Consider the following 72,089-nt stretch of genomic DNA (forward strand, 5'->3'; position numbering starts at 1 on the left):
GGGATCTAAAATTAAACAGTAACAAATCAATTCACATAGATTTCGCTCTAAATCAAATAACATACAATCCTCTATTCATAAATGGAAACCAGATTCCTCATTCGCATTCAGCAAAATATCTCGGGATTACATTAGATTCCAAACTCAAGTGGCATGAACATATCGACAAAAAACAAGTAGAATTGAAGGCAAAATACCGAGAACTCCAATGGCTACTTGGACGCAATTCCATCCTATCTCTTGACAACAAACTTATGATTTATAACCAAGTACTAAAGCCTGTTTGGTTATATGGCATACAACTCTGGGGATGTGCAAAAGCTACCCATATTGAGAAAATACAACGCTTCCAAAACAAAGTTCTACGAAACGCGGTAAACGCGCCATGGTATATTATGAATAGCGATCTGCATCGGGACCTGCAAGTAAAAACCGTAAAGGAAGAAATAGTAAACCTCGCAAAGAGGCATAATGAAAGACTGCAACAACATGTAAACATGAGAAGAAGATTACAAAGATTTAAGCCGCATGACCTTATTACTCGCTTTACAACCAGTTAAATTTTGCTTTATTTATGAATCATTAATTAATTAACATTACAAAATTCCTTAACTAAACTACTGGTTAGTCACTACTGTATAAAGAGACTAGTTGTAGTTAATATAAGCATAGTATGATTGTAGAAATTGCTTAAATAAAAAAAAAAAAAAAAATAGTGCACAATTTTACTAAAAAATAAAATAGTTCATATTTTCCTAAAATGGCAGAAGTTTGCTTAAATTGAGTTTATAAGTCTCTCAAATGAGTAAATTTTACTAAAATTGTACCTGTCTCGAACTTCGTACAGCACTAAAGTCATTTTAACAATTTTTAAATCCAATTTTTTCTTCCCACATATGAAATTTTCTTAAACAACAGAAAAAAATTAATTATTTTTAAAAAAATTTCTTCAATTTGACAAAGATTCTTATCTTATTTGTAACATGTTGCAATTAGAAAACTATTTTAGTTAAAATTTTCTAAAATAAACCTACATTTTCTTCCTCGGTGGGGTCACTTTTTTTTGGGTGTACACCCAGAGAAGCAATATGATCACCCTGACTTAGGGTTGCCAGATTCAACTGGCCTTAAAAAATCTGGATTTCGTAAATCTCCAAATATGAGGAATAAAACTATTTATTAAAATATTTAAATAAATAATAAAAGCCCAATAAAACATTTATAAATCAGACTTTTCATAAACATAAATAAAATAAAGTAAATTTAATTAAATTAAGTTAAAAACAAGTATATACGGCCGTAAGTTCGGCCAGGCCGAAGCTTATGTACCCTCCACCATGGATTGCGTAGAAACGTCTACTGAAGACTGTCATCTACAATCGAATTACTTGGGTTGCGGTAACACTTGCCGATGGCAAGGTATCTTAAAACTTACTAACACCGTAATATATACCACATAGTCCATAAATGGTATATATTAAACTAAAAAAGGCCGATTAAATACGTAAGTTTAAAGTTTCTATAGAAATAAAATTTTGACAAAATTTTCTATAGAAATAAAATTTTTGACAATATGTTCTATAGAAATAAAATTTTGACAAAATTTTCTATAGAAATAAAATTTTGACAAAATTTTCTATAGAAATAACATTTTGACAATGTTTTCTATGAAAATATAATTTTGGTCGATTATTTTTGGCTCGAGTGGCAACCATGATTATGAACCGATAAGGACCAATTTTTGTGTGATTGGGGATCGCCTATATATAACTATAGACCGAAAATCTGGGGATTGATTTATATGGGGGCTATATATAATTATGGACCTATATGGACCAATTCTTGCATGGTTGTTAGAGGCCATATACTAACACCACGTACCCAATTTCTACCGGGTCGGATGAATTTTGCTCCTCTAAGAGGCTCCGGAGGTCAAATCTGGGGATCGGCTTATATGGGGGCTATATATAATTATGGACCGATATGGACCAATTTTGGCATGGTTGTTAGAGACAACATACTAACACCACGGACCAAATTTCAATCGGATCGGATGACTTTTTCTCCTCTAAGAGGCTCCGGAGGTCAAATCTGGGGATCATTTATATGGGGGCTATATATAATTATGGGCCGATGTGGACCAATTTTTGCATGGTCATTAGAGAACATATACCAACACCATGTACCAAATTTCAGCCGGATCGGATGAAATTTTGCTTCTCTCATCTAAATATATGTGAGCAGATCCAAAAATTGGTAAGATATGATTATATTTAATTGCTATAGAATTATGTTAGATCTAATCTGATCTCATTATTGGCCTAGATCTAATGCTATAGATATAATTATGTATGTTATAGCCCCATATGTAAAAAGATCTGAAGTCATATATGGGATTATATCTATTTATATCTCATCAAATATGGTTAAATCAAAAGTAGCTAATTTTGAGATCCAATTATATCTATGTTAATTAGATCCACCATATTTTTAGACGGGTTTGCATACAACTACCATCTTTCGCACTATTATATTATTAAACTTGCACATTTGTGTTATTTTAACAAATTTAATTATACACGCAAAAAAATAATTCTTTCCTCCCAAACGAAATTGTAGACCAACAAAGATCGTTTCTCATTTGCTTTTTGCTGTAAGGAAGTTTATTTAAAAGAAAAGTATATACTTTTTGTGATAAACGTTTATTCTTTTCCAGGATGTAAAAACACTTTCATTTAGACTAACTCAAAAAAACAGTATTTTCTGGTAAATTGCATTTTCCTCACATCTTTCTAACTTCCACGAGGTTTTTATCACCTTTTTCTGTAATACAGAAAAAGGTGATAAATTCTGAGTCGATCTGAGCATGTCCGTCCGTTCGTCTGTTGAAATCACGCCAACTTCCGAACGAAACAAGCTATCGACTTGAAACTTGGCACAAGTAGTTGTTATTGATGTAGGTCGGATGATAGTGCAAATGGGCCATATCGGTCCACTTTTACGTATAGCCCCCATACAAACGGACCCCCAAATTTGGCTTGCGATTGCTCTAAGAGAAGCAAATTTCATCCGATCCGGCTGAAATTTGGTACATGGTATTAGTATATGGTCTCTATACATAGGGCTGCCACATAACCTAACCTAGCCCCCATATAAACCGTTCCCCAGATTTGATCTTCGGAGCCTCTTGGAGGTGCAAAATTCATCCGATCCGGTTGAAATTTGCAACGTTGTGTTAGTATAAGGCCGCTAATACCCATGCCAAAATTGGTCCGTATCGGTCTATAGTTATATATAGCCGATCCCAAATCACACAAAAAGTGGTCCATATCGGTTCATAATCATGGTTGCCACTCGAGCCAAAAATAATCTACCAAAATTTTATTTTTATAGAATACATTGTCAAATTGTTATTTCCATAGAAAATTTTCTCAAAATTTTATTTCTATAGAAAATGTTTTCCAAATTTTATTTCTATAGAAAATTTTGTCAAAATTTTATTTCTATAGAACATTTTGTCAAAATTTTATTTCTATAGAAAATTTTTTCCAAGTTTTATTTCTATAGAAAATTTTTTCTAAATTAAAAATCGATTTAACTTCTATAGAAAATGTCAAAATTTTATATTGTCAAAATTTTATTTCTGTAGAAACTTTAAATTTAATTATATAGGTATTTAATCGGCCTTTTTTAGTTTAATATATACCACGCCCTATGTGGTATATATTACGGTGTGGTATATATTACGGTGTTAGGACGTTTTAAGATACCTTGTCATCGGCAAGTGTTACCGTAATCCAAGTAATTCGATTGTGGATGACAGTCTTCAATAGAAGTTTCTACGCAATCCATGGTGGTGGGTACATAAGCCGAACTTACGGCCGTATATACTTGTTTTTATTGAAAAAATAAAAATTTTTTAACAAACGAATTTTTTGGTGATAAAAGTTTAACATTTTTGAAGCAATTCAAAAAACTCTAACAAAAGAAAAACGTTTTCGGTACACGTGTTCCAAACGTGTTTTTTCTTTGCGTGTAAAATACTGTTCAACCTAAAATGGCGCTATTCTTGCATAGTTTTTAAGTAGTCTAAAAATGTTTAAAAATAAATTAATTTTCTTTGTTTTTACCATAAATATATGTATTTTAAATAAGATGATAATACTATGCCTAAAATTAAATGACAAAACTATTCCAAATTACATCCTTGAAGTGAAACCTAATTCCACCTAATTCGTATTATTATGACTGTCTCAGAAATACTAGAAAAAACCACTTGCATTTTCCACTGAATTAATTATTTTAATTTCATTTTTCAATGCTACAAAAACATCTTTACCAACACCACCCTGCCAATCCTTCGCTTCGTCCGGGTTCTAACTCTCGTCAGGGCATAGGGACATTTCCCAGGACTAAGACTCATTATTCATCCTTAACGACAACAACAATGAACAGCGAATAGTGTTTGCAAACACACATAAAAATGGAATAGAGAATGAGGTGCGTCCGTCCAACCAAACATTCTGCAACGGCAAGGGCTATGGCTATCCGAACAATATGTTGAATATGCCAAAAATTAGTTTTGCTGTCTGGAATGTCGCTCGCTCCAAGTCAATGTTGCGCCAACATGAATACTTCCGACCACCGACAATAAAAACAACACCATCACCGAGAATGAATGGAGGCGAATGGGACAATACGGCAGAAATTGAAATGGGATGTTCGCGCCTTAAAAATGTATGAGACCATAGTCGTTGCAGCCAGGACATTACAATTGCAAACAAGGCAAACGCATTCCGCAGAAGTTCCAGCATTCCATAGCTGCAAGGCGGAGGGGCGATGGGGCATCGGCATAGCGGAACGATGCCACAATGTTGCGGTCACAAGACTATGCAATCGAGTAACTCGTAGTAATATGCACTTTAAGTGGGGAAGCACTGAAAAATAAATTTTGTTGTTTTTCCTTCCTTTGTTATTTTGTAATGCTAATAAATGCTGTTGCTGCGATCAACTCTTAATGAAAAATACACACCAAGCACCAAGTAGCAATGACCATGTTAACCATTGAGTAACTGGAGTGTACGGCCTCGTCATTTCCGTTATAAAATTCGCTTAGATCAAATTTTAAACAGGTTACTACTTATGATATAATATTTTTCAATACAACAAATCAGCAACTCATTGAGAAGTTTTCTTTTACACAATTTCAAATCATTATTTATTTTTATCACAATCATAAGATTAAGTTCCAACAAATCAACTAAAAACAAGTAAATAAAGTAGAAAGTCGGGCGGGGCCGACCCCAATGAAGAAGTAAACGTAAGCATTTGTGGGGTATCATTGGTATAGGATTGAGCGATAAACCGCATTTCCATATTTAAGAACATTAAGGGATACATTTTTATGGGAGTTTTGTCACGAGTATAACTAATGTTGAGTCCATTATTAAACAAGTGAGTAAAGTAGAAAGTCGGGCGGGGCCGACTATATCATACCTTAAACACAGTGAAGTTTTTGCATTTCCTTATTTATGAAAATTAAGGAGTACATGTTTATTGCAATTTTATCACAATCTGAACAAAAACACCCAATATTAGGAGCTATACTTGGTTTTACACCTACAGAATTAGGTTAAGTATAGTGGCAGCTCGATATATCAGGCTCATTAGACTATTCAGTCCACTGTGATACCACAGTGGTGAACTTCTCTCTTATCACTGAGTGCTGCCCTATTCTACGTTAACCTCAATGACAAGGGACCTCCTTTTTAAATCCAAGTCCGAACGGAATTCCAAATTGCAGTGAGACCACTTAGAGAAGCTTTGAAACACTCAGAAATTTCACCAGCATTAGGTTAGGTTAGGTTAAAGAGGCAGCCCGATTAAGATTCAGGCTCACTTAGACTATTCAGTCCATTGAGATGACATAGAGTTAGTAGGCCACTAATATTGAGTTCATTATTAAAAAATAGGAAATCGCTCAATTAGTGTGTATAATGTAGCCAAATTTGTGAAAATCAGTAACATTTGTCAATAAATAAGAGAATTATGGACAAATTTGGGAAAATCGAGCTGTGCATATATATGGGAGCTACATCTAAATGTGAATCGATTTGGATGATATTTTGCAGGTTTGATAGATACAAGAGAAGGTTACCTTGTGGTAACTTTGAGTAAGATCGCTCAATAAATAAGGCCACTATGGTCAAAATTAAGGTTATTAGGGGATTTTTTTTGAAAAACGGGCGATACATATATATGGGAGCTATATCTAAATCTGAACCGATTTGAATGATATTTGGCAGGGTTGGTTGATATCATAGGAGATTACCATTTTCTGAATTTGAGTAAGATCGGTTAAAAAATGAGCTAACTATGGTCAAACATAAGATTATTAGGGGTAATTTTTTGAAAATCGGATATATATATATATGGGAGCTATATATATATATATATATATATATATATATATATATATATATATATATATATATATATATATATATATATATATATATATATATATATATATATATATATATATATATATATATATATATATATATATATAGCTCCCATATATATATATATATATCCGATTTTCAAAAAATTACCCCTAATAATTTGGGAGCTATATCTAAATCTGAACCGATTTCGATGAAATTTTCCAGACTTAAGGGGTGATGCAGAAGATTACTTTGTGCTAAATTTGGTGACGATCGGTTAGTAAAAAAGTGCAACGTGACCCCATTTGTCGAAATCGGGCGATACAGATATATGGGAGCTATATCTAAATGTGATCCGATTTTTTCCAAATTCAATAGCGTTCAATACCCTGTACCAAATTTCATCAAAATCGGTTAATAATTGCGACCGGAATCCTGTGAACAACAAATACATGGACAGACGGACGGACGGACGGACACCAAGCGCTAGATCGACTCAGGAGGTGATTCTGAGTAGATCGGTATATATTTTATGGGGTCTAAAATCAATATTTCTGGTAGGCACATTTTTTGGCAGATCAAAGTTATTATTCCCTAACCACTATGTGGTTTAGGGTACAATAACCACTATGAGGTTTAGGGTATAAAAAGAAGAAATCGTTCAATTATTGTGGGTAATAAATCAAAATTCGGGAAAATCAAGCAACATTATTGTAAAAGAGTTACATGCAAGTCTAAATACGATCGGATAATGCATAAAAATTTGAAACTTGAGTAGGATTGGTTAATAATAAATAAGAGTATTATGGCCGAATTTGGGAAAATCGAGCGAAGTATATATATGGAAGCTATATATAAATCTGAACCGATTTGGATGATATTTTCCAGGTTTGGTTGATACCACAGAGTGTTACTGTGTGCTACATTTGAGTAAGATCGGTTAATAAATGAGACCACTATTGTAAACATAAGATTGTTAGGGACAAATTTTCTAAATTGGGTGCTACATATACATGTATATAGGAACTATATCTAAATCTGAACCGATTTGAATGATATTTTGCAGGTTTGGTTGATATTACAGCATATTACCTTGTGCTGATTTTGAGGTGTAAGATCGGTTAATAAATGAGGACACTATGGTCAAAAATAATTTTTCGAAATCGGGCGTTGCATATATATGAGAGCTATATCTAAATCTGAACCGATTGGGATGATATTTTTTAGGTTTGGTAGATATCTCAGAAGGTTACTGTGTGCCAAATTTGAGTAAGATCGGTTAATAAATAAGGCTATTAAGACCAAATTTTCGAAAATCGGGCGATACATATATATGGAAGCTATAGCTAAATCTGGACCGATTTCGGTTCAATTTTTGCACATATTGTAAGCACTATAAAAAATTAGATTTGGCCAACTTTGAGTAAGATCGGTTGATAAATAAGGGACTTATGGCCAAATTTGGGAAAATCGGGCGATACATATATATGGGAGCTATATCTAAATCTGTACCGATTTCGGTGAAATTTGGCATACTTAAAGGGTGGTCAATTGGATTACTTTGAAGCAAATTTGACGCGTATCGGTTAGTTAATGAACGCTATCTCACCCCATTTATCGAAATCGGGCGATACATATAAATGGGAGCTATATCTAAATTTGATCCGATTTTTCAATAGCGTTCGTCCTTGTACCAAACAAACGTCACATACCAAATTTCATCAAAATCGGTTGATAATTGCAATCGCAATCCTGCGTACGGTTGCAAATCCTGGACGGACGGAAGGACACCAAGCGCTAGATCGACTCAGGAGGTGGTTCTGATTCAATCGGTATATATTTTATGGGGTCTAAAATCAATATTTCTGGTAGGCACATTTTTTGGCAGATCAAAGTTATTATACCCTGACCACAATGTGGTTTAGGGCATAACAAGTGAGAATGTCGGGCGGGTCGACTATATTTGGGTATGACCACTACAGACTTGGTAAACCTAAGTATCTTTAATATAGGTTTGGGAGATAACCCGCATTTCCATACTTAAGAATATTAAGGGTAGGGTGTCCAAAGACCCGTTTTTTTTTTTTTGAAAATTTGGTTTCGGTTTATTATTTGGTTTAAACCCGGTTAAACGGTTAAAACCGAATAAATAGAAATTAGTGAGAATAAGTTTTAAACGCCCATTTTATTCCAAAAATTTAAGAACTAACAATTTATTGTAATAAAACGAATACTTTAAAACAAACTAGTGGTAAATTCTTGTTGTATTTCCAGTATGACACCCTTAGGTGTCCAAAAACCCGGTTTTTTGAAAATTTGGTTTCGGTTTATTATTTGGTTTAAACCCGGTTAAACGGTTAAAACCGAATAAATAGAAATTAGTGAGAATGAGTTTTAAACGCCATTTTATTCCAAAAATTTAAGAACTAACAATTTATTGTAATAAAACGAATACTTTAAAACAAACTAGTGATAAATTCTTGTTGTATTTCCAGTATGATATTTTCCAAGTGATATTTTGCTTTATTTTATATGAAAATACTCGTTTACTGATGGTAGATATCAGACTTTAAAAGAAAATAAAAAAAGATTTAAGACACTTCTAATAAATTAGAGTTTATTTGCTCTCGTTTTATTAAAATTACGTTCCGGTGAAAATTATATTTTTTTGGTAAAAGACACACAATTTATCTTATCAGTTTTATCGAAGAATGCTAAAACATTGTAGGGATAGAGTCGTTTAGTAAAAGATTATGTTGTGCTACTAAGTGAAATTGTATTGTAAGTTGTCATATGTTTCTCATCTTCAGAAAATCTTTACAAAAAATTCGATTTTCTGTTAAAGCATATGTTGAATTTTCATTGAAATGCAGAAAACCAGTTAACCGATTGTCAAAACCTGCTTCGACCGAACACCAAAACGTTTTCCAGCTGTGGATTATCACACCTCAGTAATGCTGGTGACATTTCTAAGGGTATCAAAGCATCTCTAAGTGGCTTCACTGCAATGTGAAACGCCGTTCGGACTCGGCTATAAAAAGGAGGTCCCTTGTCATTGAGCTTAACATGGAATCGGGCAGCACTCAATAATAAGAGAGAAGTTCACCAATGTGGTATCACAATGGACTGAATAGTCTAAGTGAAACTGATAAATAGGGCTGCCACCAATCCAATGCCAATCTTTTCACTATCCGTTTTCGGTTTGTGTAATTAAAACTGAATAACAGGTGTCTGTTTTGGACACCCTAATTAAGGGGTACATGCTTGTGGGGCTTTTTTTAGTTTTTTATTTTTATGTATTGGTAGATTTTGCTAAAAATTCCACTTCAATTAAGAGTTACTTATTTTTAAGATAAAAAATTTGACCAATTTTTCTATAGAAATAAAATTATGACAAAATTTTCCACAGAAAATAAATTTCGGCAAAATCATCTACATAAATTAAATTTTTGCAAAAATTGTCTATAGAAACTAAAATTGGCAAAAATTTCCATAGAAATAAAATTTTGACAAAACTTTCTACAGATATAAATTTTTTACAAAAAAAAAAACTTTTAAATAAGATTTATAAATTTGGTGGATTTTTTATTCGTGGCACGAGTGGCAACCGTAGTTAGTATGCCATCAGAGAGTAAGAAATAGAAGAGAACGAAATTATCTATCAGTCATGAGGATAGATTCTCTAATATCATGCAGTTTTTGTAGACGTTTGCGTCGGCGTCACCAAGTCCTGATCTCTGCCAGCTTTAAACAACTTAAGGAAAATAAGATTTAGAACGTACTTTGTAATAACAAATGTTTTTTTTTTTGTTAAATGTTTTACTTTTATTAAAGTTTTGGCAGACAATTTGAAATTACAATTGTCGGCGCTTCTATAACCAACTTATCAAAGCACCGCGTCGACCGCAACGCCACTGATACTAAAGCGCTGCGGTTATTGTGCGACAATTTATAAGGTTAGGTTAGGTTAAAGTGGCAGCCCGATTAAGTTTCAGTCTCACTTCGACTATTCAGTCCATTGTGATACCACATTCAACTAAAGGTACCTATTACATATGGGCCCTTCTAGTTTTAATCACTGAACCTTCTCGATTATTTCCTTGTGTTGAACTTACCAGATTGTTCCAAAAACATTAACAGACTGCTTAAGTTAACGTTTTCCAGGTCCGCAAGAAATCTAAAGCTATAAAATTCGTTTACGCCTTACACAAAATGCAGTACACTCATACAAGAGGTGTTTAATTGATTCCTTTTCCTCCGCATTATGACAGCTCATACAGTAGTCATTATACTTCGCACCAATAGTTTTTGCAAATTCGCCTATCAGACAGCGACCCGTTATAGCAAATATCAGGAGTGATATCTGACGTCTTGAGAACACTAGCATATCTAGTGTGCGGTTCAAGTTTAAATGGGGCCATATTTGCTTGGTGTCGTTACAACCCTTACAATTCTCCCATCGAACATTTGCCATCATGACAGCCTTCTCACGCGGTAAGAGCTTGCAGGTAGCCAGCGGCAGATTCTAGTTCCCCTGGAATATGGAAGGTAGTTCCTAGCCTGGCTAGTTTATATGCTTCGCAGTTCCCCGGTATGTGCCTATGGCCAGGCACCCGTATTAGGTGAATATTGTACTTCTCAGCCATCTCGTTGAGAGACTCGCAGCAGTTGATGGCCGTTTTCGAGTTAAGGAACACAGAGTCCAAGGATTTTATTGCAGGTTGACTGTCTGAGTATATCTGAATGCATCATTTTTTGGAACATTACTTCTCAGCCAATTCGCCACCTCTCTTATTGCTAATATTTCAGCCTGAAAAACACTACAATGATTAGGTAATCTTTTCGCTATTTGAAGTTCCAGATCTTTAAAATATACTCCGAAACCCACTTGTCCATCCAATTTGGAGCCATCCGTGTACAAATCTACATATCTTTTATTCCCATGGGTCTGTGTACACCACACCTCACTGTTGGGAATTAGAGTTTCAAACTTTTTGTCGAAAAGAGGTTTTGCCAGAGTGTAATCCACTACGTTAGGCACATCTGGCATTATTTTGAGGACCGAACTGTGACCGTACATTTTTACCGACCACAGCGATAGCTCGCGCAACCGCACAGCCGTTGTTGCTGCTGACTGTTTGGCCAAATTGTCTAAAGGCAATAGATGCAACATGACATTAAGGGAATCTGTTCTTGTCTTACAGAATGCGCCTGAGATACACAAGCACGACATACGCTGAACTTTATCTAAACCTGTCGGTTGCTGAAGTGCCGGCCACCAGACTACAACACCATATATCATTATAGGTCTAACCACTGCCGTGTATAGCCAATGCACAAGTTTCGGCTTTAGTCCCCACTTTTAACGAGTACAAAGCTACCGTGGCTTTTCTCGCCCTTTCTTCAATATTAAGCCTAAAGTTAAGCTTCCTGTCCAAAATAATGCCAAGGTATTTTGCACACTCACCAAAGGGAATTTCAATACCCCCTAAGGATATGGGCCTAACCGTGGGAGTTTTGCGATCTTTGCAGTACATGACTAATTCTGTCTTGGCAGGATTTACTCCAAGACCATTATCTTTCGCCCATTTCTCAGTCATCCGGAGAGCTCTTTGTATAAAATCTCTGATTGTGGATGGGATTTTTCCCCTGACTGCTCGAGCCACATCGTCAGCGTATGCCACCACTTTTATCATTTCTTTTTCTAGGGAAACCAGAAGGTTGTTTATAGCAACATTCCAAAGAAGAGGTGATAGAACTCCTCCTTGGGGAGTGCCCCTGTTCACATAACTTTGTATGTTTGCTTGTCCTAGTGTGGCCGAAATACGTCTCCTCATTAGCAGTTCGTCTAGCAGCCTAAGTATACCTGGATCAACATTCAGAGTTGCCAGTCCATTTAATATAGAGCTCGGATGGACGTTATTGAATACTCCCTCGATGTCTAAATAAGCTGATTGGTCGGAAATCCTTCGCACTCGATTGAGAGGCTTTTCCCTTCCAACGAAGAACTTGCTTACACGTGTAGAAGAAGTAGCGCTGAATTTTGCCCTTAAGGTTAGGATAAAGTGGCAGCCCAATTTGATTCAGGCTCACTTAAACTACCCCGTCCATTGTGATAACCAATTATGTCCTTACAATTTTGCGCAGAATAGTAGTGCCTACAATTATAACTATATTTTTGCTGGGATGTTGTAATTGTTATTTAAATAACAAATAAGAAAAGAAGAAAGTCGGCCGGGGCCGACTATATCATACCCTAAACCACCCTTACTGAATTAGTAAACATAAGCATTTGTGGGGTAACATTGATATAGGTATGGGAGATAAACCGCAGTTGCATATTCAAGAAAATTAAGGGGTACATGTTTATGGGTGCTTTGTATCAATCTGACTATAGCTCATAGTCAGTGTTGCCAGGGAAAATGTTCGGTTTACCCTACAAGGACAAAAACAGTTCCCTACTTTCCCAAACATTCCCAAACAATTTTCCCTACAATATTTCTTGTTAAATTTAAACAAATTTTACAAAACAAAAATGGTTCTAAGTACTTTATTATCCTAAAACATGAATATGCAACGTATAACATATAACTCAGAATATAAATTTGTATTACCACCACGGTTGCCACAGTTGGCAGAGTTCTAACCAAAACAGTAATATTTTTTGTTAAATCTCTATAAAAATAAAATTTTGGAAAAAGTTTCTATAAACAAATTTTTGTGTGAAATTTCTGTATAGAAATAAAATTTTGACACTAAATTCTATAGAAATAAAATTTTGAGAAAAAATTCCATGGATATAAAATTTTGAGAATTTTTTTTATAGAAATAATATTTTGAAAAAAATTTCTATAGAAATACAATTTTGAAAAAATTTTCTATAGAAATAAAATGTTGACAAAATTTTCTACAGGAATAAAGTTTTGACAAAAATTTCTATAGAAATATTTGTTTGGTAAATTTGTGGTAATCTTCAAATTTTGTTAGATTTTTTTTGGACGAGTGGTAACTGTTGTTACCACACATTGTTAAAGATCAAGCCTTGCCGGTTTCTAATTTCCTAGAGCCACCAAAATTAAATTAAAAATTATTACAAATTGTGTTGAGTGAAAATGTCCCTACATTGTGGTCCAACGTGCCTACAAGACGCTAAATATTAGAAAAACCCTACATATAGGGAATTTCCCCTACTTCTAGCAACACTGGCTGTAGCTGATATTGCACCTACGGAGTTAGTATACCACTAATATTGAGCCCATTATTAAAAAAGAGAAAATCGTTCAATTAGTGTGGGTAATAAATCCAAATTTGTAAAAATTGAGCAATATTCTTATGTAAGAGCTACAAGTACGTATAAATACGATCGGCCAGTATATCAAAATTTGAAATTTAAGTAACATTGGTTAATAAATAAGAGTATTATGACCAAATTTGGGAAAATCGAGCGATGCATATTTATGGAAGCTATATCTAAATCTGAACCAATTTGCATAATATTGTGCGGGTTTGATTAATACCACAAAAGGTTACCTTGTGCAAGATTTGAGTAAGATCAGTTAAGAAATAAGGTCTGTATGGTCAAACATAAGGTTATTAGGGGCGAATTTTTCAAAATCGGGTGATACATATATGGGAGCTATATCTATATCTGAACCGATTTCGATGAAATTTTGCACATATAGTTAGTACTATAGAAGACTATATTTAGCCAAATTTGAGTAAGATCGGTTGCTAAATAAGGGTTTTATGGCCAAATTTAGAAACATCGGGCGGTACATATATATGGGAGCTATAGCTAAATCTGAACCGAATTCGATGATTTTTTGCACATATAATTAGTGCTATAGAAGACTATATTTAGCCAACCTTGAGTAAGATTGGTTAATAAATAAGGGTTCTATGGCCAAATTTGGGAAAATCGGGCTATACATATATATGGGAGCTATATCTAAATCTGAACCGATTCCGATGATTTTTTGCACATATAGTTAGATCTATAGAAGACTATATTTAGCCAAATTTGAGTAAGATCGGTTGATAAATAGGGGGTTTTATGGCCAAAATTAAGAAAATTGGGCGGTACATGTATATGGGAGCTATAGCTAAATCTGAACCGATCTCGATGAGTTTTTGCACATATAATAAGTGCTATAGAAGACTATATTTAGCCAACTTTGAGTAAGATTGGTTAATAAATAAGGGTTCTATGGCCAAATTTGGGAAAATCGGGCTATACATATATATGGGAGCTATATCTAAATCTGAACCGATTTCGATGATTTTTTGCACATATAGTTAGTTCTATAGAAGACTGTATTTAGCCAAATTTGAGTAAGATCGGTTGATAAATAAGGGGTTTATCGCCAAATTTAGAAAAATCGGGCGGTACATATATATGGGAGCTATATCTAAATCTGAACCGAGTTCGATTATTTTTGGCACATATTGCCAGTACCATAAAAGATTAGAGTAAGCCAAGTTTGAGTAAGATCGCTTTATAAATAAGGTTTTTATGGCCAAATTTGGGAAAATCGGGCGAAACATATATATAGGAGCTATATCTAAATCTGAACCGATTTAGATGAAATTTTGCAGACTTGAACAATGAAAAAGATTACTTTTTGCCAAATTTGGTGACGATCCGTTTGAAAACAAACGCAACGTGACCCCATTTGTCGAAATCGGGCGATACATATATATGGGAGCTATATCTAAATATGATCCGATTTCTTCCAAATTCAATAGCGTTCGTCCTTATTCCCAAAAAACTCGATGTACCAAATTTCATCAAAATCGGTTAATAATTGCGACCGGAATCCTGTGAACAACAAATACATGGACAGACGGACGGAACAACAAATACATGGACAGACGGACAAAAAATGTGCCTACAAGAAATATTGATTTTATACCCCATAAAATATATACCGATCGACTCAGAATCACCTCCTGAGTCGATCTAGCGCTTGGTGTCCGTCCGTCCGTCTGTCCATATATTTGTTGTTCACAGGATTCCGGTCGCAATTATTAACCGATTTTGATGAAATTTGGTATAGGGAGTTTTTTGGCCACAAGGACGAACGCTACTGAATTTGGAAGAAATCGGATCAAATTTAAATATAGCTCCCATATATATGTATCGCCCGATTTCGACAAATGGGGTCACGATGCTCGTTTTTTCAAACGGATCGTCACGAAATTTGGCAAGAGGTAATCTTTTACATCGCCCTTCAAGTCTGCAAAATTTCATCCAAATCGGTTCAGATTTAGATATAGCTCTCATATATATGTATCGCCCGATTTTCCCAAATTTGCCACAAAACCTTTATTTATCAACCGATCTTACTCAAAGTTGGCTAAATAAAATCTTCTATAGCACTAACTATATGTGCAAAAAATCATCGAAATCGCTTCAGATTTAAATATAGCTCCCATATATATGTACCGCCCGATGTTTCTAAATTTGGCCATAAAACCCTTATTTAGCAACCGATCTTACCCAAATTTGGCTAACTGTAGTCTTCTATAGCACTAACTATATGTGCAAAAATCATCGAAAGTGGTTCAGATTTAGATATAGCTCCCATATATATGTATACCCCGATTTTCCCAAATTTGGCCATAGAACCCTTATTTATTAACCGATCTTACTAAAAGTTGGCTAGATCCAGTCCTCTATAGTACTAACTATATGTGCAAAATTTCATCGAAATCGGTTCAGATGTAGATATAGCTCCCATATATGTATCACCCGATTTTGAAAAATTCGCCCCTAATAACCTTATGTTTGACCATACAGGCCTCATTTCTTAACTGATCTTACTCAAATCTTGCACAAGGTAACCTTTTGTGGTATTAATCAAACCCGCAAAATATTATGCAAATTGGTTCAGATTTGGATATAGCTTCCATATATATGCATCGCTCGATTTTCCCAAATTTGGCCATAGTACTCTTATTTATTAACCAATGTTACTCAAATTTTGATGTACTAGCCGATCGTACTTTTATACGTACTTGTAGCTCTTACATAAGAATATTGCTCGATTTTTACAAATTTGTATTTATTACCCACACTAATTTAACGATTTTCTCTTTTTTAATAATGGGCTCAATATTAGTGGCATACTAACTCCGTAGGCGCAATATCAACACAGCCAGTGTTGCTAGAAGTAGGGGAAATTCCCTATATGTAGGGTTTTTCTAATATTTAGCCTCTTCTAGGGACGTAGGGCCACAATGTAGGACATTTTCACTCAACAAAATTTGTAATAATTTTTACATTTTGGTGGCTCTAGAGGAGGAAATTAGAAGCCGGCAAGGCTTGATCTTTAACAATGTGTGGTAAACTTTATTCCTGTAGAAAATGTTGTCAACATTTTATTTCTATAGAACATTTTGTCAAAATTGTACTTCTATAGAATATTTTTTCTATAAAAAAAATTTCTCAAAATTTTATTTCTGTGGAATTTTTTCTCAAAATTTTATTTCTATAGAATTTATTGTCAAAATTTTATTTCTATAGAAAAATTTCTCACAAAAATTTGTTTATATAAACTTTTTCCAAAATTTTATTTTTATAGAGATTTAACAAAAAAGATTACCAATTTGGGTAGAATTCTGCCAACTGTGGCAACCATGGTGGTAATACAAATTTATATTCTAAGTTATATACGTTGCATATTCATGTTTTAAGATAATAAAGTACTTAGAACCATTTTTGTTTTGTAAAATTTTTTAAATTTAAAGAAAAATATAGTAGGGAAAATTGTTTGGGAATGTATGGGAAAGTAGTGAACTTTTTTGTCCTTGTTGGGTAAACCGAACATTTACTATGAGCTATAGTCAGATTGACACAAAGCACCCATAGACATTTACCCCTTAATTTTCTTAAATATGCAACTGCGGTTTATCTCCGAGACCTATATGTTACCCCACAAATGCTTATGATTACTAATTCTGTAATGGTGGTTTAGGGTATGCTATAGTCGGCCCCGCCCGACTTTCTACTTTACTTACTTGTTTATATATGGGAGTAATTGTTTAATTAATAATTTAATTGTGTCTGATACAGACAACGAACATAAATAAATGATTCTCGTAACCACATTGTTCGATCACGACCTAACCCTGAGATTTACCTATAGCATCGGTCATAATCTTCACTTTTCTCCTGCCTTTTCTTCACTATTCCATTCGGCTTTTACACTTAATTGTTCATTTAACGTAAAGGCCGTTTTAGAGAGAAATAACATAAAAATATATGTCCACTAATCCATAAATACCACGTTCGCATAACATTTTCCACTGTTCCAGTGAATATGGAACTCTAAGGTTACTTTCCATTTCGGTAGATAGTTGGAATATATTTGCTTTCTGCACCATACTCTCGAGTTCCTCTTTCAAGTCTTTGGTATATGTCACAATTCGTCGTGTAATTTATGTTCAAATCATTTAAATATTTCCACTGGCGACATAATTTATTTTCACTAGACTTTCCTTTCATTCTCCATGCTTTACAGGATTCTTTCGGGAGCAGTTTTTGTTCGTTCTTTTACAAAATGCCGTGTATTTATTATACGACTGTGAATGGGTACTTTTATCCGTTTACCTTTGCCAACGCGCTTAGCGAAAAGTTGCCAACGTTGCAAGTTTCTATTCCCTTTAACCGAAGAGTTACAACCTAGATAGGTTGCTTCTTCTGGCAGAGTTACATTTGCTTCCATTCCAAATATAGAGGCTCCTACCAAGTACGAATGTTACATTTAAACTACATTATAATTTACACAAATACCGATGTAGGAAACCCCAATGCTTAGGGAAGTGGAACAGTCCAGAATAGTAACAGCAATGACCTGAGCAAGTTAAGAGGACCCCATATGCATTCCCGTTTAATTTTATTTATTTTTTTAACAATCAGTGCTACTGGTATAATAATTTGTGATTTTAAATTGTTCAAAACGAAGTTTATGTAAGACATAAAAACGTTTGGAGTGACACGTTAGCATTGTAGATGTGGAGGATATCTACAACTGGAAAACTAATAACGATGATAGCAGCGAAGGACGATGTGAAGAAAATACTAACACTTTGGATTAGAGATTTGTGGACGAGTGAAATTTGATGACTGCTCACAATGGGAAGCATAGACTGTTGCTGAGTCGCGACAAGCGTGACTATATTTAATTCCGTTTTAAACGAAATTTTGTACAAACGAATTTCTTTGGTGATTCTCTTGCGTATGAAAGAGAAATTAATATTTTGTAACAGTTATACAGAACCTCTAATTTAAAACTTTGACCACTGATGCCCACTTATTTTTTTCACTATTCCGTCGAACGGAACGGACGTGTTTTTCAATAGCGGATAAAATCATCGTAATAAGTACCTACTACGAATTTCAAGTGTGGTGGGATATTAGGCCACCATGCTGAGAAATTCAAAGACATCCACTGGGTTTCTAACTTCAGGGTCCAGTGGACGGGTATCGACTGGAGTTATAAATTTGGGCAATGACCAAGAGTTAGGCCCAATTAGTCGACCTGTAGACGGGTCGACAGGTGGCGACAATTTGACAAGTCGAACCTTTTCCAAGGTAACGGCATCAAAAGGAGGTAATCCCTCACGAAAGAGATTCAAGGAACGCAGAAATGCTTTGTTTATCCTAAAGAAATTAGGATCAGTCGACCCAAGCACGTTGTCGGCTAAACAAAGCGATTCCTTAAAATGGGCTCAAGGAATTCTTGAGGCTGGAAAAAGGGAACGATCACCGGATGATCACCATCCTCCAAAAGCAAAGCAAAGTCTCAGGGCCGTGTATGTTATGGCTTTCATTATATCCAAATGAAGGTGTATAAAAACGATCAGCTAAAGGATTCAGAAATGGTCAAGCCTCTGTCTGAATCAGAAGTAAGCGGATCCTCTTGCGAAGTCGAGGGAGATACCAAAGTTGAAGACATGGATAGATACAGTATCCGTGAGGCTTCTACTGCCTCAGAACTCACCAAAGTTGAACCTATGGTTATTGCGAGAGTCACCGAGATCTCTGAAGAGGACATTCTTGATGACTCGATTGAAGCGGCTGATGTGACGGTTGTTGAAAATCTCGATGGTCCTACGGATCCTCCAGATAAATCTTCATCATTGTAAGGCTGCATGTACTGCCTTAAAAGTTTTCCTGATGAAAGGGGACATAGACATAGTTCTTATTCAAGAACCATATGTTTATAGAAACAAAATATGTGAATTAAGTACTCCGGGGTTCAAACTATTGCAGTATACTGGTAATGATGTAATTCGAGCCTGTATAATTTCTAAAAACGAGCTTAACTTGTTTCTGCTTCCTTAAATGTGCAATGCAGACACTGTCGTTGCCAATTTAGAAATAGCCAAATGCAAATATTGGGTATCTTCGGTCTATATGGGACATGACAGGGAGATGCCTCCATATGCCGTTAAAACCTTAGTTGAGGAGTCACTGAAAACAAAGACGAAACTCATTATGGGATGCGATGCGAATGCGCATCATATTATATGGGGAAGTGGTGACATTAATACAAGAGGAGAGTCACTCCTAGAGTTTATTTTGCGTACTAATTTGGTAGTTTGCAATAAGGGAGATGCCCCAACCTTTGTCAGTAAAAACAGGCAAGAGTTCGCAAGAACTGAATGAAATGATATCTGATTGGCAGGTTTTAAGTGAACATAGCTTTTTAGATCACCCCTACATTAGTTTCAAATTTGATGTTCATACCACCAAAACCATATTTCCGCCAAATGTTAGGCAAGCTGATTGGAATAGGTATAGGGAATCGTTCAATATGATGACACCGGAAATACCAGAGACAAATATGAGCACTGTGCAAGTTATCGAACACGGAGAGGATTACTATGACCTTCAATATTTCACTGAAAGCTGAATGCCCTTAAGGGAAGCCAAGGGGAAAAATCGAATTAGGTAATATGAGGAAATCCTGCAGGAAGCTCTTTAATAAAGCAAAGTCCACCAGAGCTCCTGTGGATTGGGACGCTTATAAGAAGAATCTGAGAGGATACAAGCGAGAACTGATAAAGGCTCAGCATAACTCTTGGAATGATTACTGCAGCAGCATTGAGAATACGTCCGAGGCTTCCAGACTACGGAAGATGCTAGCATCCACGAGCTCCGCTCCAGGTTTCATTAAAACATCGGAGGGCAATTGGACAACGTCCAGTGAGGAGACGCTGGAGGTACTATTGGACACACATTTTCCCGGAAATCAGACGGTTGAACCATGCACTGGCGGTGCCACAGTGGCTCAGCGGTCGTTTCCTATCGAGGAAATTGTATCAGAATCTAGAATAAAATGGGCGTTACATAGCTTTGGATCATTCAAATCCCCCGGACCTGATGGAATTACTCCGGCGGAGTTACAAGCGGTGGCTGACAGAATTATTATTGTCGGCGATATATATAGGATGTATCAACTTAGCATATATTCCACGACAGTGGAATATATGCTAAGTCGTTTTCATACCTAAAGCGGGAAAAGCCTCTCACTCGAATGCGAAGGATTTCCGACCAATCAGCTTATCATCATTCCTACTTAAGACTCTGGAGAGGATGATAGATATTTATCTTAGAACTAGCGTCGATTCAAGTTTGCTCTCGAAACGACAACATGCATACTCGAAGGGCAGGTCTACTGAGACCGCATTACATGAACTAGTCAGCTTTATTGAAAGCTCACTATGTGTCAAAGAATACACAATCGTGGCGTTTCTAGACATCGAAGGGGCGTTCAATAACGTCCATCCGAGCTCGATATTAAATGGACTGACAACTCTGAATGTTGATCCAAGTATACTTAGGCTGTTAGACGAACTTCTACGGAAGAGACGCAAGTTACGGTCACAGTTCGGTCCTCAAAATAATGCCAGATGTGCCTAACGTAGTGGATTACACTTTGGCGAGTCCACTTTTCAACAAAAAGTTTGAGACTCTAATTCCCAACAGTGAGGCGTGGTGTACACGGACCTCGGGGAATAAAAGATATATAGATTTCTACACTGATGGCTCCAAATTGGATGGCCAAGTGGGTTTCGGAGTATATTCTAAAGATCTGGAACTTCGAATAGCGAAAAGATTACCTGATCACTGTAGTGTTTTTCAGGCTGAAATATTAGCAATAAGAGAAGTTGTGAATTGGCTGAGAAGTAATGCTCCAAGCAATATTGGCATTAATATATACTCAGACAGTCAACCTGCAATAAAATCCTTGGGCTCTGTGTTCCTCAACTCGAAAACGGACATCGACTGCCGCAAATCTCTCAATGAGATGGCTGAGCAGCACAATATTCACCTAATATGGGTGCCTGGCCATAGGAACATACCGGGGAACTGCGAAGCAGATGAGCTAGCAAGGCTAGGAACTACCTTACATATTCCAGGGGAACTAGAATCTGTTGGTATGCCTCTGGCTACCTGCAAGCTCTTACTGCGTGAGAAGGCTGTCATGATGGCAAATATTCGATGGGAGAATTGTAAGGGTTGTAACGACACCAAGCAAATATGGCCGCACACTAGATATGCTAGTGTTCTCGAGACGCCAGTTATCACTCCAGATATCTGCTATAACGGGTCGCTGCCTGATAGGCGATTTTGCAAAAACTATTGGTACGCATTATAATGACTATTGTATGAGCTGTCATGATGCGGAGGAAAAAGAATCAATTAAACACCTCTTGTGTGAGTGTCCTGCATTTTGTGTAAAGCGCAAGCAACTTTTAGGAGCATATAGCTTCAGATTACTGGCGGATCTGGAAAACGTTAACTTAAGCAGTCTGCTAATGTTTTTGGAACAATCTGGTTGGTTCAACAAAGAAAAATAATCAAGAAGGTTCAGCGGTTAAAACTAGAAGTGCCCATATATAATAGGTACTTTTAGTTAATGTGGTATCACAATGGACTGAATAGTTTAAGTGAGCCTGAATCTTAATCGGGCTGCCACTTTAACCTAACCTAACCTAGGAGGATGTCCACTTAGAAGGACATTCGAAAACGACTCCAAACTCTATTTCCCCACTTAGTTTCGATTTATTTCTCGATGTTATTTTAAAGTAGAGGCTTTAATCTAAATAAGGTATAAATATTTTCTAAATTGGCGAGCACTAAAATGCATTTTTATAAACTTCTTTAACAATAAACGAAGAATGCGAAATTTTGAGGCCATTTTTCTACTGCATGTCTAGTATAGCCGATATTTTTTCGTGCTCTGTTTTTTTTTTTTTTGCATGTTATATGTTAGAAGCGATTTGTTTGAGGGTGTAGTGAAAGGGTTAATGCCAAACCTATTATTTCTCTAGTACACAGAAACTAAGTCCACAGTTAAACTAGTGCTACACTGAAAAAACTGTGAAGCGATTTGTTTGAGGGTGTAGTGAAAGGGTTAATGCCAAACCTATTATTTCTCTAGTACACAGAAACTAAGTCCACAGTTAAACTAGTGCTACACTGAAAAAACTGTGAACTTACTAGAATAGAATATTTTTGTTAATTTAAGAATCTTTACTTTAATTGTAGAACATGTTAACTACACTGTATGTGGTATGCAGACGTCACGCCGATTTCATAACAATAAATATTGTTTGATACATTTAAGAACATTTATTAGACAAAATTATTCTTTTTCACTTGTTAAAGAAAATTTCGAAGTTTGGAGAAAAAAGTTGTAGCCCAAAAATTTTTTAGTATTATGATGGGCGCATCATTGGTAAAATTTACAAGTGTTACGAAATTCTGAACTATTTTGTGGGAGACACCAATTTGGTAAATCTTTATGCTTCATTTGTGTCTATTAACTTTGTCATTCCATTTGTAACACATCGAAATATTGCTCTAAGACCCCATAAAATATATATTCTGGGCCGTGGTGAAATTCTAAGTCGATCTAGCCACGTCCGTCCGCCTGTTAAAATCACTCTAACTTCAGAACGAAATTAGCCTCCCCAGATTTGGCTTGCGGGGCCTCTTTGAGAAGCAAATTTCATCCGATCCGGTTGACATTTGGTACGTGGTGTAAGTATATAGTGTCTAACAACCATGCAAAAATTGATCCTTATCGGTCCATGATTATATAGAGCCCCCATACAAACCGATCCCCAGAACCTCTTGGGGGAGCAAAATTCATCCGATCTGGTTGAAATTTGGTACTTGGTGTAAGTATATGGTCCCTAACAACCATGCGAAAATTTATCCATATCGGTCCATAATTATATATAGTCCCCATATATACCGATCCCCGGATTTGACCTCCGTAGCATCTTGGAGGAGCAAATTACATCCCATCCGGTTGGTATATGCTAGTATATGGCCTCTAACAACCATGCCAAAATTGGTCAATATCGATGAACTACCACAAATCACACAACAATTGGTCCATAATTGTATATAGCCCCCATATATAGTGACCCCCATATTTCAATTCTGGCTCTAATTACCGCGCAAAACTTCATATCCGTTCGTAATTATCCCTATATATACCGATCAAGAACTGAATTGCATACGTATTTATTCTGTATGGACTAACTTAAAATTTAGAAGACGGTGTTAATTAGTTTTAGATATCTTGACATCAGCAAGTCGATTGTGGATGACAGATTCGGCCTGGCCGAACATACGGCCGTATATTGTTAGGTTATGTTGTAGAGGATGACATCAAATTTGTGTTGAATTGATGTCCGAGTATAGGTCCATTGTGATTCCTCGATGCGATCTTTCCATCTTATTCCTTCCGATGCGGTCCGCTATGTCCCACAACTTCCACCTGCTCGTTTTCTTTGAAAGAAATCTCAAAACAACCAACCAGAGGCCCTGATAATTGTTCCTTAAGCTGCACTCCCTTAAGCAGATCAGTGAGAGCCTGAAAGAAAAAGGAGCCCAGTATCTTGTTTCTTCTAAAGGATAAAGCTTGGCACTGGAATAGGAAGTGGTACGAGTCCTCCGTAACTTCCGGGTCCAGGCACAATCTACAGATATCATCGTCTTTAAGTCCTATTCTTACCATGTGTTTCCCAAGTGTGTTATGTCCCGTTATGATACCAATCAATGACCGCAATTTTTCTCTGTTCATCGACATCAAAATTTCGCAGTTCCAACGTTTCTTTTCGTCCAATATCAACTTGGTTTGCTCGCAACCATCCGAAGAGACCCAGGGTCTTCGACATAGTTAATCATATTTGACCTCTATTCTGTAATGATAAGAAGATACACTCAAAAAAAGTTTACTTGGATCCAAAGATTTGACCTTCCCTTAAGGATTTTGGTATTGATTCCGAGCCAAAGATGCGACTTCTTTAAATAAAGACGGGCCTCCGTGGCTTTAAATCTAGGATAAATAAAATTAAAATTATGTACAGAACTCATTCATCGAATTTGTATCCTCTTTTTGCGATATATTAATAATGGTATTTATGTACAAACAAATTCCAATTTAAAATCCAAATTATGACAGGTACTTCAAAGTAAAAACAGGTTTCTTAATGTTAAAAAAAAAACTTTAAACCAAAGATGCAAATCCTTAAAATAAGTCTTAGCCTATATTTGAAGCAATTTTATCTTAAATTTAAAAATGCAATATGTCAGTTGAGTTAAAGATGATTTCTTTATTTTAAGGAAAATTTGCCTTACTTCAAAGATCTACAACTTCAGCAGAGAGACGGCAAATGTAAAGATTTGTGTCCTAAATTTAATGAAAAAAATGTTTGAAGCAAGGATTATAAACTTTCATTTTATTAAAATGTCATTATTTTAAAGAATTTTGTCCTTAACTTTAGGTAAATTTCAATTCCTAAAATTTAAGTTGCATAATCTTCTATATTAGGTCAATATTTTTTTTAGTGTAGTGGAGGAAAAACGTCCGCTATGATATTATTCGTCCACGAGCGCCCTCTTTAGTCAGCACATCCGCTACTTATTTTCCCATATTGCCCACACACCAAAATGTTTATACCCTCCACCATAGGATGGGGGTATATTAACTTTGTCATTCCATTTGTAACACATCGAAATATTGCTCTAAGACCCCATAAAGTATATATATTCTGGGTCGTGGTGAAATTCTGAGTCGATCTGAGCATGTCCGTCCGTCTGTTGAAATCACGCTAACTTCCGAACGAAACAAGCTATCGACTTGAAACTTGGCACAAGTAGTTGTTATTGATGTAGGTCGGATGGTATTGCAAATGGGCCATATCGATCCACTTTTACGTATAGCTCCCATATAAACGGACCCCCCCCTCTAAGAGAAGCAAATTTCATCCGATCCGGCTGAAATTTGTACATGGTGTTAGTATATGGTCATTAACAACCATGCAAAAATTGGTCCACATCGGTCAATAATTATATATAGCCCCCATATAAACCGATCACCAGATTTGACCTCCGGAGCCTCTTGGAAGACAAAAATTCATCTGATTCAGTTGATATTTGGTACGTGGTGTTAATATATGACCTCAAACACCCATGCAAAAATTGGTCGAAATCGGTCCATAATTATATATAGCCCCCATATAAACAGATCCACAGATTTGACCTCCGAGTCAGTTGAAATTTGGTACATTGTGTTAGTATATGGCCGTTAACAACCATGTCTAACTAGGTCTATAGTTATATATAGCCCCCAGATAAATCGATCCCCAATCACACAAAAATGGGTCCATATCAAGTTCATAATTGTATATAGACCCCATATAAGCGTGCAAAAGTCCATACCGATTCGTAATTATTTGTAGACTTACCTCCACATAGGTTAGGTTAATTGAAATGTCTTCAATCACGAAAATGATAGTATTAATCACCCATTTTGATTGAAAACCAACACGATTTTCAATTAAAAATTTAATTGATTTTTGTCACGGAATCAATTAATTGTGTGATTGAATCAAATGAAAACGTGATTGATTTTTAACATAAAATTCAATAACAGTTTTAATTGAATCAATAAAAATTTTAATTAATTTCGCGACAAAAATCAATCAACTATTTGATTCATTAAATTGAATAATTAATTGAAATTGGCTATAAATTTCATTCAAAAATCGTATTTAGTTTTATTTGAAATAAAAGAAAATATGTGTTTCTTATAAAACATATTCAATATTTTATTATTTTTTGAATTATGCAATAGACAAATAAATTTGGTTCTCCTCATTTGTGTGTTTTGTTCTAACATAACTGTACAATTGTATGTGTACAATTACTATCAATAACAACTAAAGGGTGACAAAATAAACTATATAAATCATTATCTTCCTTATCATTATAACCATGTCAGCATGTTCCTTCTAATATGTAGATGCGGCTAGATTTCCAATAAATCAGCAGCCTGTAAGCTAAATTGGTTTTTCTGCACCGAAAAAAAAGTTTACTATTGTTTACGAAAAATGAACTAACCCATAGTAAGAATGACCATGATTTGGCGCCAAAGATTTTTTTCATCTAGATAAGTTCATGATTTTCTTATAAATAAGTTTATGTATTGCATCGTATTTTAGTTCATTCTTACTACGCTGTGGGAAGAATGTACTTACACTCATTCAAAATATTCCTGCTATCCGGAAAAATGAACAAGTTTTTGGGAATCCTATATTTAGAAATTGGTTTCAAATAAACTGTTTATCAGTATAATTTTCAAAGAAGTTAATAAATTGAGGAATTAAAGGTACAACAAGCCTGTATACAACTAAGAAATTTTTCGTACAATATAAGACAATTTTTCATAACTACCAGTATTTTATTTCAAAAAATTATTATTATATTACATAAAACTATGGCTTATGATATACAATAAAAGAAATGTTTTTATTCGTACGCTGTATGCTGTTACTTTTCGGTAGTTAGTAATTGCTTCTTCAAAAGAGTAATATTCTATGTTAGTAGAATGAAACTAATTAATATAAATTTCCATTTTCTATCCATATGAAAGATATATGCCATAAGTTGCTATTTTCATTTCATTTATGTCCAATTTCACCGATTTCGCTAGTTTTTGTTGTGTGGATTTGCGTTATAAGCCTCTGAAGTTAAAAAGGTATATAAAATATAAAAATATTATCAAATTCTATGGTATTTTGATCTTTAACTTACAAGAGAATTTTCTTAGAGCAAATAGGGATATCAGCTTAGTTAGCATTAAACAGTAAGAAGATTCCAAAAAATACCATTAGATTTGCTGTCATCCTGCAAATGAAAATTATTTTTAATAAATAGAAATTTTGGCTTTATTACAAATGGACGAAAAACTTACCACATTGAAAAAAATCATCCAATTACTACATTAGTGGAATCATATCCATGCACAAATGGGACATTTTTGAAATCCTTCTCAGAATATAAATGAAATAAAAATATTATAAAATTAGATATAATTTCCACTTGTCAATATAGCATTTAGTATTTATGGTGGATATTAAGTTCGAGTTTAGTGGCTAAAATCCCAATTTTTCATGATTAGTTTTCTTTAGAAATACATGGGAACAAAATTGAACCGTTTTTGTGTTCATTTAAAATTTATATCAAATTTTTAGTAATTTGAGGTCGCTGAATCCAAATTTACACTTGTTTTTTTAAGAGCTCGACTTTTTGAGATATACGGTTATGTTCAAAATTAAGGCACTTCCGCACCCAAAAAAAAGTGACCACTTCTTTAAGTTAAAATGAACTCATTGTAAAGAAAGTTGAACTTCGTATAGCGCCAAAGACATTTTTAATTGTTTGAACGATGTGATTTTCGTAGAAATTAGGTATAATGCATTCCATATATTAGTTAACATTTTCCTATATTTATGTGCCACTATACTACAGAATGAAAAAATTTAACTGATTTGAATTCATATATGGAATGATTTTATTGAAATTTTTTCATTCATTTGGACAAATCTTACATATTTGTGGTAAAACTTTTACTTCATAATTAGAACTGCTTGCCTTCGTTTTTAAATACAATTTTATTTATTTATATAAGCAATTTTATCTTCAATAAAAGACATGTTTTATTAATATATTGAATATATTTATTAAGAATCAACAGCATCGACTGTCCTTGAAATATTAGTTTATTATTCCACTATTTCCAATTTCCATGTGATATTATCAACTGTAAAACGCACTTTTTCATCTTCTTCTTGTACTTTTCACTTTTAATAAGTTGCTTCCTAACGATTTTGTCCTCCTTTTACAATTTCAATACCTACAAATATAAAAAATGATAAAACATTTTTGTTACAAAAGGTTAGCGTCACTGAATATTACCTGATATTTGAAGATTCCAAAATGAAGACAAATGAAAGGGTTGTTATTCTGCTGGTGTTTTCTTCCTTTATACGCCATCACGACATTGATAGATTTATTTTCAAAAAACGAAAAATTTTCTCACTAATTTAAAATAACAAATATTGTATATATTTTATTTGCTATTTATTATATTATTTTACCATATTATTTTTTAACAATCTCTCCGTATACCGCAACAACGCGATTCCAACTAAAAAAACAAACCACGCGCAAACATATCGATTACACCCACGCGCAAACACATCGATTACGATGACAGGTATCGATTACAGGTAGACAATAGAAATATAGGAAAATTTCCTATATTCTAACAAGTTTTTTTCCTTACGTTTTGAAGGGATTGCAAACTTCTTAGTACGAATGAACTAAAATATTTTTCTAAGCCAATTGTTGTTCGTATATATGAAAAGTTTCTATTATAAAGGAAGTCGCAATTATCATTTTATAAGAAATTTTACTAATTTTGAGGAAACTTGGTTTTAGTTCGGATTTTGTTTATTTTTACGAATGCTTTGTTATCGGTGTATACAATTTTCTTGTTCAGTAGGAAATTTTTATACCCAGCGAAGAAAACAGTATGAGTAAAATTCCATGCCTTATTCTAGTTAATGAACTATTCATAACTGCTTACAGTTTAGAATTTTTTTACTGAAACGAGTAAATTTTATTATTTCTCACAAAAATTTACCTTAATGGAAATAAAATGGATAAACTATGTTGATGAAAAATTTTTCCTTTAGTTTCGAAGGCACTTTTTTCTGGGTGCGCTATATATATTGGAATAACTTGAAAACAATTCATCATATTAAATTACAAAAAAAACAGCTTAAAAACGATTTTCTGTTCTTAATCGTGTAATCCATTTAAAGAATATAAACTTAATAAAAAACTTGTTTCGAGCTATTCTCCATCAAGTTATATTTAAATTTGCATCGAAGAGTTATTTATTTTTTATCAATATAAAGTGTTTTTGTTTTATCTAACATCACACCATTCACTTATCAGTTTCTAAAATGTTACGAACACCCAGAAAAAAGTGCCTTCGAAACTAAAGGAAAAAATTTTCATCCATATAGTTTATCCATTTTATTTCCATTAAGGTAAATTTTTGTGAAAAATAATAAAATTTACTCGTTTCAGTAAAAAAATCCTAAATTGTAAGCAGTTAGGAATAGTTCATTAACTAGAATAAGGCATGGAATTTTACTCATACTATTTTCTTCGCTGGGTATAAGAATTTACTACTGAAAAAGAAAATTTTATTCACCGATAACAAAGCATTCGTAAAAATAAACAAAAACCGAACTAAAACCAAGTTTCCTCAAAATTAGTAAAATTTCTTATAAAATGATAATTGCGACTTCCTTTATAATAGAAAGTTTTTCATACATACGAACAACACTTGGCATAGAAAAATATTTTAGTTCATTCGTACTAAGAAGTATGCAATCCTTTCAAAACTTAAGGAAACACACTTGTTAGAATATAGGAAATTTTCCTAAATTTCTATTGTCTACCTGTAATCGATACCTGTCATCGTAATCGATGTGTTTGCGCGTGGGTGTAATCGATATATTTGCGCGTCGGTTGTTTTTTTAGTTGGAATCGCGTTGTTTCGGAGAGATTGTTAAAAAATAATATGGTAAAATAATATAATAAATAACAAATAAAATATATAAAATATTTGTTATTTTAAATTAGTGAGAAAAATTTTCGCTTTTTTAAATAAATCTATCAATGTTCGTGATAGTGTATAAAGAAAGAAAACACCAGCAGAATAACAACCCTTTCATTTGTCTTCATTTTGGAATCTTCAATTATCAGGTAATATTCAGTGACGCTAACCTTTTGCAACAAAAATGTTTTATCATTTTTTATATTTGTAGGTATTGAAATTGTAAAAGGAGGACAAAATCGTTAGGAAGCAACTTATTAAAAGTGAAAAGTACAAGAAGAAGAAAAAGTGCGTTTTACAGTTGATAATATCACACGGAAATTGGAAATAGTGGAATAATAAACTAATATTTCAAAGAGATTCGATGCTGTTGATTCTTAATAAATATATTCAATATATTAATAAAACATGTCTTTTATTGAAGATAAAATTGCTTATAGAAATAAATAAAATTGTATTTAAAAACGAAGGTAAGCAGTTCTAATTATGAAGTAAAAGTTTTACCACAAATGTGTAAGATTTGTTGAAATGAATGAAAAAATTTCAATAAAATCATTCCATATATGAATTCAAATTAGTTAAATTTTTTCATTCTGTAGTATAGTGGTATATAAATATAGGAAAATGTTAACTAATATATGGAATGCATTATTCCTAATTTCTACGAAAATCACATCGTTCAAACAAATAAAAATGTCTTTGGCGCTATACGAAGTTCAACTTTCTTCACAATGAGTTCATTTTAACTTAAAGAAGGGGTCACTTTTTTCTGAGTGAAATAAATGTATTTTTATTAATAAACACAAATACCGCACGCAAGCGCACCACGTGTGCGCTTCATAAATGCATCAACAGAACTGAATGCACCAATAAAACTCAAAGACACAAATAGTCATAAAGGACACATATGTAAAGAAAAACAACTCCACACACACATGATCCCTTTCTGATCTCGCTATTGCAACAAAACAACTATCACCACAAAAGATACCAACAACACACATTCCATAACATCATCGCAATAACAAACACAAACAAAAACAAGTATGTACGGCAGTAAGTTCGGCCAGGCCGAAGCTTATGTACCCTCCATCATGGATTGCGTAGAAACTTCTTCTAAACACTGCCATCCACAATCGAATTACTTAAGCTGCGGTAACGCTTGCCGATGGCAAGGTATCTTAAGACCTCCTAACACCATCTTCTAAATTGTATGTAAATCCATACGTGGTATATATTAAATCAAAAAAAGATCTATCCAATACGTATATAATTCATTTTGACAAAGTAGACATAAAATTTTGACTAAATTTTCTACAGAAATAAAATTTTAACAAAATTTTCTATAGAAATAAAATTTTCACAAAATTTTCTATAGAAATAAAAATTTTGACAAAATTTTCTATAGAAAGAAAGTTTTGACAAAAATTTCTACAGAAATAAAATTTTAACAAAATTTTCTATAGAAATAAACTTTTGACAAAATTTTCTATAGAAATAAAATCTTGGTAGATTATTCTTGGCTCGAGTGGCAACCATGATTATGAACCGAATAAAATTTGAACAAAATTTTCTATAGAACTAAAATTTTGACTATGATGAAAATTTTATTATGAACCGAATAAAATGTTAACAAAGTTTTCTCTAGAAATAAAATTTTGACAAAATTTTCTATAGAAATAAAATTTTGACAAAATTTTCTATAGAAATAAAATTTTGGTAGATTATTTTTGGCTCTAGTGGCAACCATGATTATGAACCTATATGGACCAATTTTTGTGTGATTGGACCAATTTTAGTATGGTTGTTAGCGACCATATACTAACACCACGTTCCTAATTTGAACCGGATCGGATGAATTTTGCTCCTCCAAGAGGCTCCGGAGGTCAAATCTGGAGAACGTTTTATATGGGGGCTATATATAATTAAGGACCGATATGGACCAATACTGGCACGGTTGTTAAAGATCATATACTAACACCATGTTCCAAATTGCAACCGGATTGGATGAAATTTGTTTCTCTTGGAGACTTCGCAAGCCAAATCTGGGGATCTATTTATATGGGGGCTATATCTAATTATGAACCGATGTGGACTAATTTTTGCATGGTTGTTAGAGACCATATACCAACATCATGTACCAAATTTCAGGCGGATCGGATGAAATTTGTTTCTCTTTGAGGCTCCGCAACCCAAATCTGGGGATCGGTTTATATGGGCACTATATATAATTATGGACCGATGTGGACCAATTTTTGCATGGTTGTTAGAGACCACATACCAACATCATGCACCAAATTTCAGCCGGATCGGATGAAATTTGCTTCTCTTTGAGGCTCCGCAAGCCAAATCTGGGGATCGGCTTATATGGGGGCTATATATAATTATGGCCGATGTGGACCAATTTTTGCATGGTTGTGAGAGACCATATACCAACACCATGTACCAAATTTCAGGCGGATCGGATGAAATTTGTTTCTCTTTTAGGCTCCGCAAGCCAAATCTGGGGATCGGTTTATATGGGGGCTATATATAATTATGGACCGATGTGGACCAATTTTTGCATGGTTGTTAGAGACCATATACCAACACCATGTACCAAATTTCAAGCGGATCGGATGATATTTGTTTCTCTTTTAGGCTCCGCAAGCCAAATTTGGGGATCGGTTTATATGGGGGCTATATATAATTATGGACCGATGTGGACCAATTTTTGCATGGTTATTAGAGACCATATACAAACACCATATACCAAATTTCAGCCGGATCGGATGATATATGCTTCTGTTAGAGGCTCCACAAGCCAAATCTGAGGGTCCCTTTATATGGGGGCTATACGTAAAAGTGGACCGATATGGCCCATTTTCAATACCATCCGACCTACAGCAATAACAACTACTTGTGCCAAGTTTCAAGTCGATAGCTTGTTTCGTTCGGAAGTTAGCGTGATTTCAACAGACGGACGGACGGACGGACGGACGGACGGACATGCTTAGATCGACTCAGAATTTCACCACGACCCAGAATATATATACTTTATGGGGTCTTAGAGCAATATTTCGATGTGTTACAAACGGAATGACAAAGTTAATATACCCCCATCCTATGATGGAGGGTATAAAAAAGATGATGCAATAATTTCATAATTTCTTCTCACTTCAATTTCCAGTATCACGTTTATTGATTAGTTGGTACTCTATCTATAGGATAAGGTAAAATATATTCAAAATTTACGAGGAATCCATAAAAAATTATATACACCCGTCAAGGATTAAATTAACTACTTTTTATTCTACTTTATCTAAAATTTTCAATGTGAGGAAATATACTCCAACTTATAGTAAAAACCGAAATAAGCTGTAGGAAGCCGCCATACGAATCGGTACTGTGGTTAAGTTAATTTTTACTACAAAAATTTTTTTCCATACAAAAATTTTTCTTAGTAAATTGTCCACATTTCGTAGTAAGATTTTTATATTGCCTATGTCTTTTTATAATACAATCAACGATGCATTAACTATTGTATTGGAAATTTATTTAAGGAAAAATCCGTCCCATTTCGTAGTTAGTGAACTAAAAAACATTTACTGAAGTTTTATAAGTTTTTCTTTAGCTAAGTTAATTTTCGCAGTGGTTACGAAAAATGAACTATATTACAGTAAATTTTTTTAACTACGTGGAAGTTAAACTGGTCCTAAAATTAACAAGACACCTTTTTTTCTGTGTGAAAGTAAACAGAATAATTTGATTTTAATTTTGTTCAATTGAAAGTTAATTTTGTTAAACATTACCTGCATAGAATATCAAGTTCAATTCTTAGTTCCAGGTCGCAGATTTATAATCTTCTTTTGCAGTTGTAGTCTTTTAGCATAAAAAGGTGTATTAAGGAGCTCGGTAATTTAATTCCTTTCCAAAATTTCCACACATTGAAATCGTCTATTAAAAACCGATCAAGGACAATAATAATGGGAAAGCAATGTAATATTTGGTATTATATTGATGATACTTTGAAAATTCTGGAAATAGAAAAAATATAAATGGAAAATATATATTTTTATTATTTTCGGATATTTTTCATATTTTTAAATCCAAAAGAAATAACTTTTTACCATTACATAATTCAGCTCATGAGTTTATATATCAGATATACTGTTCTCTATTTTGGTTCAAACTGAAAATGGCAGATAAAACAAAAATGCAATTTAATGCCAACGCTACTTCCAAGGTGAATCTTCCAACAAACCCATACCGCTTTTAGTTTTAAGAAAACTAGGAGTGAAAAAATGTATAATTTTTATACCCTCCACCATAGGATGGGGGAATATTAACTTTGTCATTGGCTTGCGATTGCTCTAAGAGAAGCAAATTTCATCCGATCCGGCTGAAATTTTGTACATGGTGTTAGTATATGGTCTCTAATAACCATGCAAAAATTGGTCCATATCGGTCCTTAATTATATATAGCCCCCATATAAACCGTTCCCCAGATGTGATCTCCGGAGCCTCTTAGAGGAGCAAAATTCATCCGATCCGGTTGAAATTTCCAACGTGGTGTTAGTATAAGGCCGCTAATAACCATGCCAAAATTGGTGCATATCGGTATATAGTTATATATCCCCAATCACACATAAATTGGTCCTTATCGGTTCATAATCATGGTTGCCACTCGATCCAAAAATAATCTACCAAAATTTTATTTTTATAGAAAACAATGTCAAAATGTTATTTCTATAGAACATTTTGTCAAAATTTTATTTCTATAGAAAATTTTGTCAAAAATTTATTTCTATAGAACATTTTGTCAAAATTTTATTTCTATAGAAAATTTTGTAAAAAATTTTATTTCTATAGAAAATTTTGTCAGAATTTTATTTCTATAGTAAATTTTATCTTCTATAGAATTTTACTTCTATAGAAAATGTTGTCAAAATTTTATTTCTATAGAAACTTTAAACTTAATTTTATACGTATTTAATCGGCCTTTTTTAGTTTAATATATACCACGTATGGACTATGTTGTATATATTACGGTGTTAGGAAGTTTTAAGATACCTTGTCATTGGCAAGTGTTACCGCAACCCAAGTAATTCGATTGACAGTCTTCAGTAGAAGTTTCTACGCAATCCATGGTGGAGGGTACATAAGCTTCGGCCTGGCCGTATATACTTGTTTCATATTTTTAATGGGAAATTTAAAATTTGTTGTTTCAAATAAGTTAAAAATAGATTAAGAATTAATAAAATGGTAAAAATTATTTAAATTTTTGTGAAAAAAATGCCAAATCCATTCTAGAAAAATTGCGAATTTTTGAAAATATTTGATGCCAAATGTTCCATAGAAGCGTATTCTTACATTAAAACTCATAAAAAAAATTTTAAAATTATTTATTTGTCAAAATATCACAAAATTTCTTAATTCACATCCAAAACACTGAATTAGCATCACATCTTAAGAAGTAATGCAAATCCAGTGCAACGGCTGTTAAAATCATGGACATCCGTCCTATGACAAGCCCATGTTAAATTCATCGCTTCTGCGCCAAGTTTGCACCACTTCCGGATCCAAACAGAAAATTTTCACTACTTTTTTGGCGACGCTTTTTTTGCTGGGTACTTTATCAATTTTCGTATAATTAAAAGCACCTTCAATGTCCACACTGAAAAAAAAATTGTTGTGAGGTCAAAGATTTCATGTCTTTAAAATACGAATACAAATTTTGCTTAGCATAGAAGACGCATTTCTCTAAAATAAAGTTATTTTCCTTGTCCAAAAGTCGATAAACTTTTCAATGAAGTCGTATTGTCCTTATAATTAAGTGATTTTACTTAAAAATGAGTATCATAATATGAAAGAAAAATTTTTTTGGGTAAGGTCAACTTGACTTTAATAATTCAGAAAAATTCTTTAAAATTAATGAAATTATCTTTAAATTAGTAGTCTTTTTGCATGTTGACTACAAAGCAAAAAATCGTTCAATAACACTAGGCAACAAATAACAAACTTTTCTCTGTGAATTGTTTCTAGCATATTTTTTCTTATTGATTATGACCTACTAAACACGAAAATGATTTTTACAAAATTTTCTGTCGATTGGTTTTCGAGATATATTTTTTTTTTAATTTTTGGAGGTACACCTACAATTTTGAGCATATCTTTCGTTTTCTTTGACCTTTTTGATCCGAATACTACTCAAATTAAAGAAAATTGAGCCGTCTACAACTCATTCTCAGAAAATTTTCAAATCGGGTAAGTAGTTTGGATGTTAGCGGCTTAAAAAGGTAAAAAAACGGCGTTTTTTAAGTAAAAATGTGGCAAAAAAACATATAAAAATTCATATAAAATATAAAAAAATTTCTAAAGAAAACGAAAGATATGCTCAAAATTGTAGGTGTACCTCCAAAAATTAAAAAAAAAAAAACAAGTATATACGTCCGTAAGTTCGGCCAGGCCGAAGCTTATGTACCCTCCATCATGGATTGCGTAGAAACTTTTTCTAAACACTGCCATCCACAATCGAATTACTTAAGTTGCGGTAACGCTTGCCGATGGCAAGGTATCTTAAGACCTCCTAACACCATCTTCTAAATTGTATGTAAGTCCATACGTGGTATATATTAAATCAAAAAGATCGATCCAATACGTATATAATTCAGTTTGACAAAGTAGACATAAAATTTTGACAAAATTTTCTACAGAAATAAAATTTTAACAAAATTTTCTATAGAAATAAAATTTTCTATAGAAATAAAAATTTTGACAAAATTTTCTATAGAAAGAAAATTTTGATAAAAATTTCTACAGAAATAAAATTTTAACAAAATTTTCTATAGAAATAGACTTTTGACAAAATATTCTATAGAAATAAAATCTTGGTAGATTATTTTTGGCTCGAGTGGCAACCATGATTATGAACCGAATAAAATTTGAACAAAATTTTCTATAGAAATAAAATTTTGACAATGATGGAAATTTTATTGTGAACCGAATAAAATTTTAACAAAATTTTCTCTAGAAATAAAATTTTGACAAAATTTTCTATAGAAATAAAATTTTGACAAAATTTTCTATATAAATAAAATTTTGGTAGATTAATTTTGGCTCTAGTGGCAACCATGGTTATGAACCGATATGGACCAATTTTTGAGTGATTGGACCAATTGTTGTATGGTTGTTAGAGACCATATACCAACACCACGTTCCTAATTTGAACCGGATCGGATGAATTTTGCTCCTCCAAGAGGCTCCTGAGGTCAAATCTGGAGAACGTTTTATATGGGGGCTATATATAATTATGGACCGATATGGACCAATTCTGGCACGGTTGTTAAAGATCATATACTAACACCATATTCAAAATTACAACCGGATTGGGTGAAATTTGCTTCTCTTGGAGACTTCGCAAGCCAAATCTGGGGATCGGCTTATATGGGGGCTATATATAATTATGAACCGATGTGGACCAATTTTTGCATGGTTATTAGAGACCATATAACAATACCAAGTACCAAATTTCAGCCGGATCGGAAGCATTTTGCTTCTCTTTGGGGCTTCGCAAGCCAAATCTGGAGATCGGTTTATATGGGGTCCATATATAATTATGGACCGATGTGGACCAATTTTTGCATGGTTATTAGAGACCGTATACCAACATCATGTACCAAATTTCAGCCGGATCGGATGAAATTTACTTCTCTTTGAGGCTCCGCAAGCCAAATCTGGGGATCGGTTTATATGGGGGCTATATATAATTATGGACCGATGTGCACCAATTTATGCATGATTGTTAGAGACCGTCTATCAACACCATGTACCAAATTTCAGCCGGATCGGATGAAACATGCTTCTCTTAGAGGCTCCACAAGCCAAATCTGGGGATCGGTTTATATGGGGGCTATATATAATTATGGACCGATGTGGACCAATTTTTGCACGATTGTTAGAGACCATCTACCAACACCATGTACCAAATTTCAGCCGGATCGGATGAAATATGCTTCTTTTAGAGTCTCCACAAGCCAAATCTGGGGATCGGTTTATATTGGGGGCTATATATAATTATGGACCGATGTGGACCAATTTTTGCATGATTGTTAGAGACCATCTACCAACACCATGTACCAAATTTCAGCCGGATCGGATGAAATATGCTTCTCTTAGAGGCTCCACAAGCCAAATCTGGGGATCGGTTTATATGGGGGCTATATATAATTATGGACCGATGTGGACCAATTTTTGCATGGTTGTTAGAGACCATATACCAACACTATATACCAAATTTCAGCCGGATCGGATGAAATATGCTTCTGTTAGAGGCTCCACAAGCCAAATCTGAGGGTCCCTTTATATGGGGGCTATACGTAAAAGTGGACCGATATGGCCCATTTTCAATACCATCCGACCTACATCGATAACAACTACTTGTGCCAAGTTTCAAGTCGATAGCTTGTTTCGTTCTTAAGTTAGCGTGATTTCAACAGACGGACGGACGGACGGACGGACATGCTTAGATCGACTCAGAATTTCACCACGACCCAGAATATATATACTTTATGGGGTCTTAGAGCAATATTTCGATGTGTTACAAACGGAATGACAAAGTTAATATACCCCCATCCTATGATGGAGGGTATAAAAATTATATCTCGAAAACCAATCGACAGAAAATTTTTTAAAAATTATTTTCGTGTTTAGTAGGTCATAATCAATAAGAAAAAATATGCTAGAAACAATTCACAAAATGGTTGTTGGCTAGTGTAATAAGACATGTTTTTCAACACTTTATTTTAGAGATGTTTTTTACTTGAAACATAGCATAATTTCTACTGGAAGTCGAGCCGGAATTTGATAGCATATGATGAAAAAAATTTAAAAAAACGAAAAATCAAAATATGCTTCCTAGAAGCAAGTACACAAAACCCATATTTAAAAGAGAATTGTGTCTTAAAAATATCCTTATTTGTATTCTCCGCTTCTTTGGCTCGGAATCAATACCAAAATTGTTAAAGTAAAGACAAAATCTTTGGAACTGCGCATGCTTTTTTTCAGTGTGGTAAACTTATTTTATCCCCATCCTATGGAGGTGGGTATAAAAATTTTACAAGGGATCCACGTTTGTGACACCCATTTCATTTTTTTTTTAACGTGTATATGTCGAATTCGAAGTAATATGGTAAGGGCACATTTAAGACACAATTCTCTTTTAAATCTGAGTTTTGCATGTTTGATTCCATGAAACAAATTTTAATTTATTTGTTTTTACAGCTTTTTTCTTCATGTGCTATCAAAGTCCATTAAAAACGTGTTAACGACAACTCAAATTTCCAAATTCGTCTCGACTACAAGTAAAAATTATACTAAATTTCAAGTAAAAATGTCTGTAAAATAAAACATCTCCAATTTTTTTAACGCTTTGCAAAATGCAAAATGTCAGCATATTTGAAGACGGTTTCATAAATTTTGAAGGTTTTTCCGTAGTATTGAAGCCAAGTTGACCTTAGTAAAACAAAATTTCTTTCATGTTAGGATACCAAATTTTAACTCGAATCACTTAACGATATGGACAAAATGACAATGGTAAGTTTGTCGACTATTGGACAAGGAAAAAAACTTTGTATTAGAGAAATACGTCTTCTTCTAAACAAAATTCGTATTTTAAAAGCATGAAATCTTTGGCCTCACGACAATATTTTCCTCAGTGTAACAGTAAAAGTCTTGAGAATTATTAACATGGGCCGCTCGTGATGTCATCAAAAGTTGGAGGATCTAATCAGATATGATTAGATCTCAATATTGGTCCCTTTAGATATAAGCAGATATACCCACATATGATGAGATAGAATTAGATATAAATATATATAATTCCATATACGAATAGATCTAATATCAAAATCCAATTATATATGGGCAAAGATATTATTATATCTAATACATTATATCTAGGCCAATATTGGGACGTATCCCTCCCTTTACCATACTGGTATCTTAAAAACAAACACTCTATGTTTCCTGTAAAATTTATGGGAAAAAGTAAATATTTAAAAGTTCTTAAAAAACTGAGCATAATAACATTTTTTAAAATGTAAAATGCCTTTCCCAAACATATGCCGGGGGAAGTCCACCTTCCACTTATTCGATGAACTGATACAAATCAATTTTGGCTCATATCTTTGTCGGTCCTAAATAAATATTGGGAGGACAATTCACTCAATCCGCGAATCGACCCAATTGTTGGCTTATTCATAAGGACGAAAATGCTTTGCCAATGATATTGCCAATGATATTTATACCCATCACCACTATTGTGGTCTAGGGTATAATAAGTTTGTGAATTTGTATGTAAGGCTAAGATGGACAAGTATGAGACCCATCGATTGTGTCAAAATTTTTCTGTGTGTCTGTCTGTTCATGTACTTTTGTGTGCAAAATACAGACCGCAGTTTAAGTCCGATCGTCTTACTTCGGCTCGAAGACAATCGCTATTGATTTTGGAAAAATCGGTTAAGATTTAAATTTAGCTGCGTTTATATTTATCACCGATTTGGTCCTAATTAACATATTTATCATCCGAATTTTGTTAGTCATGTGAAATGTGTAAAATATCAGCCAAATTGATTCAGATTTAGATATATTTTCCATATATACCTTTACCTACGACCACTGAGGCCAACATTCGCCGATTTACGTGAAATTATGCTGACGTAGTAGAATTAACATTTTAATTATGCGTATCGATTTTGTAAAAAGTCGGTTCAAATTTACATATAGATCCCATTATATCTTTAGTACGATTTATTCTCTTATGACCGCGAAGGCCAAAATTTTACTCCGATTTACGTGAAAAATTCTTTTCTGAAAAATTCTAAAAAATAAAAATTAGGGTGTGTAGAAGCAAAAGAATTCAAATCTGGAGATCGGTCTATATGGAAGCTATACCAAAACATAGACCGGTACTCACCATATTCGGCACACCTATTTGAGGACCTAAGGTACCTCTACGTTTAGAATTTCAGGCAAATTGGATAAACATTTCAAGGTCTAGAAGCCCAAACAGCTAAATCGGGAAATCGGTCTATATATACCGATATATACTATATTCGGCACACCTCTTTTTGGACCTAAAATAGATCTACGTTTTGAATTTCAGCCAAATCGGATAAACATTGAGGTGTCTAGACTCCTAAGAAATCAACTGGGGGATCGGTCGATAAGGTACCAAAAAAATGGACCCATATATACCATATTCGGCACACCTTTTGGTGGACCTAAAAATAGCTCTAGGCAAATCGGATGAAATTTGCGGTGTCTAGATACTCGGGACACTACATCGAAAAATTGGTCTATACGAAAGTTATACCAAAACATGAGCAGACTCACACCATGTACATGTAGGTCCTCGGTACACCTATTTGAGGACCTACTATACCTCTACGTTTTGAATTTCAGGCAAATTGGTTAAAAATTTCGAGGTCCAGAGGCCCAAGGATTTAAATCGGGAGATCGGACTTTATGGGTTCTATACTAGAGGTGTGCACGTGAGTCATATGTTACTCACGCTCACGCACACTCACGACGGAAAAATCTTACTCACGCACACTCACGCACGATATTGTTTGGTAGGACTCACGCTCACGCACACTCACGAAAAGAAAATTTGTACTCACGCACACTCACGCACGAAAATGTCGTGACTCACGAAAAATACCGTGACTCACGAACAATTTTTTAAGTAATTTACCTTAGCGACGTGTCTGAAAACTAGAGCATAATTAAAATCGAGAGCGTTATTACACTCTTAACATCCCAGGTGTTACTAAAATTACAAATGAATTTAACTCTTAAGCGTTTTATGTTGGTGAGCGGGATTATTTTCATGAGCGTAAATCTTTACTCACGCACACTCACGAAGATAATATTTTCGTGACTCAAGCTCACGCACGACATTTTGGTTTGTTAATCACGCTCACGCACACTCACGCCGTTGCCATGAGCGTGACTCACGACTCACGCGTGAGTCACGACAATTTCGTGTCACGTGCACACCTCTAGTCTATACCAAAAAATGGACCGATATATACTATATTCGGCACACGTCATTGTGAACCTAAAGTAGCAATTTCAGGCAAATCGAAAGAAAGTTGCTGTGTCTAGATACTCAAGACCCCAAATCGGGGTTTATATTAAAATCTGCCCCGATATAAAACATCTTCGAACTTGGCCTGCGTGCAAACAAAACACGAATCTCTGCTAAAATTTAAGAGTGTAGCTTGATTACAATACACAGAAAAAAAAGTGTCTCGTAAATTTAAGAAGATTTTTACAATAATTTATTACAAGATTTTTCCAGAATTTTAGTTCATTTTTCGTATTTTCAACGAAAATTAACTACTCGAAAGGAAATTTTACAAATTCTAAGTAGCAATCGTTTAGTTCATGGCCTACAAAATACGATGGAAATTTCCTTAAAAAATTTCTTAACTGGTAGTTAAAAATTCGTTTGTCATGCTATAAAACTACTTGTTCAATGTAAAGTATTTTCTAAATAATAAGTGCAATTTACCATAAGATTTTTTTGTATGAGAAAATATTTTTTTACGAAAAATGAACTTGAAAGTGGATAGCAATTTCTTACTGACAATTCCTATAGTTAATAATTATTGGTAAAAAATTTCCCAGTGAAATATTTTTAGTTCACATGTAATTAAATTTATAGACATTTTCGTCAAAAATGGGTAGATATCATTTCATGAAGTTTTTCTTAATTTTAAGTTAAACGTTTCATCGTTCTTATACTGATATGCATTTAAGAGTATTGCTTTTAGAGTAAATTGTGGACAGATGCGATGAACTAATGCATAGTACAGAGATCTTTCTCGTCAAAGTGGAATATGCTTAATGTAAAGATGATGTTACTTGCAAATTTTTTGAGAGTGAGAGCATGCAATGCAATAATGAGAAATGGTAGCGAGTGATGGGGATGCTGTGTATATCTGAGCGTGGGGTTGTTTTTGTCTTTCAGTGGTTTGTGTGTGTGTTTATTATTCGCGAATGGTTTATTTGTCTGGATGAGGTGTTGTTTTCAATGAAGGCACATGTGTTTTTGTTGTTGTAGGAATGTTTTGGTTTTGCTTGGTTTTGTTTGGCATGCTTCAGTTGTATAGTTGGCGTTGGCGTGGGCTGTTGCATCTTTTTTAGCAAGTATGTAACAAGGCAATATAAAGGTATGGAATATTTTGGCTTTTTTAGACATATTTTAGTGTTTGTTTATTAAAACTTTGAAATGAAAGTTATTAATATTTTAGCGATTAGATGTACGTTGGCGAAGTGATGATCGGTAGCTTAGAAAAAAGTTATTAAGAATGTTCAATATTTAGGAAAAAATGCTGAAATGGAAAGTATATTGAAATTGTTTTATCTAATTTAATTTTTATTATTCAATGTAAAAAATAAATATTCAATTTCAGAGTAACTCCAGATGAATTTGGAAAATTGTTTGTTACACCTCAGCGTATAGTTTAATGATAAATAGGTAAGAGTTCTTTTTCAATGTGGTTTTCTTTTAAAAAATAATATTCTTCTGTATATTATTATTTGCTAATTATTATTATATTTTTTAAACAATTGTCATGTTTTTCTTTGTTGTAAAAAAATATCTAAGTTAAGAGCAACCCCAGATGGATTCGGGAAAATTTTTATATTTCTCCTCAGCGTATAATATAATAGAGAAGTGGTAAGTTTTCTTTTAAAAAGTGAGAAGTGACCTTTTTATTATCAAAATTACATGTTTTTAATACCTTATTTTAGTATTACATTAATCAAATATTTTTATTGTTTTTATTGTAAAAAACAAATATTAAATTTCAGAATAACAATTTGGAAACATTTTTATGAATTGGTAAGCTTTCTTTAACATTCTTTTAACCAGAATATTTAGTTTTTTTCTGCATATTATTTCTTTAATTAGATTTTTTGGAAACCAATTTAATGTTTTCTATTTAATGTAAAAAATAAATATTTAATTTCAGAGTATCCCCAAATGAATTTCGATAACATTTTAACCTCAGCGTACAATTTAATAGAGAATTGGTAAGTTTTATATTAAAACTTTGGCTTTCTTTTGACAAGAATATTTATTGTATTATGTCCTTCACATCGATAACAACACAGTTTTATGAGTTAATATATTACTTAATTCATTATTTCTCTAATTGTTTCAGGTACAAACTTTATGAGGTACGTTTATCTAAGAAAAGTTGAATTCCTTACACCATTTAATAAAATGCCCCCAAATATGGTAAGTTACAAGCTAATTTAAAGGGATTAAAAATTATATTTTATTATATGTTAATTTTTAACAATTTTCATTAATCCTTCCATTTTTTTTCAGCAAGATATGTGAATATACTAACGATGAATAAAAAACTAAGGAAAAGTCAAAATGTCCAAATAGCGAGTTAAAATAAACTACTTTCTTGTTCCACGTGGTCATAATTTTTATTCACAAAAACATTGTATTAAGAACTCTCATCATAAGTTTTTATAATAAAATACTTTTGCTTAAAGAAAGTTGAATTTTAATGTATGAAAATTTTCATAATAGTAAAACGGGTTGTTGTTCCTTTAATTATTTCATTTCTCTGTACTGTGGAATGATTGATTTAAAAATAGTTTAGTCGTCGACATTTTAAAGAGACTGTTAACCAATTTTTAATATCAGGTTTCCCAAAAAATAAGCAGGTAAACCAAAATAATACTGACTTTTTAACTTGGTAGGGGTATATAAATCTTATGGTGTTGTAAAAATGAACTAAAATACAATGTTATAGATTAACTAAAATTTAAGAGAATAATAAACTAGCCAAGTTGAAAAAAATCTTAAGGGCTAAATCATGGTCAATATTACTACAGTTTAGTTCATTTTGCAATGGAAAAGGGTTCACTGTTTTTTCAGTGTAGACAAACAGACGGACATGGTAATATCGTCTTAGAATTTCTCCCTGATGTCCCCATTAACCTCATATATACATTATGTAGACGGAAAGTGATATTTCGATGTGTAACAAACGGAATGCCAAAATTATTATACACTGAAAAAATCCAAACTTTAACTAACGCTAAATTTGACTTATTTTTATTCCAAAAAAATATTCGTTTGAAGTAAAATTTTCTTATTTTTTCGAAATTTTCCACAGCTCATGGAAATCTTAATTTTTTAAAGTATGACTCAAACATTTTATGGACTAAACATGGGTATAAAATTCATTGACCGTACACATAAGTTCAATATGAACTAACGCAAAAGAAAATTTTCGTACGATTCCCGATCGTCTTACTTCGGCTCGAAGACAATCGCTATTGATTTTGGAAAAATCGGTTAAGATTTAAATTTAGCTGCGTTTATATTTATCACCGATTTGGTCCTAATTAACATATTTATCATCCGAATTTTGTTAGTCATGTGAAATGTGTAAAATATCAGCCAAATTGATTCAGATTTAGATATATTTTCCATATATACCTTTACCTACGACCACTGAGGCCAACATTCGCCGATTTACGTGAAATTATGCTGACGTAGTAGAATTAACATTTTAATTATGCGTATCGATTTTGTAAAAAGTCGGTTCAAATTTACATATAGATCCCATTATATCTTTAGTACGATTTATTCTCTTATGACCGCGAAGGCCAAAATTTTACTCCGATTTACGTGAAAAATTCTTTTCTGAAAAATTCTAAAAAATAAAAATTAGGGTGTGTAGAAGCAAAAGAATTCAAATCTGGAGATCGGTCTATATGGAAGCTATACCAAAACATAGACCGGTACTCACCATATTCGGCACACCTATTTGAGGACCTAAGGTACCTCTACGTTTAGAATTTCAGGCAAATTGGATAAACATTTCAAGGTCTAGAAGCCCAAACAGCTAAATCGGGAAATCGGTCTATATATACCGATATATACTATATTCGGCACACCTCTTTTTGGACCTAAAATAGATCTACGTTTTGAATTTCAGCCAAATCGGATAAACATTGAGGTGTCTAGACTCCTAAGAAATCAACTGGGGGATCGGTCGATAAGGTACCAAAAAAATGGACCCATATATACCATATTCGGCACACCTTTTGGTGGACCTAAAAATAGCTCTAGGCAAATCGGATGAAATTTGCGGTGTCTAGATACTCGGGACACTACATCGAAAAATTGGTCTATACGAAAGTTATACCAAAACATGAGCAGACTCACACCATGTACATGTAGGTCCTCGGTACACCTATTTGAGGACCTACTATACCTCTACGTTTTGAATTTCAGGCAAATTGGTTAAAAATTTCGAGGTCCAGAGGCCCAAGGATTTAAATCGGGAGATCGGACTTTATGGGTTCTATACTAGAGGTGTGCACGTGAGTCATATGTTACTCACGCTCACGCACACTCACGACGGAAAAATCTTACTCACGCACACTCACGCACGATATTGTTTGGTAGGACTCACGCTCACGCACACTCACGAAAAGAAAATTTGTACTCACGCACACTCACGCACGAAAATGTCGTGACTCACGAAAAATACCGTGACTCACGAACAATTTTTTAAGTAATTTACCTTAGCGACGTGTCTGAAAACTAGAGCATAATTAAAATCGAGAGCGTTATTACACTCTTAACATCCCAGGTGTTACTAAAATTACAAATGAATTTAACTCTTAAGCGTTTTATGTTGGTGAGCGGGATTATTTTCATGAGCGTAAATCTTTACTCACGCACACTCACGAAGATAATATTTTCGTGACTCAAGCTCACGCACGACATTTTGGTTTGTTAATCACGCTCACGCACACTCACGCCGTTGCCATGAGCGTGACTCACGACTCACGCGTGAGTCACGACAATTTCGTGTCACGTGCACACCTCTAGTCTATACCAAAAAATGGACCGATATATACTATATTCGGCACACGTCATTGTGAACCTAAAGTAGCAATTTCAGGCAAATCGAAAGAAAGTTGCTGTGTCTAGATACTCAAGACCCCAAATCGGGGTTTATATTAAAATCTGCCCCGATATAAAACATCTTCGAACTTGGCCTGCGTGCAAACAAAACACGAATCTCTGCTAAAATTTAAGAGTGTAGCTTGATTACAATAGACAAACAGACGGACATGGTAATATCGTCTTAGAATTTCTCCCTGATGTCCCCATTAACCTCATATATACATTATGTAGACGGAAAGTGATATTTCGATGTGTAACAAACGGAATGCCAAACTTATTATACACTGAAAAAATCCAAACTTTAACTAACGCTAAATTTGACTTATTTTTATTCCAAAAAAATATTCGTTTGAAGTAAAATTTTCTTATTTTTTCGAAATTTTCCACAGCTCATGGAAATCTTAATTTTTTAAAGTATGACTCAAACATTTTATGGACTAAACATGGGTATAAAATTCATTGACCGTACACATAAGTTCAATATGAACTAACGCAAAAGAAAATTTTCGTACGATTCCCAAAAAATAGGAAAAATGAACTACAGTATAGTTAAAATGGTCATGCTTTGGCACCAATGATTTGTTTAGTTTTCGTTAATTTTTTCTTCTATGAGAGGGTGTAATTTCTTTCGCACGAGATAGTTCATACTTGCTATAAAATAGTTTACTTTTTTTCTGTGTACTCTCATAACTATTCTATGGTGGTGGGTATAAACAACTGTTTTCATTAAACTTGGGGGAAATGGCACATACTGAAAATAAAACCTACGGAATTAGGTTAGACCATTTGCTGTCAACACCGCATTACTAATTTGCGAACCTAATACAAGAAAGAAAATCAAAAAGAAAATGGTTTGCGACACCCATTTTCTAGACCGCCTTCGCTGAATAATTTCCAAAAACTGCGGTCAGATAACTTCGTAATCGAATAATGGTCATTCAAACATTATATGTTTGCTTAAATTATTTACTAGAACTTTCAAACATGACCAATATTAATTTGAACTATTTTTGTTTCTTTTCCGAGATGACAAATTATTCATTTTAGATGTCAACTGCTTCACTTTAGGACTATCCCAAAATCCCCCAATAAGAATATGGAACATTTATTTTTAAAGGAATTCATTTTATTGGTATCGGGGCCACCTTCTAATACACTTGTTCCTTCGAGTTCGCAAGTATTTATGCCATATACGATAGTTTACATGAAGATTTGCTCATTGCAAGCGCAGTAACGACACTGGAGGGCAATAAAATTATTCCATATCATAAGTACTCACACCCAGGATGATATAAAAATTCTTAGCTTGCACTTAACTGTCCATAAAAATAACAAGTGCACTTTTGCATCAATGCCGGATGCTAGCTCAATTGCCGCTCTGTCCTTGCCAGACGTGGAAGTTGCAAGTCCATTCTGTGCAACTGTAGCATGAGCAGCGTCATCATCAGTCCAAATGAATAGTTGGCAGTTATTAGAGATGCTGATGATGTTGGCACAATGAGTATTCACCAAATGACGCGCTGCCACTGTTAGTTTATGGCTCATACTTTAAGAGCTCTCTTTATGGGCAAACCCATTTTGGAATTGTCGTTAGGTGCTGTAGCGGCATTTCGGGAATACCAAAGTGTTCTGACGTGTTTTCAATTTACGGACGCACATCAATTCATAATGTGGCCCATATTAAAATTGCACAAAAATATCTAAGTATGTAATCTACTTTTATTTGACGACTATGTTGGAGAACATGCATATGCTTTCATTTAAAAATGTGAGTTAATGCATCATAAGGTCCATGGCCCATTCCCAGTTCTATGTTGTCTACCAATAATGCAGTGCCAAGTGTATATAAACGAATTCGTCGGCTACTCAAAAATTCTTAAGTGAGACTATCTAAATTAAAATATTGTTTATCAAATGATTCCAAGCAGAAATGCGATTCCAATCTAAGATATGAGACTTGCTTCGAACCTGTAGAAAAAAGACTGGCGAATTTAACATGGGCTTCTTATTGGAAGAAACCAATTAACTTTTTTTATAAACTACCAGTAAACGACTTGCGAACCATTGCAGGTCTTTGTGCTATTGTCCTATATGTGGCTGTCTAACCCTTATGGACTATGTAAAAAGTTATAGTTGTAAGCTATTCCATATAGAGTCTATGTAAGATAAAAAGGCAGATAAAATATCTACAAAAGCCATTTGATCAGTTTAAATAGAGGAGTCTATAAAAAAATAAGCAATTTTCGTATGGGAATTAGAGAGCCAAATTTCAACCGATGATTTCAATCAATGAAATCTGGTGGTCGGTTTATATGGAGGCTATAAATAATTATATTATTGATAGATATGGACTACATTATTCATGCACGCAAAGAAAAAAACATTTGGAAAACGTGTACCGAAAACGTTTTTCGTTTGTTAGAGTTTTTTAAATTACTTCAAAATTTTAAACTTTTATTACCAAGAAAATTCGTTTGTTACAAAATTTTTATTTTTTTAATAAAACAATTATTTTTGAACCAAAAACAGACTCCATTTCGTTTATATCAAGCACTATACTTTTCTGACTTTAAGTCTTTAATAAGACACATTTTATAGTTACATACTAAACATTTAATATAGTATTTTTGATTTATTATTTTGGTCCGTTTTTATACCCTTCACCACTACTGTGGTACAGGGTATAATAAGTTTGTGCATTTGTATGTAACGCCAAGAAGGAAAAGTCTGAGACCCATCGTTTAGTATACCGATCGTCTTAGAATTAAATTCTGAGTCGATTTAGCGATGTCCGTCTGTCTGTCTGTCTGTCTGTCTGTCCGTCCGTCTGTCTGTCTGTCTGTTGATGTATTTTTGTGTGCAAAGTACAGCTCGCAGTTTTAGTCCGATTGTCCTAAAATTTGGTATAGGGTCCTGTTTCGGCTCAAGGACGATCCCTATTGATTTTGGAAAAAATCGGTTCAGATTTAGATATAGCTGCCATATATATTTTTCACCGATCTGGTCATAATTGGCGTGTATATCAACCGATCTTCTTCAAATTCCGTACATCCGAATATTTTATGAGTCTCGAAAAACTTGCAAAATATCAGCCAAATCGGTTCAGATTTAGATATAGCTCCCATATATAGCTTTCGCCCGATTTACACTCATTTGCCCACAGAGGCCAATTTTTTGCTCCGATTTAGTTGACATTTTGCACAGGGAGTATACTTAGCAATGTAGCTATGCGTGCCAAATTTGGTTGAAATCGGTTCAGATTTAGATATAGCTCCCATATATAGCTTTCGCCCGATTTACACTCATATGACCACAGAGGCCAATTTTTTGCTCCGATTTAGTTGAAATTTTGCACAGGGAGTAGAATTAGCATTGTAGCTATGCGTGCCAAATTTGGTTGAAATCGGTTCAGTTTAAATATATCTCCCATATATAGCTTTCGCCCGATTTACACTCATATGACCGTAGAGGCCAATTTTTAACTCCGATTTAGTTGAAATTTTACACAGGGAGTAGAATTAGCATTGTAGCTATGCGTGCCAAATTTGGTTGAAATCGGTTCAGATTTAGATATAGCTCCCATATATATGTTTTTCTGATTTCGACAAAAATGGTCAAAATACCAACATTTTCCTTGTAAAATCGCCACTGCTTAGTCGAAAAGTTGTATAAATTACTCTAATTTTCCTAAACTTCTAATGAGTCTATAGATTTTGTAGAAGTCTATCAAATCGAGTGATATTTAAATGTATGTATTTGGGACAAACCTTTATATATAACCCCAACACATTTGACGGATGTGATATGGTATCGAAAATTTAGATCTACAAAGTGGTGCAGGGTATAATATAGTCGGCCCCGCCCGACTTTAGACTTTCCTTACTGGTTTTTTACTAACATTGTGTTCCACCCTAGTGCATTAGCCGACTTAAATTTTGAGTCTATAGATTTTGTAGAAGTCTATCAAATTCTTCCAGATCGAGGGATATTTAAATGTATGTATTTGGGACAAACCTTTATATATAGCCCCCAACTCATTTAACGGATGTGATATGGTATCGAAAATTTAGATCTATAAAGTGGTGCAGGGTATAATATAGTCGGCCCCGCCCGACTTTAGACTTTCCTTACTTGTTTAGTTTTAGAATTTTACCATATGTTTAAGCTATCAGACCTAAGGTTATTTTCCGCAAATAAAAAGACTTTATTGCATTTTTCCCAACGTTTCGACAATTGTTTGTTGTCTTCTTCAGGGGAATTCGTCTATTAAATAAAAACACGTTATAATTTTGTACATTTACAAACACCATAAACATATCCACTTACAATATTGTTATACCCTCCATCATAGGATGGGGGTATATTAACTTTGTCATTCCGTTTGTAACACATCGAAATATTGCTCTAAGACCCCATAAAGTATATATATTCTGGGTCGTGGTGAAATTCTGAGTCGATCTAAGCATGTCCGTCCGTCCGTCCGTCCGTCCGTCTGTTGAAATCACGCTAACTTCCGAACGAAACAAGCTATCGACTTGAAACTTGGCACAAGTAGTTGTTATCGCTGTAGGTCGGTATTGAAAATGGGCCATATCGGTCCACTTTTACGTATAGCCCCCATATAAAGGGACCCTCAGATTTGGCTTGTGGAGCCTCTAAAAGAAGCATATTTCATCCGATCCGGCTGAAATTTGGTATATGGTGTTGGTATATGGTCTCTAACAACCACGCAAAAATTGGTCCACATCGGTCCATAATTATATATAGCCCCCATATAAACCGATCTCAGATTTGGCTTGCGGAGCCTCAAATCGAGAGAAGCAAATTTCATCCGATCCGGCTGAAATTTGGTACATGATGTTGGTATATGGTCTCTAAAAACCATGCAAAAATTGGTCCACATCGGTCCATAATTATATATAGCGCCCATATAAACCGATCCCCAGATTTGGGTTGCGGAGCCTCAAAGAGAAGCAAATTTCATCCGATCCGCCTGAAATTTGGTACATTTTATTGGTATATGGTCTCTAACGACCATGCAAAAATTGGTCCACATCGGTTCATAATTATATATAGCCCCCATATAAACCGATCCCCAGATTTGGCTTGCGAAGTCTCCAACAGAAGCAAATTTCATCCAATCCGGTTGTAATTTGGAACATGGTGTTAGTATATGATCTTTAACAACCGTGGCAGAATTGGTCCATATCGGTCCATAATTATATATAGCCCCCATATAAAACGTTCTCCAGATTTGACCTCCGGAGCCTCTTGGAGCAAAATTCATCCGATCCGGTTCAAATTAGGAACGTGGTGTTAGTATATGGTCGCTAACAACCATACCAAAATTGGTCCAATGACACAAAAATTGGTCCATATCGGTTCATAATCATGGTTGCCACTAGAGCCAAAAATAATCTACCAAATTTTTATTTCTATAGAAAATTTTGTCAAAATTTTATTTCTAGAGAAAATTTTGTTAAAATTTTATTCGGTTCATAATAAAATTTTCATCATTGTCAGAATTTTATTTCTATAAAAAATTTTGTCAAAATTTTATTTCTATAGAAAATTTTGTTCAAATTTTATTCGGTTCATAATCATGGTTGCCACTCGAGCCAAAAATAATCTACCAAGATTTTATTTCTATAGAAAATTTTTTTTAAATTTTATATCTGTAGAAATTTTTGTCAAAATTTTCTTTCTATAGAAAATTTTGTCAAAATTTTCATTTCTATAGAAAATTTTGTGAAAATTTTATTTCTATCGAAAATTTTGTTAAAATTTTATTTCTACTTCTTATACCCTCCATCATAGGATGGGGGTATATTAACTTTGTCATTCCGTTTGTAACACATCGAAATATTGCTCTAAGACCCTATAAAGTATATATATTCTGGGTCGTGGTGAAATTCTGAGTCGATCTAAGCATGTCCGTCCGTCCGTCCGTCCGTCTGTTGAAATCACGCTAACTTCCGAACGAAACAAGCTATCGACTTGAAACTTGGCACAAGTAGTTGTTATCGATGTAGGTCAGATGGTATTGAAAATGGGCCATATCGGTCCACTTTTACGTATAGCCCCCATATAAAGGGACCCTCAGATTTGGCTTGTGGAGCCTCTAACAGAAGCATATTTCATCCGATCCGGCTGAAATTTGGTATATGGTGTTGGTATATATTCTCTAACAACCATGCAAAAATTGGTCCACATCGGTCCATAATTATATATAGCCCCCATATAAACCGATCCCCAGATTTGGCTTGCAGAGCCTAAAAGAGAAGCAAATTTCATCCGATCCGGCTGAAATTTGGTACATGGTGTTGGTATATGGTCTCTAACAACCGTGCAAAAATTGGTCTATATCGGTCCTTAATTATATATAGCCCCCATATAAACCGATCTCCAGATTTGGCTTGTGGAGCATCTAAGAGAAGCATATTTCATCCGATCCGGCTGAAATTTGGTACGTGGTGTTGGTATATGGTCTCTAACAACCGTGCAAAAATTGGTCCACATCGGTCCATAATTATATATAGCCCCCATATAAACCGATCCCCAGATTTGGCTTGCGGAGCCTAAAAGAGAGGCAAATTTCATCCGATCCGGCTGAAATTTGGTACATGATGTTGGTATATGGTCTCTAACAACCGTGCAATAATTGGTTCACATCGGTCAATAATTATATATAGCCCCCATATAAACCGATCCCCAGATTTGGCTTGTGGAGCCTCTAAGAGAAGCATATTTCATCCGATCCGGCTGAAATTTGGTACGTGGTGTTGGTATATGGTCTCTAACAACCATGCAAAAATTGGTCCACATCGGTCCTTAATTATATATAGCCCCCATATAAACCGATCCCCAGATTTGGCTTGCGGAGCCTAAAAGAGAAGCAAATTGCATCCGATCCGGCTGAAATTTGGTACATGGTGTTGGTATATAGTCTCTAACAACCATGAAAAAATTGGTCCACATCGGTTCATAATTATATATAGACCCCATATAAACCGATCCCCAGATTTGGCTTGCGAAGTCTCCAAGAGAAGCAAATTTCACCCAATCCGGTTGTAATTTTGAACATGGTGTTAGTATATGATCTTTAACAACCGTGGCAGAATTGGTCCATATCGGTCCATAATTATATATAGCCCCCATATAAAACGTTCTCCAGATTTGACCTCCGGAGCCTCTTGGAGGAGCAAAATTCATCCGATCCGGTTCAAATTAGGAACGTGGTGTTAGTATATGGTCGCTCACAACCATACCAAAATTGGTCCAATCACACAAAAATTGGTCCATATCGGTTCATAATCATGGTTGCCACTAGAGTCAAAAATAATCTACCAAAATTTTATTTCTATAGAAAATTTTGTAAAAGTTTTATTTCTATAGAAAATTTTGTTAAAATTTTTTTCGGTTCATAATAAAATTTGCATCATTGTCAAAATTTTATTTCTATAGAAAATTTTGTCAAAATTTTATTTCTATAGAAAATTTTGTCAAAATTTTATTTCTATAGAAAATTTTGTTCAAATTTTATTCGGTTCATAATCATGGTTGCCACTCGAGCCAAAAATAATCTACCAAGATTTTATTTCTATAGAAAATTTTGTCAAAAGTTTATTTCTATAGAAAATTTTGTTAAAATTTTATTTCTGTAGAAAATTTTGTCAAAATTTTCTTTCTATAGAAAATTTTGTCAAAATTTTTATTTCTATAGAAAATTTTGTGAAAATTTAATTTCTATAGAAAATTTTGTTAAAATTTTATTTCTGTAGAAAATTTTGTCAAAATTTTATGTCTTCTTTGTCAAACTGATTTATATACGTATTGGATCGATGTTTTTTGATTTAATATATACCACGTATGGACTTACATACAATTTAGAATATGGTGTTAGGAGGTTTTAAGATACCTTGCCTTCGGCAATCGTTACCGCAACTTAAGTAATTCGATTCTGGATGGCAGTGTTTAGAAGAAGTTTCTACGCAATCCATGATGGAGGGTACATAAGCTTCGGCCTGGCCGAACTTACGGCCGTATATACTTGTTCAAACTGAATTATATACGTATTGGATCGATCTTTTTTGATTTAATATATACCACGTATGGACTTACATACAATTTAGAAGATGGTGTTAGGAGGTTTTAAGATACCTTGCCATCGGCAAGCGTTACCGCAACTTAGGTCATTCGATTGTGGATGGCAGTGTTTAGAAGAAGTTTCTAAGCAATCCATGATGGAGGGTACATAAGCTTCGGCCTGGCCGAACTTACGGCCGTATATTCTTGTTTTAACTTAAGTTACATTGAATTACAGTATACACGAAACATATAAAACAACATAAAACATAAATTAAAACTAATATCACAGCCGGGGTTTCAGGATTGCAACACTGTAAGCAGCACTTATGTTGTCAGTATCTTCTTTTAAGTTCATTGTTCGTCTTATATTTTGTTTTATTCTTAAGCTTTCAATTGTCATTCGTTTTTTCTCTCTTTTCTCTTTGTCAAGTATTCTGTAGTTTTCAAAATCAGCTGTGTGTCCAGTGTTCTTTATGTGTTGTGATAATGCTGTTCTTTCTTTTCGTTTTTCTATGTCCGCTTTATGCTCTCCAATTCTTGTCTCCAGTGCTCTCTTCGTAGTTCCAATGTATATGCGATCACATTTCTCTTTATCACTACCTTTGCAGCTGATTTCGTATACCACGTCATGTTGTTGTTCTTTTTGTATTGGTGTCTTTACTTTTGTGAAAACGGGGTCAATATTCTATATATTAAGTTTTTAGCTGTGTTTAATATTTGGGATCTAGGTTGTGTGGCGTTGTAATTCATAATTCTCCCGGTTGATATTTCTTTAGCGTACCAGTCGAATTTTATGTTCCCGTCTATGTTGTGTAATTTTGTGTCCAAATATGCAATTTTATTATCCTTTTCTTTTTCAATGGTGAACTGAATTTTCGGATGGTATTGGTTGAATGTATTTAATATAGTTTCAGCGTCGTCCTTATGTATTATTGCTAAAATATCATCTACATATTTTGTTATGTATTTGATATTTATGTCCTTAATTTGTAGATCTGCTAGTGCGTTGTCAAGTAAGTTGTCCAATACTATGTCTGCTATTATAGGTGATAATGACGTGGTATACGAAATCAGCTGCAAAGGTAGTGATAAAGAGAAATGTGATCGCATATACATTGGAACTACGAAGAGAGCACTGGAGACAAGAATTGGAGAGCATAAAGCGGACATAGAAAAACGAAAAGAAAGAACAGCATTATCACAACACATAAAGAACACTGGACACACAGCTGATTTTGAAAACTACAGAATACTTGACAAAGAGAAAAGAGAGAAAAAACGAATGACAATTGAAAGCTTAAGAATAAAACAAAATATAAGACGAACAATGAACTTAAAAGAAGATACTGACAACATAAGTGCTGCTTACAGTGTTGCAATCCTGAAACCCCGGCTGTGATATTAGTTTTAATTTATGTTTTATGTTGTTTTATATGTTTCGTGTATACTGTAATTCAATGTAACTTAAGTTAAAACAATATTGTAAGTGGATATGTTTATGGTGTTTGTAAATGTACAAAATTATAACGTGTTTTTATTTAATAGACGAATTCCCCTGAAGAAGACAACAAAAAACAACTGTCGAAACGTTGGGAAAAATGCAATAAAGTATTTTTATTTGCGGAAAATAACCTTAGGTCTGATGATTTAATATAGTAGTATGTTATCTTGAACATATTTTCGGAATCTTCCGAACATATGTGGAATATATGTAAAAAAAACTTTTTAGTGTTCCGTCGAAGCAGGGATCGAACTCATGACCCTTGGTATGCAAAACGGACGTAATAACCATTACTCCACGCTGTCCAACTAAATGTATGTTTCTGTTAACATAAATAAAGTTTGTTTAATCGGCTCGTGAGCGCCGAAAACGATGCTATATATATTTAACTGTTTGACTGTTGATGACAATAACAGCTACGTAGCCCAGTGGATAGTGCGTTGGCTTACAAATTGTATGGTCCGCGGTTCGATTCTCCGTCCAAGCGTAAGGAAAAATTTTAAAATATATAAAATCGAATAATTTCTTATACAGAAAAAGCTGCTATGAACTAAAAACCTCGTGGAAGTGAGAGATGTGAGGGAAAATGCAATTAGCCAGAAAAGATTGTTTGTTTGAATTAGGCTTTATGAAATTGTTTTTACATCCTGGAAAAGAATAAACGTTTATCACAAAAAGTATATACTTTTCTTCCAAATAAACTTCCTTACAGCGAAAAGCAAATGAGAAACGATCTTTGTTTGTCTATAATTTCGTTTGGGAGCAAAGAATTATTTTTTTGCATGTGGTTGTAGATAACATACAATAACGTTACGTACTAATTTTCAAATCCCCAATATATTGGTATAGTCCACACACCGACCGATCCTTCGATTTGATTGCTTTGCATCTATACACCGTAGTTTATATCCCATTTGCCTGAAATTGGCAACTTTGAGGCGTTTTAGATTCATAAAGGAGTATGAAGAATAAGGCTAGTGTTTGAACCACTTGTGGAAATGTAGCATCGGCCTCGTTTTTATGTGCTTTGTAAATGATGAATCTCCCGAATTCTTTGAATAGCACAGGAATCATTTCTTGAAGGTTGTCTTTTAGGTTAGTGATTTTTTTATCATGGAGCTTGGATTGTATTACGTTGAAAAACAGCAACGGAATACAATCCAAGCTACATGATAAAAAAATGACGAGTATTGTGGTTCCTTCAAGAATTTTCCAATACGGGAAGAATGCAAGGAGCGTCATGAAAGCATTTGAACAAACTAAATTCCAGCATGTTACAAAATAACACTATCGCCACCATTTGTTTCATAGTATCACGTGGTTTTGTCCTCCACACAAAAAAATAATTCTTGCCAAAATGCATTTATATTTTCTCCCAAACGAAATTTTAGACAAACAAATTTCGTTTCCGATTTGCTTTTCGCTGTAAAAAAGATTGTTTGGAAGAAAATTATATGCATTTTGTGTTAAACGTTGATTCTTTTACAGGATGTAAACCTATAAAACCGTTAGAACAAATTATTCGATTTTATATTTTCATTTTAGTTTTACTTTTAGCCTGGAAGGAGAATAGAGCCACGGACCATACAGTTTGTAATCCAACACACCAACCATTGGGTTATATAGCTGCTATTTTAATCAACAGACAATAATTGGGATAGCCATCAACACACAAGCAACGCATACATTTAAGCAGTTATATTTATAGATCATAGTTTTGGGCGCCCACGAGCCGATGGAAAGACACTTTATTTAACAGCAAAACATACTTTTAGTTAGCGCCTTAAAAATACCACTTTTGGATACGGAAATAATGTAATTTTATATATAAGTATATTTCAAACCTGTTCGCAAGATTTCGAAAAGATGTTCGATATTCTATTCTACAATAATAAATTTTTACTATGGAACTTCAAAATGTGTCTTATTAAAGACTTAATGTCAGAAAAGAACAATGCTTTATATAAAGGAAATGGACTGTGATTTTGGAAAAAAAAATATTTTTTATAGCAAAAATGAAAAAAAATTTAAAAACAAAATTTTTTGGTGATAAAATTTGATAGTTTCGAAGAAATTCAAAAAACTCTAGCAAAAGAACAACGATTTCAATACAAGTTTTCCAAACGTTTTTTTTTTCTTTGTGTGTAGTCTTCGATTGTGTTAAGTTTTTTCTTTCCACTATTCTGATATAACATTGTGATAGAGGATATATTAGATATTATTTTGGCAACACTGGTCTAAACAGCTGATGCACGTTTCTTTTTTTGTCACTGTCAAACATCTTCACTTTGGTGTATAATTTAATTTAATTTAGTCTATGACCATACCATGTCGGTTCATAATTATATGTAGGTCCTAAATAAACAGATCATCAGATTTGTCCTCCGGAACCTTTTATAGGAACAAATTATGTCCGATCTGGTTGAAATTTGGTACGTGAGTAACTTTTTCCCGTACGGTCGACGCGGTGTTAGTATATGCCTTGGTCGTTATCGGTTCATAGTTATATATAAACCGATCCCCAGATTGGCCATCCAGATCTTTTTGTAAGAGCAAATTTCATGCGATCCGGTTGAAATTTAGTACATGATGTTAGTATATGCCTTCTAATAACCAAAAAAATTGGTTGATATCCGTTCATTAATGACTTTTGAAGCATTGTGGAGGAACAAATTTCAGCTCTCTAATTACCATTCGAACCTTGACTTATAATTACTTATAGAATCTTGTATATAAAATGATCAAGAACTAAAGAGACCTATGTAGGTGCACGCAGAGAAAAAAGATGGTCACCCCAAACATATTTCAAGATTAAAATGTTCTTTTTGAACGGTGAGCATGGAACATTTTAATCTCAAAAATGTTGTTTTCTCGTTGTTGTTTTCTCTGTATATATTTACATATTTGCCATAACCATATACTTAATTTTCGAGAAAATAACATGGTTGCTACAAAAACATTCTATGCTCACCGTCCAAAAATAGCATTTCTTACACGCAAAAAAATAATTCTTTCCTCCCAAACGAAATTTTAGACAAACAAAGTTCGTTTCTCATTTGCTTTTCGCTGTAAGGAAGTGTATTTGGAAGAAAAGTATATGCTTTTTGTGATAAACGTTTTTTCTTTTCCACGATTTCATAAAGACAAACTCAAAAATAAAAAAAAAAACATTGTTTTCTTGCTAATTGCATTTTCCCTTACGTCTTTCTCACATCCACGATGTTTTTAAGTTCTTAACACCTTTTCCTGCAATACCAACAATGTAGAAGAAATTATACGATTTTATAAATTTTTAATTTTTTTTTTACCTTTCGCCTGGACGGAGAATCGAACCGCGGACCATGCACTTTGTAAGCCAACACACTAACCACTGAGCTATGTACCTGTTATGGACATCAATAGATAAATATCCATATAAGTTATATTTATATAGCATAGCTTGCGGCGCCCACGAACCAAATAAACAAAGTTTATTTAACAGAAACAAACATTTAGTTTGACACCGTGGAACAGTGGTTGCTACGTCCGACTTGCATGCCAAGGGTCGTGGGTTCGATTCCTGCTTCGCACAAAGTTTTTTTATTTTTGTTTTTTTTTTTTTTAACATATATTCCAGATATGTTCTGAAGATTCCGAAAAAATGTTCAACATTACATTGTAGTATATTAAATTTTGAACTGTAAAATGTGTCTTATTAAAGGCCTAAAGTCAGAAAAGAACAGTGTTTGATATAAACGAAATGGACTGTGTTGTTGTTTCCAAAATAACTTTTTTTATTGAAAAAAATAAAAATTTTGTAACAAACGAATTTTTTTGGTGATAAAAGTTTAAAATTTTCGGAGCAATTCAAAAAACCCTAACAAAAGAAAAACGTTTTCGGTACACGTTTTCCAAACGTTTTTTTTTCTTTGCGTGTACAATTTAGCAGACATATTTTTCCTCCCTTCATTCATGGGAAATAACAACCACGAGTTTATACATTATGCCTCGTGATAAAGTTATATTTACGTCATAATGTGTTGAATGCAATCAAATCAATACACACAAAAAAATTTTTTGGTATTAATTTTGTGCCAAAGATGCGTTTTTTTAAATAAAGAACTTTTCTAGAAGGCTATTTAGCTTTAAATTTACGCTTTATTAAAATTATGACACAGATCTCATTCATCGAATTTTTATTACAGTGTTGACATATATTATCAAAACTGTTCACATACAAATAAATGTCCGTTTAAAAATTTAATTTATAACAGATACTTAAAAGAACCAATTTTTTTACTTAAAAAATTAAACCAAAGATGAAAATACGTCTTAGCTTATATTTTAAGCTTTTTATCTTTATCAAAAAATTCAATATTTCAGTTTATTTAAAGATTATTTCTTTAATGTTTTTTCTTTAAGTTAAGAAATATTTGCGTTTCTTCAAATACAACTTTAAACGGAGGGATTCAAATTTCAGAGATATCTCGACTAAATTTCATTAAAAAATGCATAGCAAACTTCCTTCCTATTTGTTTTTTTTTTAATTTGTCCTAAAATCTTTCATATTAGTTCAATATTTTCTACAGTTTTGGGTTTGTTTAGGGTGTACATAGTATTTTTATGGCAAATCAACAGTAGCCAGCAACCTGTTTCAATAAAAGCTTTTATTTTAGTTGTCTAGTAATGAAATGCCAAACCGAAATATCCATTTGGCCATACGGGCAGACATATTTCGTTTAAAATTTCACGACGACAAGACTTTATGCAATCACAGTCTATTATTTCAATAAATTGCCTATGGTGGAAAATATAAAAAGTCGTCCAATTTAAAATAGTGCAAAACAATTACATCTGTAATTATCTACAGCAATCACAACGAACTGATGAATATGTGAATAATTCAAGTTCCCCAAAACTGACCCATGAGACTGTTACAGTTTGTATGATTGTATGCATGGAGCTTAAAACTTGACCGGTTTTATTTCAATTCATGGAAGTTTCTCTTTCCCAAATTCCTACACATAACAGAAGCATTATCAATTTTGAAATCTTCCATACGACATTCTTGTACATCAAATATTTGAATTTTTTCCGGAAGCCCTTGCTGTCCTAATTGATTTGGTCAATCCTACGAATGACATTGGACACAGATGCTTCCTTGGCATAATTTATAGAATTCATTTATGACTCCATTATTATTTGGTTTCCCATTAAAATAAACCCTAAATGTGAAACCGAAAGTTGATATTTGGATACCCAACAAATTGCCCAAAGGCACGAGAACAGCTGCGTATTCAATAAACAACAGCCAAATGAATTCAAATATAAATAATTTAGTAATAAGTTTTACGGCTGACCTTTGGGTCTTTTCAACATTTTTGTGGGAAGACTTCAATTTTCTTAATTGTTGACTTTACCCACTTAATTAACATTGGAGACGATTCATAATGGTCGCATGGCAAAATTGATGCGAGTGGAAGGAAATTCGCTAGTGTGTAAACTCTTTTAACCCTGACATTGTTCATTGGTCTTAGCGACCTACTGACTCTGAGCACTTCCAGTTATGTGATGAGAATGAGGAGAGTGTGCTTGTACGTCAGTGATTAACATAAAAGTCACTTCAGTGATAGATAACATTAAAACTTTTAGACTTTAAGTTAATTTAATTTTGTCGTAATCGCAAAAAGTTCCTTAAGGCCACCGACTTGGCTGACACATTGAATCAGACACACAAATATTTCAATACCGTTGGGACACTCAATAGTCTCATTCTTAAGCTACCACTTACGCATTCTTCACACACCCACACATACACACTCACTCAGCCAAAGACAAAAACTCTCAGCAAAAAAGAGCAGACAAATGGAAACGAAGAAGAAAAGAAAAATGTTTTAACTTTTAACCTTTTTCCACTCCATACGTCCCACAACGAACCAATTGCACACTGATGCTGACTCGTCTAACAACGAACAAAAGGATTAAAACAAACTTGGCTGAATATGTACAAGTTCGTGTGTGTGTGTGTCAATGTGTTTGGTGTGCATGAGAATGAGTGAGAGTTTTGTTTCTCAATCGCTGATGATAAACTTCGGCTTTGGCTTCTCCACCCACAATACTCTTGGTATTGTTGTTCCTTCTAAGATTTGATGGTTTTCACTTGTGACAGTAATGAAGTTCGTGATGATAGTTGATGTGATTAAATCAAAATTACTCCACTCCAACCCAGTCAAAACAAATTCAAGAGTATCATATCATAAAGTCAAAAGGGTTACTTACGGGTTGGTCCTTATCATCGACATCTACACGTACGTACATATATATATATCCGTCATCCTTTATCCCATAGCCACACATCTTATAGGAAAGGAGAATTAACTTTTTGCCGGTCATAAAATTGAAATATTTTTTAAATAAAGCCACTTTAAAGACTTACTGTGATGACTTTCTTTAATGCAGCCATGAGTGTGTATTAGATAGGAGAGAAAAAATATTTTTTTAGAATACGACATGCAAGCATAATATATTTAGACCCTACACAGTTGGACTAGGTTATGTTAGGTATAGTGGCAGCTCTGAATTTAGACTTTAGTACATTCTGAAAAAATCATAGAAAGAAACTACTGCACAGTGGAACCTCTCAGAAGTGAACAACGACGCTCGAGTACAATGTGTCCGTATTTGGGAGTCTACTTTTGAAAGGTTAATTTTATTGTGATAATTATCATAACATTTGTCTTCTGAAATTTGCCTACTCTTGAGATATGTCGATTAAATACGTATATAATTCAGTTCTTGATCGGTAAACAGTGAAACTTCTCAAACTTGGACACTCTGACAGCCGGACACCTCTCAAAAGTGGACAGTTAACGTTTGCTATATTAACACATTAAAATTAACCTCCCATAACTGGACACCTCCCAAATGTGGATAAAATTTAGGCGACCGTGAGTGTCCACCTTTGGGAGGTTTCACTGTATATATAGGGCAGTCTATAAATAATTACGAATCGATATGAACTGTTAGGTTAGGTGGCAGCCCGATGTATCAGGCTCACTTAGACTATTCAGTCCATTGTGATACCACATTGGTGAACTTCTCTCTTATCACTGAGTGCTGCCCGATTCCATGTTAAGCTCAATGACAAGGTACCTCCTTTTTATAGCCGAGTCCAAACGGCGTTTCACCTTGCAGTGAAACCACTTAGAGAAGCATTGAAACCCTCAGAAATGTCACCAGCATTACTGAGGTGGGATAATCCACTGTTGCGTGGTAATTAGAGAGCCAGAAGTGAATAATGCACTGGTAGAAAAATGCTTCGTGCTATTAACGTACGGACTTCGTTGTTTTTTTTTCGTTAATATTACGAAATTTTTCGTTATAAGAACGAAAGTGATCGTTAATACAATGAAATCTATCGTAAAAAGACAATTTTGTGTTTTCGTTATATTAATTACGAATATAAACTTTGTATTTTTTTCGAGAATTAGAATAAAAATTTTCCAAAGATGGAATTATTATAATCATTTGCACATAGAGAGAAACGTTTGGAAAGTTTTAGCCCTTAAAACACAGTCCTTTTATATACTCCCAAACTGGAATTGAAAATTTCATTTATAAAACGAATGTGATCGTTATATAACGATATGGATCTTTAAAAAATAAATTTAAAATTGGTATCTTTCGTCATATTAATGAAATATGTTCGTTAATAGTGCGAATTGGAATTTGAGTGATTGGGGATTGGTTTATCTGGGGGCTTTATATATGTAACTATACACCAATATGGAATAATTTTGGCATGGTTGTTAGTGCCCATATATTTATACAAAATATAAACCTTCAACTGAATCGGATGAAATTTGCTCCTCCAAGATGCTCCAAAACCAAATTTGGGGATCGGTTTATATGGGGGCAATATATAATTATGGACCGATATGGAACAATTTTTGTATGGTTGTTAGAAACCATATACTAACACCACGTACCAAATTTCAACTGGATCGAATGAAATTTGCTTCTCTAAGAGACTACACAAACCAAATCTAGGAGTCGATTTATATGAGGGCAATACGTAAAAGTGGTCCGCTGTGGCCCATTTGCAATACCAAGTTTCAAGTCTATAGCTTATTTCGTTCGGACGGACTTCGCAGGATCGACTCAAAATTTCACCACTACTCAGAATATATATACTTAATGGGGTCTTGGAGCAATATTTCGATGTGTTACAAACGGAATGACAAAGTTAATATACCCCCATCCTATGGTGGAAGGTATACAAATTGAAGTAACCAATTAGCGCCTTAAAAATATATACACACAAAGAAAATTTCATTAAAAATTTTATTCTACCAGTGTATGCCTAAGGTGAAACATAATATGTTTGAACAATACAAACAATACTTTGTTTGGACCAATCTGGAAAATATGTATATACAGTAATCCCTCAATTTACGTCGTGATTGGTTCTGGAATTTGACGACGTTTATCGAAATGACGTAAGCCGAATAAAAAGTTGCTCATATTTACTCCTAAGTCCATTTAATTATGTATGTATGTGCGTGTACATTATAAAAAAATTCAAAAATAAAGATAATTCTTATACATAAACAAACATATAAACAAAAAAATAACAATTAATTATTCAAAAATATCAGGGTTTAAAAATTATATTCATAAACAAATGAAACGCCGTTACGTTGTATACATATAAAAAATATCGCCACTTCGAAAATCGCGTTATATACGCAGTATCAATCAGAATTTGACCAATTTTTGGTAAGAATTTCAGAAATAAATGTTTCGATGTCGTCATCGTTGGAACTTATGTCACTTATGGAAGACGTTTCTGATAAAGTTGGCAAAAAATCGACGACGTAAATCGAAGTTGCATGGAACAAAAAATTTGAAGACGTAAATCGAAACAATGTAAACCGAGGCGTATATATTTGAAGCAGAATGTTAGAGAAGCGATTTGTTTGAATGTGCATGTCAAACTTCGATCCGCAGAACGATGGAGGGTAATTTGGAAATAAAACTAAATGACAAAAGGAACGATGGGAGCGAAGGAGGAACTAGTGAAAATCGTTCCTTTTAGTGAAGTGTTCATTGGAACTAGTTTGTTCCGGAACGTGATAATACTAGACGCAATGCAACATTACCAGTATGATGGTAATGAGCATTGGTACGAGAAATAAAAGATTTATTCCAAATTAAATTTGGAGGGCTCACACTATCACGCTTGAATTCCATCAGAAAAAACCTTGCAGTAGATCAAACAGCTTTTGTAAGCTTGTAAACAATAAAATGAAAAATGAATTGTCACTGAAATAAATATGTCAGCTGTCACACGTGCGGTTTAGAAATGATAGCAACCTGCATACACAGGGTCGTGGATTCGAACCCAGTTTCGACCAAACACAAACAATTTTTTCAGCGGTGGATTATCCCACCTCAGTAATGCTTGCGACATTTCTGAATGTTCTAAAGCTTGTCTAAGTGGTTTCACTGAAATGTGGAATGACGTTCGGCCTCGGTTATAAAAAGGAGTTCCCGTTGTCATTGAGCTTAACATAGAATCGTGCAGCGCTCAGTGATAAGGGAGAATTTCACCACTGTGGTATCACAATAGACTGAATGGTCTAAGTGAGCCTGAAATATCGGGCTGCCACTATACATAACTTAACCTGAAGTTGGTTGCAACACATATTAGCCCCACTGTATATTCATATATTCCTTTCATCACTGATGGAATACAACCATTATCATATCATCATCCAACAAAAAATTAATATTGTTTTTCACGACAATTGATTATTCGGCGTAGCAATTTGATGTTATTATGACATTAATCTCAATCCGTTTCTTTGGATAAAGTGACATAAACTGTGACAAATATTTTCAAAGTTTTTCCAATTCGAACCGGTCTTATGTTATGTGGACCTTGAAGTAGTTTGAATGGATTTTCATTTAAATAAATTTTGTCTTCTAACGTATGCAAAGTTTTTGCGGTTTATGTTTTGTGGTTCAAGTTTTCATGTTTATGGTTTAAGTAGTTTATCACAATTTATTGCATATTTTTCTACGCAAACCCTAGACGAAAACACTATGTGTGTGTGAGTACAAATATAAGTACGTGAATAAGGGTATGGGAGTGCGTGTGTTGTGTTTTATGCGATGTAAGCATGTGTATATATGCAAATATGAAAATTTAATAATTTTGCAATATCTCCACTCGAAAAATGTTTGCACTTTCTTTTACGGCACTAGAGAAATATATACAAAAGTAAGCTAATATTGGTGGGATTTATTTTAAAGTATGCAGCATTTTCCCAGCTGCGAAATGAAGTGGTAGAAGATAAGATAACATTTGTTAATTGGCAGGCGCAAAAGTCTAGCCCTTTTATAAGTCTAGCTTTTTTCCACCATAGAATGGTGATGGTGATATAATAAGTTTGTCATTCTGTTTTTAACACATAAAAATATCGATTTTCGACTTAACATGTTTTGGTAACCAGACACCATTCTTTTCCCAAAAGACCACGCGCCTAGCAATCTACGTGGTATTTCATGGCCTGTACACAAGACCTGGTGGAAAATAGTTTTTATTTTTTAATTATTTATGTATTATGTTTTAATTGTATTATGGTGTTTACAATTTTTATGTGTTTTTAATTCATTTGCGAATTTAATTTAGAAACATGAACAGACATTTTTAATAAATACAATAAATTGACTTTATTGGCATTACTTTTTTTTTCATTTACTGAAATAAACATAAATAACACCATTGAATAGCTTCATGTAGTGTCCTAGAGAATAACAAACTTGACTGCAATATATGAGATTTTGAGTTCAATTCGTTGTGGTTCCGAATAGTTTCTTGAATCACATTTTGTGAAAAATAAAAATTTTTGAATTTTATTAAAATGAACAAAAAAGTTTACTTTTTGTGATCCAATTATACCAAGTTTTGGATAACCTTGAAATAGAAACAAGAAATTCCACTTGTTTATGCGTGGAAGAAAAAGACTGTTTTTCATATGTTTCGGTGTAAAAATTATGTAATTGGCACTAAAATTTTAGCACATTATTTTTAAGTGCAAGCATATAATGTCTATAAACTAGTAAACATGTTTGGGACATATAAACATGTTTGGGACATATATGGTAATATGTTAGAACATATTATGTTTGGGACATCACATTACCTTAAATATCTCCGGATGCAAACATATATTAATTATAAACATTTATATATTTAGAAACGTCAGATAGTGCAAGATATCATAGGGAACAAAGATAATGATGGCGATGGATATGGAGATAGATAACGAAAGACATCAACGTAACACAGTGAGAAGGCTGTCATGATGGCAAATGTTCGATGGGAGAATTGTAAGGGTTGTAACGACACCAAGAAAATATGGCCCCATTTAAACTTAAACCGCACACTAGATATGCTAGTGTTCTCGAGACGCCAGATATAACTCCTGATATCTGTTATAACGGGTCGCTGTCTGAGAGGCGATTTTGCAAAAACTATTGGTGCGAAGTATAATAACTATTGTATGAGCTGTCATGATGTGGAGGAAAAGGAATCAATAAAACGCCTCTTGTGTGAGTGTCCTGCATTTTGTGTAAGGCGTAAGCAAATTTTAGGGGCATATAGCTTCAGATTACTAGCGGACCTGGAAAACGTTAACTTAAGCAGTCTGCTAATGTTTTTGGAACAATCTGGTTGGTTCAACAGAAGAAAATAATCGAGAAGGTTCAACGGTTAAAACTAGAAGTGCCCATATGTAATAGGTACTTTTAGTTAATGTGGTATCACAATGGACTGAATAGTCTAAGTGAGCTTAAATCTTAATCGGGCTGCCACTTTAACCTAACCTAACACAGTGAGAAAATTAAATGAGAATGGTAGGTGCTCAAATTGAGAAACATATTTTTGATGTTGATAAATGAGCTTGCATTCATCAACACCAAATATTTTAATTGTTTAAATCAAACATTATTCAATTTACACTTTAACTTTAATGGATATAAACATCTCAATCAATTATTATCGAATGGTGCGATCAGTATTGGTCTCCAGATTTTCACTGGATGTTAAAATTTCTTGATTGTGTTTTAAGACTACCTTAAATATACGTTAAACTCCATATGAACCGTTCTGTTACCTTTCCTTCTTAAAAATTTTGAAGACACCAGAGATGGTCTGTCGTATTTGACGTACATTTACGACATATTCTACCATATGTGAAAAACGTCGTAAACCTTCTAAAATACTTAAGAATTTGTATAGCATGAGTTTTTTTTTAATATTTATCTTATTTTTTAATTATTAATGTACGAATCGATTTTCCTTATAACAAAAATACTACTAAAATACTAATATTGTACTATTGCCAGTTGGACTTCACATAACCATATTAAAATCGGTGTTATTTATAAATTTAAAACGGCGTGGCTGGTATTTTGCATGTCCACACCCTCAAAAAAATTGATTTTCTAATATATGTTCCAAACATATTTTATAGAAAGCACGTATATTATTGGTATTGTCGAAACATTATTATGTTTGTTTTATATGAACATATTATATGTTTGGAAGCATTTTGAGCCCAAAAATATTATATGCTTGGAATAATTTTCTCCCAAAAAAGGTTGTGCTAAAAAAAATTGCCTGGACGGAGAATCGAACCGAGAGCCATACAATTTGCAAGCCAACACACTATTCACTGGGCTACGTAGCTGTTATAATGATCAATAGACTATTATTGTTATAAGTTACATTTATATAGCATTCAACAGACACATACATTTGTTGGCCACGTAGAGCACTGCTTAGCATGTCTGCCTTGCATGCAAAGGGTCCTGGGTTCAATCCCTGCTCCGACCGAACACCAATTTTTTTTATTTACATATTTATATTTATACATGACTATATTAAATGTGTGTTAGTAAAGATTTGCAGTCAGAAAAGAACTGTGCTTGATATAAACGAAATGGACTGAGCTTTTGAATAAAATATAATATTTTTTTTGCAAAAACAACATTTTTGTAACGTAAAAAAAATGTTTTTGGTATAAAAGTTTGAAATTGTCGAAGAAATTCAAAAACTTTAACAAAAGAAGAAATTTATAAATAATTTTACAATATAAACAAAAATTTATTTAGGCGTGAACAATTTTTACTAGCATTTAACAACATTTTAAATACATTCAGAATTTATCGTATTTAGAATACAAATAAATATGAGCATTTATTAACGAATAATTTTGTACTTAATTTCATTTTTACTTATAGGACCGGTATTAAGTTGACATTTTTTTTCAAGGTGTCCGTCAACTTTTCTTGGACTACTTATTAATAAAGACTAACTCAACTTATTTTTTTTTTCTGAAGATCCCTTTGTAATTTATATATATATATATATATATATATATATATATATATATATATATATATATATATATATATATATATATATATATATATATATATATATATATATATATATATATATATATATATATATATATATATATATCGCCCGATTTATACAGATATGACCACAGAGGCTTAACTTTTACTCTGATTTACGTATAATTTTGCACAGGGTGTAGACTTAACATTCTTACTATGTATGTCAAATTTGGTTTAAATCGGTTCACATTTATATATAGCTCTCATATATATCGTTAGTCCAATTTATACACGCAAAAAAATAATTCTTTCCTCCCAAACGAAATTTTAGACAAACAAAGCTCGTTTCTCATTTGCTTTTCGCTGTAAGGAAGTGTATTTGGAAGTGTATTTGGAAGAAAAGTATATACTTTTTGTGATAAACGTTTATTCTTTTCCAGGATGTAAAAACAATTTCATAAAGACTAACTCAAAAAAAACATTGTTTTCTTGCTAATTGCATTTTCCCCCACATCTTTCTCACATCCACGAGGTTTTTTAATTCTTAACATAACACCGTTTCCTGTAATACAAACAATGTAGAAGAAATTATACGATTTTATAATTTTTTTTACCTTTCGCCTGGACGGAGAATCGAACCGCGGACCATACACTTTGTAAGCCAACACACTAACCACTGAGCTATGTACCTGTTATGGTCATCAATAGATAATTATCCATATAAGTTATATTTATATAGCATAGCTTGCAGCGCCCACGAACCGAATAAACAAAGTTTATTTAACAGAAACAAACATTTAGTTTTTTTTTTACATATATTCCAGATATGTTCGGAAGATTCCGAAAAAATGTTCAACATTACATTGTACTATATTAAATTTTTAACTGTAAAATATGTCTTATTAAAGACCTAAAGTCAGAAAAGCGAAATAGACTGTGTTGTTGTTTCAAAAATAACTTTTTTTATTGAAAAAATAAATATTTTGTAACCAACGAATTTTTTTGGTGATAAAAGTTTAAAATTTTCGAAGCAATTCAAAAAACTTTAACAAAAGAAAAACGTTTTCGGTAAACGTTTTCCAAACGTTTTTTTTCTTTGCGTGTACACATATAACCACAGAGGCCAAATTGTATTCCCATTTACATGAGAATGAATTGGAGGAATATCATATGGAAAACGAAGATGAACTATCTGAATTAGATAGGTAGCAATTTTTGTTTAGTAAATACGGATTTAAATTGGATAAAAATCATCAATGGATGCGAAAACATGAAATTTTTCGTGAATCTTCTTTCAACGGCTCTAAACCAATTACAAAAAACAAATTGAGCAATGTAGACACATTATCGGTGAACCTATACAATCGTTGGCTATTTCTGTTATGCCTGATGAAGGTGGCAAAGGACCGCTTGCTATATGTGCTTGATGAGAAAAAAGGAAGCGTCCTACAAGGCAAGTATGTGGGCAATGTAAAAAACCAGTCTGTGTGGAGCACAGCTGGGTGCAAACCAAATGCTACCGTTGCCCAAAATATACATATTTTGAGTTTTTATTTCCTCTTATTTTATTTGTATTATTTTCATATGAAATAATTCAAAACAAATCAACTAAAAGTATCTTAAACCAAAAATATTTACATTTG

At 33.6% G+C, this 72,089-nt stretch overlaps 1 long non-coding RNA gene across 1 annotated transcript; it reads right to left on the minus strand.

The window, feature by feature from the left end:
- Nucleotides 1-28,411: 28,411 nt before the first annotated feature.
- Nucleotides 28,412-28,917, minus strand: LOC142232157 (uncharacterized). The gene is made up of 2 exons (XR_012721048.1): nt 28,735-28,917; nt 28,412-28,672 (listed from the first exon to the last, which is right to left on the minus strand). It is a non-coding gene; the product is annotated as an uncharacterized LOC142232157 (long non-coding RNA).
- Between the last annotated feature and the right edge of the window lie 43,172 nt (nt 28,918-72,089).

The sequence above is a fragment of the Haematobia irritans genome, chromosome 3 (genome assembly GCF_050003625.1).
Source record: "Haematobia irritans isolate KBUSLIRL chromosome 3, ASM5000362v1, whole genome shotgun sequence".
NCBI lineage: Eukaryota > Metazoa > Arthropoda > Insecta > Diptera > Muscidae > Haematobia > Haematobia irritans.